Source organism: Chelonia mydas, chromosome 19, assembly GCF_015237465.2.
Source record: "Chelonia mydas isolate rCheMyd1 chromosome 19, rCheMyd1.pri.v2, whole genome shotgun sequence".
Lineage (NCBI taxonomy): Eukaryota > Metazoa > Chordata > Testudines > Cheloniidae > Chelonia > Chelonia mydas.
The window spans coordinates 18,333,337-18,394,284 of NC_051259.2; the positions used below are offsets into that span (position 1 = coordinate 18,333,337).

A 60,948-nucleotide genomic window follows, 5' to 3' on the forward strand; every position below is an offset into this window, starting at 1 on the left:
TGTACTCTCTAGTCACCACGGTTGCTAGGAGAAGCGGTGTCTGGGTGTATGTCTGCTGGGCCATGATAGAGTAGCGGTAACAACATGGGTCTCCCTAGCTGCACTAGACCCTACTTGGCCACTCGCTAAGTATCTTTAGATGTTTTCCTCCTAAAAACTAGTCCTCAGGATCTGCCTTGGCAAACAGACAGTGTGAATATGCCAGGAAGGCTGGAGACACAATGGCTCCCTAGGTTTCATTGCCTATGGTTTGGAGGTGCACAATAGCTCCCCTTCCCTATGTGCTCACCAGCCCTCGCTAGCACACACCTGGAAGCTGGAGATGGGCACAGCATAATATTCCCAAAAGCACCTAGGTGCCGTAAGAGCCCATGTGCCAGGGAAAGTCGGTGGGATTGAGGCTTCTAGATTTCAGTCACTTTTGAAAATTTGATTCAGACTCCTAAATCAGTTTTGAGAATGTTACCCCTTGTCCCAGAAGCGACGTACACAGACCCATCTCTCTTTCGCTGTGCCACCACCACAGGGTTTAGACCCAGAGGGCCAGGAAGTGACTACAGCTTCTTACAGGAGCCCTCTTTACAGCCCTTTACCCTGTCACAAAGCTATCCTCCCCCAGGGGAGAACTTCAGACTCTAACTTCTGGTCCAGGTGCTTGGGAGGCATGCCTAGCACAGAGCCATGTCATGCATCTAGCACAGATGTCTCTTGAGCTGTAGTTGCTGTGGACTTGCTTTGCAGATAAGGCTTTCCCTACCTCACCGCTCACTTTTCAAAGCACAGCCCTATGTAGGGAGGAAGATAGAAATCACAACTGCAGGCTACTACCCACCGTGGTGCTCTCCTCTACCACACTCACCCAGGCTCTCAACCCACCTGCAGCCCTATCTCCCAATGCCCGTGAAAACGAAGTCCCAAAAACTAGGTTTTAAAGGGAAAATGCATGGTGGTTGCTGCTTTCCCTTGCCATGGCCATCAGGGAAGGTCACTCTAATCCTTGACTCTGGGAGCCAGCCTTACCCTGCTCTGCTGTGAGAACCCCCACTCCTGGGCTGCTCACGCACAGCCTCTGGCATGTAAGCTGCTCCTTGGATTGTGCAACCGAATGACACTAGCCAATATCTCCAGTCCCAGACACAACCCTAGGAACCTCCGTCTTGCAGTGTCCAGTTATGCCAGCTGGACACTGCAAGCTTATATGAGTTCGACAATTTAACAAAGAAATTGATATGTACCAGGCTTGTTATCCCAAGCGGAGTCTCTGACATGCTTCAAACCAAACACACTGCTTCAGGTAGAAAAATCAAACAGATTTATTAACTACAAAGAGATTTTAAGTGATTATAAGTCAAAGCACAATAAGTCAGCTTTGGTCAAATGAAATAAAAGCAAAACGCATTCTACGCTGATCTTAACACTTGCAGTGCCCTACAAACTTAGATGCTTCTCACCACAGTCTGGTTGGTTGCCCTTCAGCCAGGCTCTCCCCTTTGATCAGTGCTTCAGTCACTTGGTGGTGATGTCGGTTGGTGGAGATAAAAGAGAGAGGAAGAGCATGGCAAATATCTCTCCCTTTTACCATGTTCTTTCTTCTCTGTTGGCTTTGCACCCTCCACCCTTCAGAGTCAGGTGAGCGTTAGCTCATCGTAGTCCCAAACTGACCAAAGGAAGGGGAGTGACTCACTCGAGAGTCCAACAGATCCTTTGTTGTTGCCTAGATCAGTGTCCTTTGTTCCTGTGAGGCTGGGCTGGGTTTTTCCCATACATGCCCTGATGAGGTATGAACTGCCCTCTGCTCCTGGAGAGTTTTTGCCTGGCTTTGCTTTAAGCCATGAGGACACATTCTCAGCTTCATAACTAAATACATGAAATTACAACCTATAACATTACTGTAACAACAATGCTCAGTGCATCATGAGCCTTCCAAAGACACCCCACATGACAAACTTTGCATTGGATACCACACAATCATATTATAAGGATGAACATGGGGGTGCTGAGTGTTTCCCCAAGGTCCAGAACGTCACATCTCCTCCCACCTTGGACTGAGGAGGTGAGCCCAGTGTCCTCCTACCACCTTTCACCAACGGGGCAGGCCCTGCAGCCTCCTATTTATTTACTTACTATGTTTGAAGATTATTCAAACAAAGTCAGAAGACACAGGCCTGTGACTGCATCAGTTGCCAAGCTCCCCGTGCCAGTGAAAGGAGCTTTAATATTTCCTGTTACACATGAAAGCAAATAGAACAGGAGTCCCTGTTGGCAGCATTTTCTCCTCACTTTATCAAGGGAAAAGACTAAGTAGTCAGAAAGCAGATAAAGGCAAACTGTGCCTCAGCTAAGTTGCAGGCCAGCAACCTGCCGCGTTGGTCTGTATTTCATGTAGTGTAAAATTCCCAGCTCTCTCTGCACTAGCAGGGAAGCATCACTGTATTTATGTCCCCAGAACTGCCAACTCCTTAGCTCCAAAGCAGTGAAAAGCCATGTGCAAAGATTGGAGAAGTTTATATCCCTTCCTCTTCTCTTGCACCTTTTATCTCAGGATCTCAAAGCACCTTATGTTCAGTGACTTCCCCAAGGTCATAGCCTGAGGTAGTCACTAAGTCAGTTACAGAGTCCAGGAGTCCTGATTTCAAATCTCCCGCTCTAGCCATCACATGGATGCAAGCAGCGATGTAAGAGACTGCTTGATGCAAAGAGCTAGGTTGGATGGTAATAAAAGTTTGTTTCCATATAAGTTTTTTGAGATACTTTATGAAGATGCTGTGAAATTCTGTAAGTGCCTTCTCCTGGTTCCAGATCCAAAAGGATCGATGTTCTCTACCTCACAGACTCCAAGCTTTGGCAATGCCACCATTGTGCTTACACAGAAAGCAGCCATTGTCTAATGTTAGAGCAAGGCATGAGGAGTAGGGACTCCTGAGCTCTATTCCTATCTCTACTCTCTCACTGCTTCTTCTTGTTGTGTGTCGTCATACTGCTACCCACCACACTGGTGCACATGCAACTGCCTGATCATTGCACTCTGCCAGATCACTGGAAGAACATTCACGCTCAAGCAGCTGGCATCACAGGAGCTGCTCCATATTGTGAGGCTCTCTGGTGCAGTCACAGGTATTGGGGCCAGTGATGTAACCCCATTTGGTCATCTTGGCCCTAGACTGGCCAACTCCAGTGTGGAGTCAATTAAGGCTATGCCATAAGGGCAGTCCAGGGCTGATGTGCATGAAGTGGTAGGTGCTCGACTAGTCAGAGCTAGAGCACGCAGGCTACAGGGTTGTTCTGTACTCTTATATGCCATAACTGAACCCTGTTCTGTTTGGGTGTCAATGTTAGGGGCTTAATGGTGGCAAGAAACCTTTGCTGTGACTTCAGTCAACTCAGCTTCAGCATTATATAGTTGATGCCTTGGATCTGTGCATCGCCTTGTGTGCTCGACTCTATTGCAACTTCCCAGTGTATATCAAAAGGAGCAATGCCTGCAAGGATGTAGAGGCGGTTGATGTGGGTAGGCTTAAAGCATCCTTTAATATAGTAGCAGGCGGTGTTAAGAACAGGGTCTAACTTCTTTGAATGAGGGGATCATGCCCACACTACACAGGAGTATTCAGCAGAGGAGTAGCAAAGTGCCAGTGCTGTTGATCGGAGAGTGGATGGGTCTGCACAGCATTTTGATGTAACCAGCTTGCTGAGAATGTTGTTTCATATGTTAACCTTGGCTTTAGTTTTCTCAATGTGGATCTGTCAGGGTTCCCTCCCCACTCTGAACTCTAGGGTACACATGTGGGGACCTGCATGAAAGACCCCCTAAGCTTATTTCTACCAGCTTAGGTTCAAAACTTCCTCAAGGCACAAATTCTTCCTTGTCCTTGGACGGTATTGCTGCCACCACCAAGTGAGTTAGACAAAGATTCAGGAAAAGGACCACTTGGCATTCCTGTTTCCCCAAAATATCCCCCCAAGCTCCTTCACCCCCTTTCCTGGGGAGGCTTGAGAATAATATACCAACCAAATAGGTAAACAAGGTGAGCACAGACCAGACCCTTGGGTTTTTAGGATACTAAAAACCAATCAGGGTCTTAAAAAACAGAACTTTATTATAAAGAAAAAAGTAAAAGAAGCACCTCTGTAAAATCAGGATGGAAGGTAATTTTACAGAGTAATAAGATTTAAAACACAGAGGATTCCCCTCTAGGCAAAACTTTAAAATTACAAAAAACAGGAATAAACCTCCCTCTTAGCAAAGGGAAAATTCACAAGCTAAAACAAAAGATAATCTAATGTATTTCCTTGCTATTACTTACAATTTGTAATCTTAGATGCTTATTTCAGGTATAGTTTTAGGAGATGTTTTTTTCCTGCCCTAGTCTCTCTCTGTCCCAGCGAGACCAACAGAGAGCACAAACAAAAATGTCCCCACACAGATTTGAAAGGATCTTCTTCCCTTATTGGTCCTTTTGGTCAGGTGCCAACCAGGTTATTTGAGCTTCTTAACCCCTTACAGGTAAAGGAGGGGTTTTATGCTACCCTTGGCTGTATGTTTATGGCAGGATCTAAAGGAGTCAAGAGTAACACCAAGGTATACAGGATTTATAGAATAAGTAAATTTCATCCCAAGCCAGCTGATGTTGAGTTCGTGTTTGGCGTCTCAGTTTTGACGTAGAATGCACTGACTTGCATCTTCACTGGGTGTTCATGCAGTTCGTTGGCAGCATAGTACTTCTTTGGGGCGTTACGTTCATTCACCAGAGTACTTTCTAATGTGCCAAACTTCTTGTGCTGTGTGGTGACACACAGATCATCTGCGTAGATAAAACATCTTGTGCCAGAGCAGCTTGGCTGTTTGTTTGTGTAGCTGTTAAATAAAGTAGGTGCTAAGACAGTACCTTGTGGGAGGTCATTTTTCTGTCATCGCTGTCAGCTCCATTTGCCACAAAAGTTCACAAAGAATCTTTTATTCTCCAATACGGTCTGTATTAGCTTCATGAAGTGGTGGTTTTTTGTTACCATTAGTACCTTGGCAAGGGGCCATAGCAGGAGCTTTCACTTGGCTGTCCCTGTCAGCCTTAAAGATTGTGAATCCTGCTAAACACTTTGTACTGCTGCTTTCCCTCTTCTTATTACTGTGAACCTACAAAACAAAGGAAGACAATAAAGACAAGACACTAAGGGTCCTGCTTGGGACCAGCGCTGAGTATTCTCTCCATAAATGCTGAAGGACTATCAGTTCCAAAACAGAAAATGTTTGCCCATGTTTGTGCAAAACACCAGTGCCATGTTCTCAGCCTACAGTAGACTGACTGAGAATTACAGGACAAACAATCTAGGATCCCAGGAATTCTGGTGGCAGTTGAGAGACCACACAGCCAATATGGCAGCGCTGTATTTGTTAAGCCAGGCATCAGGACTGCATCCACCTATAAAATGGAAGAGAATAATATTGAGCTTCTCATTGTTGAGCTCAACAAGATCTCCATAATGCCTATCTACAACCGCCAGAAATACTTTTCAATTTTGTTGACCAGCCCATACAATGACAAAGTGTATCATGCATCTTCGCTGGCGATTTCAACCGCAATAGCGCTTGGAGGGGCTATGCAGAGAACAAGGATAATGGAAAATTGGTCTGGACATGGGCAGCCACTCGACGGCTGAGTCTGATTCATGACCCAAAGTTACAGGGGAGGTGTGGTAAGGGCTCAGTAGTTCTACCTGGGTCAGCGGTCTCAGCCCGGCAGGCAGGGGCAGCATCCTTGGGCCCCACATGGCAGGCAGATTCACTGTCTTTGGTCAAACCCAAATAGTTTTTACACACAGGGTGTAAAGAAGTAACCCGTTCTGTTTTCTTCCCTAGTAATGATGTGCTGCCTGCTTAAATGATCTGAAGTGAAGGCTGGAAGCTAACGCTCCATCTCCCACCAGCAGTGCCCAGCACCAGTCAGCAGCTCCCCACTGGAAACACACACAGAGAAGGAGTTTACCTGGTTCATATTTCCTCTTGATTTATGACACAAAGGCCGAGACTCCTCTCATGCTGGTGGAAACCAGGAATCAATGCGGCTATGCCAGGGGAGCAGAATGCAGAACCCGCAGATACAGAGTAGGGTCTGAGCAAAAGGACGCACGTGGTCAGGACAGTCGGAGCTGATGAACGTTTGTGCTGCCCCTCGAGAACAGCATTTCTCTAATCCCAGGAAATGTGACTCTAACATAGTCATGTAATTCCCAGGGGAATGCAGCCCCCTACCTGCCCAGGACGACATGGGTGGAGCAGCGAGCTCTATTCCTAAGATGGCCTCTAGTTAGTGCTAATGCGGAGGGTGACGGTGGCTGATGGGGTGAAAGTCACACTCCAGCCCTGCATGCATGTGTTGTGGGTTCGTCCCTTTGGGCTCAGTGCTGATCACGCACAGGCCAGACTCTGAACGCTCCAGCCACTTGCATTCTGTTTCAGTGTTTTATTTCTCTCCATCCTTTCCTTGGATAATGGCGCCAAAGACTCAGCAGGAGGTGGGAGCACAGGAAAGGGCAGCGAGAATCAGGAAGAGAAACCTACAATGAATGTTCACAATCCCCACCCCCACTTCACACCCCCCACAGCTGGGAAGTGGGGTGGGGTCTCTCTCAGTGGGAGCTGCCACTGGGCGGGTAATTCCCAGGAGAAGCCCACTCTGATGGTGCCCAGTCCCACTGATCGCTGTTCCCACCGGCTTCCATGGGCCCCACCCCAACTTCAGTTGAGTGGGACTCAGGGAATGTGGCTGCTGTTTGACTGAAGGAGAGAGGCCAAGTCCTTGTAAAGGTAAATTCTATTTTTAAGCAATCTGGCTGACTCAAATGAAATCCTGGAGCACAGTGCATGAGCCATGAATAGATGTTACCTTCTAGGACCTGCTGTTACATGCATCTAAGCCCCAGTTGTGTTGTCGAAGCCCTACTCTGCATCCCCAAGGTGTTAAGATGGAAGCTCATGTTTCCTTGCTAATTATTAATTTGTGTTCTTGCCAAGACCTCTCTTTTGGGGGGATTCCACACACAGACTACACAATGAGACACTGGTAATTAGAACCCCATATTCATTACTGCGGGGCTTCCCTTCCGGCAGTGTTTCTGGGATGCGTCTTGCACTGACAGATCCTTCTTCAGGGTCCCACAAGTTCAGTGCTGGTGTTTGTTTATGATGCGTTACAATAGAGAGGAAGATGTGGTTTGTGAAATTCATTGGTTGGCTGTAGCCCACTGCTGGGTTGCCTCACAGTGGCTATATCAAGGGATGGACCAAGTTCAGCTCTTCCTGTTTCAACGGTAAATTCAAAGGACAGTTAGTTGCAGGTTGTTAAATCAAGTTGAGAAATGTTTCAACATCTTGGGCCAAATCCTGTGCTAGGTTACCACAGCCCAGAGAATTCAGCTGGGATTTCCCCAGTGCACTGGAGAACAGAGCTGGCTGCTGCTCTGAAGGCCGTGTCCTCGGCCCATCACCAGCAGCTTCAGGGGGCCAAGTGCAATGATGAGTCCTTTTTTGAGTTTCCAGAAACTCTTTTTGCTTGGATAATAGCCTCAAAAAGCATTTGGCCCAGCTGTGTGGTGTAATGAATTCCCAGAGATCATGTTTATAAATGTGGCAGAAAATTTCTACATAGGTAACTAGGAAACAGCCCCAGGAGGGTAAAACCAAGAGACACGGAACCTCCAACAATTCAGCAGTGAATGATCTGCATAGCATGAGTCCAATCACATCTCTGACCACCTGCAGAACTTGGGCTGGAAATCTCATGGGTCAGGCACTCGTGTGACATTCCCATTATTTCCTAGAGGCCAGATGAAGTCAAAGGCAAGACTCCCATTCACTTCAGTGGGAACAGGATGAGACCCCAGGTTTGGGCAGGTTCAGCGTGCTATAACAGCAGAGTTTCGCCCACAGACTGATATCTTCCCTACCAGCTGAAAACAGGAACATGCAGAAGTGCAGGGATGTGGTGAAAGTTACCCAAACTCAACAGCCATCTGCTCCACTTCATTCAGTATTCTTTTTGTCAGACCTAGTAACAAGCTTCTGTCCTGCTCTCCCCAACCCCAGCGCTTCTCAGTCATATCGCAGCAATCCCACTTAGCCGACTGGGTCTCTCCTCTTTGCTGGAATGGGTTCTATGCTTCCTTCACTTTTCACTCCTGGAGCCCCGTCACTTCACAGGAGATGGGATGGCAGAGATATCTGCCTGAGTTCAGATAGGGTGACTCATGAGTCACCTGCCATAGGATCTAGACAACTTGCCCAGAGTAGAAGGGGAAATGTATAAACTCTGTCTGTCTGACACAGATACAAGAGCAATACAAAAGATGTCACAGCCCAAGCAATGAAAGGGAAGAAAGGGGTTTAACTCCAACTCTCTATTTAAGACTGAATCTCTGTGTGGCTCGAAAGCATGTCTCTCTCACCGACAGCAGTTGGTCCAGTAAAAGATATGATCTCGCCGACCTTGTCTCATATCCTGGGACCGACACGGCTACTGCGACACTGAATCCCTCCATGTTATTCTGGTGCATTTCCAGAGCCAAGCAGCACTCCCGAGTAATACCAACAAAGGTACTTTGCGAAGTACTTTGAGATCCATGGGGAACAATGAAAGAGAAGGGCAAAGTCTGCACCAGCGTATCATGAATACATTACACTGCAAATTCTGTGCACTTAGGGGCATATGTGGCTAGGCAGCTGTAAGATTCAACCCTAATTTTGGCATTGTCTAGTGTTGCAGGCAGAGAGAGCAGCATGGCTGTTCCTGGGGAAGAGGAGTGGGTTGGCTGTGTACAATGCTCCCATGCTGCCCAGGAAGTCTTGGTGGAGCGGCCATAGACTCCTGCTGGAGTGGCAAATAGGAAAAGTCTGCAGTGCCCAGGCTGGCATTGCTGGAGAACAACCCTGTGAGCCTCTGGGCTGGTTTGGATGTGCGGGACAAGCCCCACATGATCAATTCCCTGCTACCGCAGGAAACAGCAAATGGACTTCATCCTTCCCACCCTCCCTGTTCACTCTGTGATGAGGTGATAACTGAGCCATGGCTGAGACCCAGCAGTCTTCCACAGTCTCTAGCTGGGGTTCAGGTCCCTTAAGGGAGACCTCTGCAAGGGATGGCAGAGGGAGGAGCTGGGCATGTGCCCTGGTTTCCTTTGGTATGATGCATAGATAAGGCTTGAAAGGAGTGTATTTATTTATTTATTGCTTGCAGAGTGAGTTAGTCTGCTTGTTTGCCACAGTAGAAATGCAGGACCTGTTTGCACTGGTTTGTCAGGAAGACTTTCTGAGAGATGGGGAAGTTGGGGGACAGGACACAGAGTAAAACCTGGTAGTTGAGAGGGCCCGTGATTGTCATTCATGGGGTATTTAGACCAGGAAAACCAGTGGCTTTTTGAAAACACATTAGCTACCACATTGTAGATACTGTACCACGTTTGAATGCCCTGGGGTTCCCCTTGGCCAGCTAACACATGAAAATACAACTGGCTCCGTCCACACTAGGTTCTAACACTTGCTAGTTAAAATGAGTTCACTAAACACTTTTAAAAACATCCTTCCCCTGATGGGGACAAGGACCCTGTTCAGCACTCTTGGATTTATTTGCTTTTTTACCCCCATTTAACTCCGACTGTTCCCACGAGCAGTTGAAGGAACTAAGTTCCTTTTTAAAGATTCAGCGCTGAAGAGCTGAGAACATTTCTTATCCACTGCTCTGCGTACTCCCAGGAGACCTCCAGCACCGACAGGGCAGAGCAGATGCAACAACCTCAGGATTTCTAAGGTGAAAAAGAAGCAGAGAAAAAGCATTTTTTCTTGTTTGACAAGAACCTTCAGCTCTTCCTTATACAATGGTACAATGAAACCAGGCCACTTCTGCTCTGCAGTTCCCTGTTAATGTAGGTGCCTAAAGTAGAAAAAAAGTGGAAATGAGAAGCGTGGAGTTAAATCCATCCACTGGGGAGGTGCAGCAGTCTTGGCTGAACGAAGCTGGCCACCCCCAATGCCCATGTTCTATGCGGGCCAAATGCCTTTTGTCCTAGGGCTGTGTTCTACAGTAGAACAGTAAGAGCCTGCCCCCGTGCCCATGTGGCAGATTCCCTGGACAAAATCTAAGGGTTTGGGGGCGGGGGGAACCCAGTGCTAAGGGCTCGCCGTTGCAGTAAGGCTGACGCCCATTGTTCCCATCTCCCTGACGTTCAGCGCTGGTGAGGAGTGACGGACTGGCATCCTCAACTGCACAGACTCCACATAGGCACTGCATGGGCAGCAGCCCCGCAGCCTCCCTGCAGACTGCCTCCAACTTGGTCTGGAAGGGCCATGACTCAGAGTGAAAGAACTCAGTCTCCAGGGCCCATCCAGCCCTTGGCCTTTCTGCTGGGATTGTCAGTGAGGATGCCAGCAGGAATCTGGACAGCTACCAGTGGCTATTAGCCAGGATGGGCAGGGATGGTGTCCGTAGTCTGTTTGCCAGAAGCTGGGAATGGGCGACAGGGGATGGATCACTTGATGATTCCGTGTTCTGTTCTTTCCCTCTGGGGCACCTGGCATTGGCCACTGTCGGAAGACAGGACACTGGGCTAGATGGACCTTTGGTCTGACCCGATATGAACGTTCTTATGTTCTTATCCAGCAAACACTGGCCTGAGATGATCGACCCATTACACCATCAATGGAAACAACTTTCAGCTACACTCCCCTGGGGAGAGAGGTAAAGAGCTGCTATCCCATTCGTGATCCCCAAGAGAGCAGCCCTGTGTCAGGCCATTATGCCCTGTGAAGGCTACAGTAGAAGGCCTATTTTTTGTTCTAATTACAGCTCCCAGCATCATGTGCTGCCCAGGTGAGCTAAAGGCAGGGGGAACGAAAGAAGGACATCCACTGTAGTCCCCAGCTTCTCTGTGTCTCCTTAGATGTTAAAGAAGTGCCAGCCCTGGAAAAGTTTAAGAGAACACAGAGTTTAGGAGACTACAACATAGGAACCAGTGCCGCACGGCCCTTGGGATCGCAGGAACCAGTGCCGCACGGGCCCTTGGGATCGCAGGAACCAGTGCCGCACGGCCCTTGGGATCGCAGGAACCAGTGCCGCACGGCCCCTTGGCATCGCAGGAACCAGTGCCGCACGGCCCTTGGGATCGCAGGAACCAGTGCCGCACGGCCCCTTGGGATCGCAGGAACCAGTGCCGCACGGCCCCTTGGCATCGCAGGAACCAGTGCCGCACGGCCCCTTGGCATCGCAGGAACCAGTGCCGCACGGCCCCTTGGCATCGCAGGAACCAGTGCCGCACGGCCCCTTGGGATCGCAGGAACCAGTGCCGCACGGCCCTTGGCATCGCAGGAGCCAGTGCCGCACGGCCCCTTGGCATCGCAGGAGCCAGTGCCGCACGGCCCCTTGGCATCGCAGGAGCCAGTGCCGCACGGCCCCTTGGCATCGCAGGAGCCAGTGCCGCACGGCCCCTTGGCATCGCAGGAGCCAGTGCCGCACGGCCCCTTGGCATCGCAGGAATCAGTGCCGCACGGCCCCTTGGCATCGCAGGAACCAGTGCCGCACGGCCCCTTGGCATCGCAGGAACCAGTGCCGCACGGCCCCTTGGCATCGCAGGAACCAGTGCCGCACAGCCCCTTGGCATCGCAGGAACCAGTGCCGCACGGCCCTTGGCATCGCAGGAACCAGTGCCGCACGGGCCCTTGGCATCGCAGGAACCAGTGCCGCACGGCCCCTGGCATCGCAGGAACCAGTGCCGCACGGCCCTTGGCATCGCAATGAGGCAGAGTGGACCCAAGACGGCTTTTCTAGCTCCAACATCTCGGATTCTGCGCTAGGTTCTGTGGAGCATCCATCGCCCACACAAGAGCAGGGGTGACTGTAAGATTGCAGGTACCCACCGTTCAGTGTGGGAGGCTGAAGCACTTCAGGATACACAGCCGTGCAGGCAGTTCCCAGAACAGCGTCCTCAGATTTGGCCAGAACATTTTCTCCAGTTTCAGCTTTTTCCTCAAAATTCAGAGCTGACATCTCAGTGATGGAGTGACGTAAGTCAAACATTCCTCACTTTCTGCCTTTTGTGGGGTGAAGAATGTCATTAATCTAGGATATATTCCCAAGCATTTAGCCTTTTTCTCAGAGTCAGGCCTTTGGATTGGCAATGGAAGGTGCTTGAGGGTCAGTGGAGGGATCAGAGCACTGGGACAACGTGCTCACAGTGAGACAGGGACCAGGACAGGCAGGGTGCCTCATTCTATGTTGCTTCTACTTTCAGCCCCTGTTGCAGTGAGCTGCACCTGCAGCATCCAGGGATCTGATTCTGACTGGCCCCGGCACATGTACGCAAACACACACACACAAGTGCAGAAACACACTCACTTACAGACATATGTATGCACATACACGTCTGCACAAACATACCAACACATATCCCACGTACGTACCCGGATCCGTCACACATTTCATTGCAACCTGAGTGTATACAGGTGGTGACCCTGCAGGCTGTTTAATAGACTCCACTTTAGAAGCCCACAGTGAATAAACAGCAGTAGCCACTAACCCTGGTCCACAGAATCTTCTGACTCCTAGGAATGGGCCTTGCTGACACGTTCAACAGCTGTTTCATGCATTAAAGGCAAATGATTGCAGTAAATGAGCAATCTGTCTAGCACACCCTCTGCACGCACCCTGGTGTTGTGAATAGTGCTGAAGGCAAGGCTGAAATAGTTAAGACTTAATTAGATATTCAGTGGAGTTTACTGACACCAAAGAATTACTCAGATGTGTTTGTTCATTGAATGCCAGGAACAGATCGTAATCAGGCTCCATTTTCTTCCCCTCAAAACAAAACGTCTTTGGCGGAATTCAAGGCAATGAGAGGAAAACTCTGCAAGTGCCTCTGGCCCCTGCAGGAGAAGGCGCAGCAGCAGCAGGCAGCTCTTGTTTATAAATAGCCAGACTCAGGAACAGGCACTTTCCGGTCTCGTGTCAGTACTTGGTGAAGAATAAACAGTTTTCAGAGCTGAAAAAAAGCCCTGCTCATCTTTTCAGTATGCAAAGCGCTGCAGCTGCTTCAGTGTCTTCAAGCAAACACCGCTGTTCTTCCCCCCATTTCACGGGGTGTGCCCAGGGGCAGGCATAAGTCCCACTCTGAGCAGGGAGGAATAGGCCAGGATCCGGAAATGTCAGTTACTCATTCTCAAGCGCAGGCTGCTACCCTTGGGCCTGCAGGAAAGTACTGGCCCGTCTTCTCATGAGAACTAAGTGGGAGTCCGCAAGGGAAGGGGACTCACTGAAACACAACATTCCATCAGCTCGTTCCTTTCTGCTCTGCTGGCCTCTCAGGTTATGCACGATCTCAGAAGCGTTACAGAGGTTGTTTGAACAAGTTTGTCATCTCGCTAGGGCCTTTGCTGAGCTGAGCTGAGGCCATGTCAGAGCAATGATCCTCAGTACTCCTGGCCGGCCCGTCCTTAAAGCCTCTCAGAGTGCTGCACAAATTGTAAGCAACACTCCCAAGAGGCCAGGCAGTAGGATTGGGCCCAGGTCCGAGGTGGGGAACCTGAGGCACAGAGAGGGGAAGTGACTACTCAAGGTCACGCAGAGCAGCAGAGGCAGAGTTGGGAGTAGAAGTTAGCAATCCTGACACAAAGTCCAGCAGCTAGACCAGGAACATCATACGGGCACCTGCTCTGCCACCCACTCTAACCCTCATTAATCAAGCTCATTTATTAATCTAGCTCTCTAACACCATAGTTTCTGAGCACCTGGAACATTTTAAAAGAAACACACTGGCTGGCTGTTTCTCTCAGTCCCCCAGGCCCCAGCCATAGGGAAATTCCTTTAACGGAGTGTTTATTGCAGGGAACCCAGAGGGGAATGTGCTTCACGTTTTGTTCCAATGGCAGGGAGGGGTGCAACCTAGTCCAGAACCATCTCTGGGGCATGGTGGTCTCATCCTTGCGAGAGATAAATCAGTTGTTCCAGAGAAGCATCTTGTTGAGGCTAATTACAGTCACAGAAAGATCGAAGGCCCCCTAGTTCTCTTGGGCCATTTCCAATCATCAGGCCTTGAATCTGACTCAAGAGCTCAATGGGGAGACAATGTAAGGAGTGGAGCAGCATGGTTACATGCTTTCAGTGACTTGCATTGCTAAGTGGCTGCAGAGCAGCGTTTGAACAGTCGGAGTCTTACACAGGTTGGTGATTTCACCCCTAGGTAGATTGCAATGCAGTAACCAAGCTTGGAGGTCACGAATGCCTAGATCACCATGCCCTGGATCACCATGGCCAGGCATAGACAGGAAATGGCCATTTTTGCAACCATAACATCTGAAAGGAGTCTTTTGCCTGCTTTGCAGTGGGTAGTCCCCAAATTAAGGGCACTGACCTGTACAGAGCTCTGATTGTTTTGTACACTGTGTTTTATTTGGTGATCAAGCCCTGCTTTGAAGACAGGTTCAGTGTATTTGTGGAGGAGGCAGGGGATTTTGACAGCGAATGCTTATCTGATACATGTATTCATAACCAGCCTGTGATGTTCTGTAACTAGCTAGCAAAAGCAAATAAACAAAGGAAGGAAGTGCACTCACAAAATATTCAGTGCAAGCTCTCTGGGAGGCTCATTCACTCAATTTCACTTGTTACAGGATGCTGCTGCCACTTGGTGGCTGTTAGTTAAACACCACAATCTTGATCCATCCAGATCCAGAGTAACAGTGCTGTGACTGAAGATGTTTTGTTTGAGGCTGAAGAGAGGTTGCTGAGAATAGCTCCAAAGAAGCTGGTGCTAGTGCTCCCCTATCCTTGTTCCCAAGGTCTGCACTCAGAAAATGGGGAATCCCTTTGCCTGGTTCAAAGGTGGAGAACCATCCAGTTACTGTCTTTTCATTTCACTGGTAGACAGAAAACAGCTGGAAATGGAGTTGGAGGCAACTGACCTGAAAATCATTCTTCTGCCTACATCTGGGCTGCTTGTATGGATGCTGAGAATGTGGAATGGGCAGAGAATCAGCCCAAGCTATTTCAGGTTCTGATCAATGCTCCAATTATCAGGGTCATTACCCTGTACACCCTTAGGGTGGCAGTGGCAGGCCCAGTGTATCACATCTCAGAGGCAAGCTCTGTAGGCGCTTCAGCAGTTTGGCCTTGTGGGTGCTAGCCTTGGTGGGTCCCTTTCAGACACATGGCTAAGGGAAAGGTTTTTACTAGGGCTGGCGGGAAAGGGAAAAGGTTGCAAATACTCTAGGTAAAGAGGCTTAAACAGTTAAAGTTCAAGGTGAGTGACAGCGGTACCTGTTTGGGCTCCTGGGCAATCTAATTAAGAGTCAGGGCTCTTCAGACCTGCACTGCCCTCTGCGGCCCAATCCCTATTCAAGCAAATAAGCATTTGTAGGATTCCAAGCCAGACACAGTTAGCATCTCTCATTGAGTCACTCTGCATGGGCTCCCTGCCCAGCCACCACTGCTCCCTCACAGACCTGCACCCAGCTGTGATGTCCAACAGTCACAGTCAGTTCCAAAGTGGAATAACTTCTAAAGGAGAAACTGAGAAAGGCCCACCCTAAAATAGCCCATAGCCCAGTGGCTATGGCACTCACGTAGGAGGGGAAGACATCAGGTGGACTGGGGAGCTCAACCTGGGTCTCCCACATCCCCTGTGACTGCTCTAACCACTGGGCTAGAGAACATAAAGACACCAGCACTTTGTTCTTTGTGAGAAAGGGCTGATCTGGCTCTGATGCCTAACTTCAGGAGAGGGTCCATGGCTACGGATCCTGAGCGGAGACTAGCTCCTCCCTCTGGCTCAGAGTTATGCACCTAAGTCCCAACCCCTCCTCAGCATTTCCTATTGGCTAGGTTAGGCGGCTCCCCACTCAGCATGCTGGCTTCCATGAATCCCATCCTTAGGCACCTAACTCTCCCCATGCATGGTACAGAAAGCCTGGGTCCCTAACTCAGGACTGTGGATTTCACTACGTAGCAGAGCACCTGAGTTACGCATTGCAGTGCTGAGTCTTTGTGGATCTAGCCCTTAATCTCCCCTATTACCTAGTTCCCTGCCTGTGAAATGAGGATAATTGCCTACCTCACTGGGGAGTTGTGAGGATGAAATCTATAAGTGATTGTAAGGTGCTCAGACGCTGCAGGGTTGAGGGCCAAATAAGATAGCATATCTGCCGCACTTGTGCAAGCTCCTCCGTGAAAGTCTTTTCTGCCTCCAAAGGGCAGGAGTGGGCTGTACAAACCTCTCTGCCCCTTGCACACAGGACCTGCAGGGAAGGAAATGTTCTATGCAGGGCCCTGAAGTTCTCAATCACCTCCAGAGAGGGAAGAGGCTGTGTTGTTACCCATCACATTTCTAAGGCCATGTCTACAACATGCATGAAAGTCGATCTAAGCTACACAATTTGACTTACGTTAATAGCGTAACTCAAGTCAACATAGCTTAGATCTACTTACCACGTGGTCCACAATATGCAACGTCAACTGGAGATGCTCTTCTGTCAACTCCCCTTACTCTTCTTGATCTGGTGGAGTACAGGAGTTGACAGGAGAGTGATCGGCAGTCAATTTAACCAGTCTTCACTAGACCCCCCAAATTGATCGCCGCAGCGTCGATCCTCCAATAAATGTAGACAAGTCCTAAGGCAGAAGCATAGGAATTGCCAGACTGGAGCAGACCAAGAGCCATCTAGCTTAGTATCCTGTCTGTGACCATGGCCAGTACCAGGTGATTCAGAGGAAGAAGTAAGAACCTGGCAGGAGCAGATGTGGGATGAGATCAACTAAAGCCCTGAAGCACAAGGTTTAACATCCCTACCAAAATTGTTTTAATTAATTCTAGCAACTCTGAATATTCTTGTTAGGCATATAAATATCCAGTCCTTTTGTGAATGTTACTAAATTCTTGGCCTCAATTACTTCCTGTAGCAATGAGTTCCACAGTCTAATTACATGGAGTGTGGAATAAGTATTTCCTTTTGAATTTCCCACCTTTTAATTTCATTGAACATTTGTTCTCATGTTATGAGACAGGAAGAACAGAAGATCCTGATCTGCACTCTCTAGAGTCCTCAGTATGTTATCTACTTTTATCAAGTCCTCTCTTATTTGTCACTTTCTAAAGTAAACAATCTCAGTCTTTTCAATCTCTTTTCGTATAAGAGTTTTTCCAGAACCCTAATTATTCCTGTAACTCTTCTCTGAACCCGCTCCAGTTCGGCAATGTCCTTTCGAGATGGGTTGACCACTCCTGCACACAGTACTCAGATGCGGCTGCATCCTTGATTTATATACAGACATTAGAATAGTTTCCATTTTATTGGAAAGTGTAGGGGACAATTTCCTGGTGCAAGTGCTGGAGGAACCAACTAGGGGCAGAGCTGCTGCTCACAAACCGGGAAGAATTAGTAGGAAGCAAAAGTGGATGGGAACCTGGAAGGCAGTGACCATGAGATGGTCGAGTTCAGGATCCTGACACAGGGAAGAAAGGAGAGCAGCAGAATACGGACCCTGGACTTCAGAAAAGCAGACTTTGACTCCCGCAGGGAACTGATGGGCAGGATCCCCTGGGAGAATAACATGAGGGGGAAAGGAGTCCAGGAGAGCTGGCTATATTTTAAAGAATCCTTATTGAGGTTACAGGAACAAACCATCCCGATGTGTAGAAAGAATAGTAAATATGGCAGGCGACCAGCTTGGCTTAACAGTGAAATCCTTGCTGATCTTAAACACAAAAAAGAGGCTTACAAGAAGTGGAAGATTGGACAAATGACCAGGGAAGAGTATAAAAATATTGCTCAGGCATGCAGGAGTGAAATCAGGAAGGCCAAATCACACCTGGAGTTGCAGCTAGCAAGAGATGTTAAGAGTAACAAGAAGGGTTTCTTCAGGTATGTTAGCAACAAGAAGAAAGGCAAGGAAAGTGTGGGCCCCTTACTGAATGAGGGAGGCAACCTAGTGACAGAGAATGTGGAAAAAGCTAATGTACTCAATGCTTTTTTTGCCTCTGTCTTCACGAACAAGGTCAGCTCCCAGACTACTGCACTGGGCAGCACAGCATGGGGAGGAAGTGACTAGCCCTCTGTGGAGAAAGAAGTGGTTCGGGACTATTTAGAAAAGCTGGACAAGCACAAGTCCATGGGGCCGGATGCGTTGCATCCGAGAGTGCTAAAGGAGTTGGCAGATGTGATTGCAGAGCCATTGGCCATTATCTTTGAAAACTCATGGCGATCTGGGGAAGTCCTGGATGACTGGAAAAAGGCTAATTTAGTGCCCATCTTTAAAAAAGGGAAGGAGGAGGATCCTGGGAACTACAGGCCAGTCAGCCTCACCTCAGTCCCTGGAAAAATCATGGAGCAGGTCCTCAAGGAATCAATCCTGAAGCACTTAGAGGAGAGGAAAGTGATCAGCAACAGTTAGCATGGATTCACCAAGGGCAAGTCATGCCTGACTAATCTAATCGCCTTCTATGACGAGATAACTGGCTCTGTGGATGAGGGGAAAGCAGTGGACGTGTTGTTCCTTGACTTTAGCAAAGCTTTTGACACGGTCTCCCACAGTATTCTTGCCAGCAGGTTAAAGAAGTATGGGCTGGATGAATGGACTATAAGGTGGATAGAAAGTTGGCTAGATTGTCAGGCTCAACAGGTAGAGATCAATGGCTCCATGTCTAATTGGCAGCCGGTATCAAGTGGAGTGCCCCAAGGGTCAGTCCTCGGGCCAGTTTTGTTCAATATCTTCATAAATGATCTGGAGGATGGGGTGGATTGCACCCTCAGCAAGTTTGCAGATGACACTAAACTGGGAGGAGAGGTAGATACGCTGCAGGGTAGGGATAGGATACAGAGGGCCCTAGACAAATTATAGGATTGGGACAAAAGAAATCTGATGAGGTTCAACAAGGACAAGTGCAGAGTCCTGCACTTAGGATGGAAGAATCCCATGCACCGCTACAGACTAGGGACCGAATGGCTAGGCAGCAGTTCTGCAGAAAACTGGGGTTACAGTGGACGAGAAGTTGGATAGGAGTCAACAGTGTGCCCTTGTTGCCAAGAAGGCCAATGGCATTTTGGGATGTATATGTAGGGGGATTGCCAGCAGATCGAGGGACGTGATCGTTCCCCTCTATTTGACATTGGTGAGGCCTCATCTGGAGTACTGTGTCCAGTTTTGGGCCCCACACTACAAGAAGGATGTGGAAAAATTGGAAAGCGTCCAGCGGAGGGCAACAAAAATGATTAGGGGACTGGAACACATGACTTATGAGGAGAGGCTGAGGGAACTGGGATTGTTTAGTCTGCGGAAGAGAAGAATGAGGGGGGATTTGATAGCTGCTTTCAACTACCTGAAAGGGGATGGCTCTAAACTGTTCTCAGTGGTAGCAATGACAGAACAAGGAGTAATGGTCTCAAGTTGCAATGGAGGAGGTTTGGGTTGGATATTAGGAAAAACTTTTTCACTAGAAGGGTGGTGAAACACTGGAATGCGTTACCTAGGGAGGTGGTGGAATCTCCTTCCTTAGATATTTTTAAGATCAGGCTTGACAAAGCCCTGACTGGGATGATTTAGTTGGGGATTGGTCCTGCTTTGAGCAGGGGGTTGGACTAGATGACCTCCTGAGGTCCCTTCCAACCCTGATAGTCTATGATTCCTTATGCATCCTAATGTTTGGCTTGCTTGTTTGATCAACGCTGTGCATTGAGCAGAGGTTTTCATTGAGCTGTCCACAGTGACTCCCAGATCCCTTTCCTAAGTTGATATAGGTTGACACCCAGGCATGGGGAGATAATTTAGGACCCAGGAAGGTGTAGGAGTAGTTTAAATTTTTTCCTCCAGTGTGAATTTCTTTGCACTTATTGAAAAACAACAACAACAACAAAACAATGAGGAGTCCTTGTGGCACCTTAGAGACTAACAAATGTATTTAACAACTAACAAATCTTGAGAATACCTCATTTTTGTAAAGAGCAGGAACAATGTAGGAATCTCCCCAACATCCTCAGTGGTGAAGACAGATGTGAAAAAATCAGATCATTTCTCAGCCCTGCCCTGAAACAGGGGATACAGGCGCTGTTCAAGCCTGGATACCACAACCTCTTCAGTGACTTTGTCAAGAAAAGGGAAGCTGGAAATGGGACAGTGTTGGTAAGGTTGTTGGCATTAAGTATAGACTTCTTCAAGTTCAGAGACATCAATGCACCAGTGCATTCCTTAGCATATCCAGAAGTATGCTTTCTTTGAAAGAGGTTTTATCTCATTTGTCCTGGGGGCCAGAAACTCTTCACTAGACTTCACCAGCCAGGAGGAACAGGGTTAATTTCACAGGGCACGGGCAGGACATTCCTCGGAGCTTCCAGGACTCCTCTTTGGATGATTGGTCCATATTCCATCTGAGCACCCAGGGCAGGAACCATGTTCTGCTAGGGTTAGTTTTGTCTCAGCAAGGATCATTCTTGTTTGGATTTTTTTGTCTCTGAAGTTGGCTCAGAGCTCTTTGTAGTAGGAGAGACTTGGATGTGGGTGGGCAGCACAGGCATTCTGGGTTGATTCACTGGTTTACTCCATGGAACAATTCTGCTGATTGATTTGGCTTATGAAGGAAAATCTTCTAGATTCTTTTATGACTGCAGCATGCCAGCAGGTAACCTTGAGCTATTAATGGGTGGTAGCTGAACTGGTTCTGAACTCTAGCTGCTCCAGTGTATTCTTCCTTTTGCACACAATCTATCTCCTCCCCACCTCTATTCTTGGTCATCCCTCCGAGTAGTTTCCTGTGGGAGGATTGTTCCTCCAGCTCCCCACAGGAGGGAACCAATGGTAGAGAGCTCATATAAGCTCTATGCAGAGGCCCCTTACAGATATCTGACCCAGCTGCACAGCAGCCCAATCTGACCCTACTCAGTAGTGTCTTAATATTACTTTTTCCAGTATAACCAAGCCCTATTTTTGCTACAGGGAGGTATAGGATCAGGAGTGGGAGGTTGGAAGGGGAGGTGATATATAAGATCCTGTCACAAGAAATGGCCCACAAAATGAAAATCTTTTGGAACCACTGGCTATTCCAGCTCACGCTGGAAGATCATTTTATTTGGGCTGGACAAATGTAGGTGTCACCAAACCTGAGCTATGTGCCTCTCTTGTCCCCTATGGTGAACACAGACAATGTGTGCCATGGCATGCTCATAATCCATACACTTCTCTGCCTTTGCAACTAACATCTTTTATCAATCTTCCTCCAAAGCACAAATCTCTGGGGCACAAAAGCATCCAGAGAAGAGCTGCTCCTTCTCAGCCAAGTGAAGTGTGAATTATCGATGCTGGAAATTTACACAACAAAGCCAAGTCTGTCTCCAAGTGACTGTCTGTCTGTCACCTCTTCAGAGTTGAGACTTGACAAAAGAGAACAAAAAGATCTTTTTTCTGCCAGACAAGAAAGGCATTATCCTTCATGGGAAGGGAGGGAATGTGTGGATTTATCAACAATGCAGGTACCATACTGAAACTGAAGTCCTTTCAGAAGAGCAGCTAACACAGGACATCCCATACATCTCAATCCCAGGCAAACAATTCCACTCTCATTTTAGATCTTTTGAAATTTTGAATCTGTTTATGTCAAGACAGCTGACTTGACTGTCATGTCACCCTACTGTCAAGTGGCAAAGGAAAATGTATCTTGTACTTTTTTAATCTCATTTAAATAGTTTACCAATTTATAGTAGAAAAAGACCTCTCTCCCTTTTAGTCTGATTTACCAGCCACAGTGACACTACAGCTTAACATCATTTGTTTGTATTGCATCCATTTATCATGTTATGTCATTCTTTACTGTAAGCTTTTTGAGGCCAGTATCATGCCTTCTACATGTTCTGTAAAGTATCCACCACACTTTTGGGAACTGTAAAACAGATAATAATATAGTTCATTAATACTGTTAACTACTAAGAATAAGTTAGCTCCCTATACAAACAATGTTGGTCTGTCTGGGAAATCTCTCTGTAATGTCCGGCTACAATGCACCCACCAACACCCACTTTGTCGGAACATCCAGTGTATCTTTATTCACAAAGACCTTGTATATGGCTTCTGTTCTCAAAGATGTGTGTTTTAACAACTTTGGGCATAATCCTGCAAATATCTACATATGCACTGAGCTTGAAGCATAGGAGCAGCCCACTGACTGAAATGGGACTATTCATGCACTTAAAGTTAAGCACGCACATATTTGTTACCCTCTGATCCCACTGAGGGTTACCAAAAGAAACTACAGCATTTGCTCAAGAAACTCCCTGAAAAAGCACAAGAACAAATCTGCACAGACACACCCCTGGAACCCTGACCTGGGATATTCTATTTGCTACCCAAGATCCATAAACCTGGAAATCCTGGACACCCCATCATCTCCGGCATTGGCACCGTGACAGCAGGATTGTCTGGCTATGTAGACTCCCTCCTCAGGCCCTACGCTACCAGCACTCCCAGCTATCTTCGAGATACCACTGACTTCCTGAGGAAACTACAATCCATCGGTGATCTTCCTGAAAACACCATCCTGGTCACTATGGATATAGAAGCCCTCTACACCAACATTCCACACAAAGATGGACTACAAGCCGTCAGGAACAGTATCCCCGATAATGTCACGGCTAACCTGGTGGCTGAACTTTGTGACTTTGTCCTCATCCATAACTATTTCACATTTGGGGACAAAGTATACCTTCAAATCAGCGGCACTGCTATGGGTACCCGCATGGCCCCACAGTATGCCAACATTTTTATGGCTGACTTAGAACAACACTTCCTCAGCTCTCATCCCCTAACGCCCCTACTCTACTTGCGCTATATTGATGACATCTTCATCATCTGGACCCATGGAAAAGAAGCCCTTGAGGAATTCCACCATGATTTCAACAATTTCCATCCCACCATCAACCTCAGCCTGGTCCAGTCCACACAAGAGATCCACTTCCTGGACACTACGGTGCTAATAAGCGATGGTCACATAAACACCACCTTATACCAGAACCTACTTACCGCTATTCCTACCTACATGACTCCAGCTTTCATCCAGACCACACCACACGATCCATCGTCTACAGCCAAGCTCTGCGATACAACTGCATTTGCTCCAACCCCTCAGACAGAGACAAACACCTACAAGATCTCTATCAAGCATTCTTACAACTACAGTACCCACCTGCTGAAGTGAAGAAACAAATTGACAGAGCCAGAAGAGTACCCAGAAGTCACCTACTACAGGACAGGCCCAACAAAGAAAATAACAGAACGCCACTAGCCATCACCTTCAGCCCCCAACTAAAACCTCTCCAACACATCACCAAGGATCTACAACCTATCCTGAAGGATGACCCATCACTCTCACAGATCTTGGGAGACAGGCCAGTCCTTGCTTACAGACAGCCCCCCAACCTGAAGCAAATACTCACCAGCAACCACACACCACACAACAGAACCACTAACCCAGGAACCTATCCTTGCAACAAAGCCCGTTGCCAACTGTGTCCACATATCTATTCAGGGGACACCATCATAGGGCCTAATCACATCAGCCACACTATCAGAGGCTCATTCACCTGCACATCTGCCAATGTGATATATGCCATCATGTGCCAGCAATACCCCTCTGCCATGTACATTGGTCAAACTGGACAGTCTCTACGTAAAAGAATAAATGGACACAAATCAGATGTCAAGAATTATAACATTCAAAAACTAGTCGGAGAACACTTCAATCTCTCTGGTCACTCGATTACAGATCTAAAATATTACAATAAATTACAACAATATTACAACAAAATATTGCAATATTACAACAAAAAGACTTCAAAAGCAGACTCCAACGAGAGACTGCTGAATTGGAATTAATTTGCAAACTGGATACAATTAACTTAGGCTTGAATAGAGACTGGGAGTGGATGGGTCATTACACAAAGTAAAACTATTTCTCCTCCCCCCCCTTCCTCAGACGTTCTTGTCAACTGCTGGAAATGGCCCACCTTGATTATCACTACAAAAGGTTTCCCCCCCCCACCCCCGCTCTCCTGCTGGTATTAGCTCATCTTAAGTGATCACTCTCCTTACAGTGTGTATGGTAGCACCCATTGTTTCATGTTCTCTGTGTATATAAATCTCCCCACTGTATTTTCCACTGAATGCATCCGATAAAGTGAACTGTAGCTCACGAAAGTTTATGCTCAAATAAATTGGTTAGTCTCTAAGGTGCCACAAGTCCTCCTTTTCAGATTTGTTTGCAGGTCTGTGGCCTTGTCTGAAGTCCTGTACTACACATTTACCAGGATTTTGTATCTACCGTTAGAGACAGACACCTGTAAACAGTAAAGTGTTATTGTAGTTCACGAGCCTTTCTCAAATAAATACACACTGAGTTGTCTCAATAGTGTATATTAGTAATGATGGTTTGATAATGTCTCATATACAAATTTATCATTAATCATATTACCTTAATTCAAACTTTCTGAATAAATTGCAAATATGACTTCCTTCAAATATTGGATGTACTTTCTTTAAAATATTGTTAAAATGTTTTTTTAATGAGTGGGAAAACTGGGTACATAACTTACACTTTTATGCTATTGAAAGTTACCAATATATTTCTAACTGGACAAAGAGAGGTAAATTGAAAACCAGAGCAGATAAAAATCATGATTTTAAAAATAATGGAGTGGAGGGTGTGCTTACAAAATTTGTGGCTGACACCAAGCTGGGAGGGGCTGTGAGCACTTTGGATGACAGGATTAAAATTCAAAATGACCTTCATAAATTAGAGATTTGGTCTGAAATCAACAAGATGAAATTCAATAAAGATTCGTGCAAAGTATTACACTTAGGAAGGAAAAAATCAGATGCACAGCAACCAAATGGGGAATAACTGGAGAGGCAGTAGCACTGCTGAAAAGGATCTGGGGGTTAAACTGGATCACAAATTGAATATGAGTCAACAATGTGATACAGTTGTGAAAAAGGCTAATATCATTCTGGGGTATAATATCACTCTGGGGTATATTAACAAGAGTGTTGTATGTATGTCTGTATGGGGCAAAAATTGGGGATTGGTCCTGCTTTGAGCAGGGGGTTGGACTAGATGATCTCCTGAGGTCCCTTCCAACCCTGATATTCTATGGTTCTATGTAAGACATGGGAGGCAATTCTCTCACTCTACTCAGCACAGATGTGGCCTCAGCTGGAGTACTATGTCCAGTTCTGCGTGCCATGCTTTAGGAAAGATCTGTATAAATTGGAGAGAGTCCAGAGGAGAGCAACAAAAATGATAAAGGGTTGAGGAAGCCTGACCTCTGAGGAAAGTTTAAAAAAACTGGGCATGTTTTTAGTCTTGAGAAAAGAAAACTGAGGGTGGACCTGATAATAATCTTCAAATATGTTAAGGGCTGTTATAAAAAGGACAGTGATCACTTATTCTCCATGTCCAGTGGAGGTAGGAAAAGAAGTAATGGGCTTAATCTGCAGCAAGGGAGATTTAGGTTAGATATCAGGAAAAACTTTCCAACTACAAGGGTAATTAAGCATTGGAATAGGCTTCCAAGGGGAGGCTGTGGAATCCCCATCATTGGAGGTTATTAACAACAGATTGGACAAACACCTATCAGGGATGGTCTAGGTTTACTGGGTCCTGCCTCAGTGAAGGGGGCTGGACTTGATGACTTCTCAAGGTCCCTTCCAGCTCTACACTTCTATGAATCTATTTTTTTTTAAAAGAATTAATTATTTAAATCACCTTGATTTAAATTGCTCAACTCCATCCAAAACTGAATTTCCTCATGGCCAATATACAATGTATGTGTTTCCAGGTGCTATTTAACAGCATTAAACAGCAAGAGGGTACTCACAATAACATGTATTAATTCATGGATAGGGCCCTACCAAATTCACAGCTGTGAAAAACACATCACAGACCATGAAATCTTGTCTCCCCCGTGAAATCTGTATAGTATAGGGGGAGACCAACGTTTCTCAAACTGGGGGTCCCGACCCAAAAAGGGGTTGTAAGGGGGGGTCACAATATTGCCACCCTTATTTCTGCACTGCTGCCTTCAAGCTGGGCGGCTGGAGAGTGACCGCTGCTGGCCAAGGGCCCAGCTCTGAAAGCGGCAGCACAGAAGTAAGGGTGGCAATAACACGACTACCCTACAATAAACTTGTGACCCTCTCCAGAGCCCCTTTTTGAGTCAGGACTCTTACAGTTACAACACTGTGAAATTTCAGATTTAAATATCTGAAATAATGAAAGGTTTCAGAGTAACAGCCGTGTTAGTCTGTATTCGCAAAAAGAAAAGGAGTACTTGTGGCACCTTAGAGACTCACCAATTTATCTGAGCATAAGCTTTCGTGAGCTACAGCTCACTTCATCGGATGCATACTGTGGAAAGTGTAGAAGATCTTTTTATATACACACAAAGCATGAAAAAATACCTCCCCCCACCCCACTCTCCTGCTGGTAATAGCTTATCTAAAGTGATCACTCTCCTTACAATGTGTATGATAATCAAGTTGGGCCATTTCCAACACAAATCCAGGTTTTCTCCCCCCCCACACACACACACACAAAAACCCATTCTCCTGCTGGTAATAGCTTATCTAAAGTGACCATTCTCCTTACAATGTGTACGATAATCAAGGTGGGCCATTTCCAGCACAAATCCAGGGTTTAACAAGAACGTCTGAGGGGGGGTGGGGGTAGGAAAAAACAAGGGGAAATAGGTTACCTTGCATAATGACTTAGCCACTCCCAGTCTCTATTCAAGCCTAAGTTAATTGTATCCAATTTGCAAATTAATTCCAATTCAACAGTTTCTTGCTGGAGTCTGGATTTGAAGTTTTTTTGTTGTAATATCGCAACTTTCATGTCTGTAATCGCGTGACCAGAGAGATTGAAGTGTTCTCCGACTAGTTTATGAATGTTATAATTCTTGACATCTGATTTGTGTCCATTTATTCTTTTACGTAGAGACTGTCCAGTTTGACCAATGTACATGGCAGAGGGGCATTGCTGGCACATGACGGCATATATCACATTGGTAGATGTGCAGGTGAACGAACCTCTAATAGGGTGGCTGATGTTATTAGGCCCTGTGATGGTGTCCCCTGAATAGATATGTGGGCACAGTTGGCAACGGGCTTTGTTGCAAGGATAGGTTCCTGGGTTAGTGGTTCTGTTGTGTGGTATGTGGTTGCTGGTGAGTATTTGCTTCAGGTTGGGGGGCTGTCTGTAAGCAAGGACTGGCCTGTCTCCCAAGATCTGTGAGAGTGATGGGTCGTCCTTCAGGATAGGTTGTAGATCCTTAATAATGCGTTGGAGGGGTTTTAGTTGGGGCTGAAGGTGACGGCTAGTGGCGTTCTGTTATTTTCTTTGTTAGGCCTGTCCTGTAGTAGGTGACTTCTGGGTACTCTTCTGGCTCTATCAATCTGTTTCTTCACTTCCGCAGGTGGGTATTGTAGTTGTAAGAATGCTTGATAGAGATCTTGTAGGTGTTTGTCTCTGTCTGAGGGGTTGGAGCAAATGCGGTTGTATCGCAGAGCTTGGCTGTAGACGATGGATCGTGTGGTGTGGTCAGGGTGAAAGCTGGAGGCATGTAGGTAGGAATAGCGGTCAGTAGGTTTCCGGTATAGGGTGTTTATGTGACCATCGTTTATTAGCACTGTAGTGTCCAGGAAGTGGATCTCTTGTGTGGACTGGACCAGGCTGAGGTTGATGGCAGGATGGAAATTGTTGAAATCATGGTGGAATTCCTCAAGGGCTTCTTTTCCATGGGACCAGATGATGAAGATGTCATCAATATAGCGCAAGTAGAGTAGGGGCGTTAGGGGACGAGAGCTGAGGAAGCGTTGTTCTAAGTCAGCAAGTAGAGTAGGATTTGTGCTGGAAATGGCCCAACTTGATTATCATACACATTGTAAGGAGAGTGATCACTTTAGATAAACTATTACCAGCAGGATAGTGGGGTGGGGGGAGGTATTTTTTTCATGCTTTGTGTGTATAAAAAGATCTTCTACACTTTCCACAGTATGCATCCGATGAAGTGAGCTGTAGCTCACGAAAGCTTATGCTCAGATAAATTGGTTAGTCTCTAAGGTGCCACAAGTACTCCTTTTCTTTTTGAAATAATGAAATTTGCCATTTTTAAAATCCTATGACCCTGAAATTGACCAAAATGGACCATGAATTTGGTATGGTCCACTTCATAGATTCCAAGGCCAAAAAGTGACTGTTGTGATAACCTAGTCTGACTTCTTGTATACCAAAAACCATAGAATTTCCCCACAATAATTCTGAGAGCAGATCTTTCAGAAAAACAGCCAATCTTAACTTAAATATTGTCAGTGATGGAGAACCCACCATGACCCTTGTTAAGTTGTTCCAATGATTTATTACCCTCACTGTCAAAAATTAAGCTTTATTTCCTGTCTGAATTTGTCTAGCTTCAACTACCAGCCATTGGATTGTGTTATACCTTTCTGTGCTAGACTGAAAAGCCTGTTATCAAACATTTGTTCCCCCTGTAAGTACTCACACTGTAAACAAGCGTTAAGCTACATAGATTGAGCTACTGGACTCTATCACTAGTCAGCACGTTTTCCAACCCTTTAATCATTCTTGTGGTTCTTCTCTGAACCCTCTACAATTTATGGATATGCTCTTTGAATTGCGGACACCAGAGCTGGAGGCGGCATAGGCAGCGGGTGTAAGAGACTGGGGGAGGCTGAGCCCCTCCAAACTGGGCAAAAAAGGCCAGATGTGGCGCACGCCCCTTCGGGCACCCGCCGGCCCGACGTCTTGGCAGCGCTGCCCCAGAAGGGTGGGGGGTCCCCCGGCGCCTAGACCACAGCTCGGCCCGAGGCCCCGCCCGCGCCTCTTCCCCGCTCACCCACCGCCCGCAGCGCGCGCCCCCCGGGCGGGGGGGGGGGGGGCAGAAAGGGGGGCAGGAGGCGGCGGCGGCAGCAGGGCCGAGGAGACCAGACGGGGGCGGGGCGGGACCCCCCGCCCCCCCACTTCTGGGGATCTTCCAGCGCCCGCCCCCGGGCTCCCCATGTCGCGCGCCAGCCGCGCGCGCCTCTCCCCTGGTCCGTGAGACGCCGGCGGCTGCACCCGAGCCCAGCGGCCCCCGGCGGCCCGCGCCCGGCTCGCCCGCCCCCGCGCCCTCCAGGGGGCCCCGCCCCGCGCAGGCTCTGGCTGGCCCGCCCGGCAGCGGCGCGGCCCTTGGGCTCCGGGCGGGGCGGGCCCCCCCCCCCGTCACGCCGCGTCCCCGTAACCATGGGGACCAAGCGCCCTGCGGCGGAGACGAGGCCGCGAGTGCGCATGCGCCACACGGGGGAGGGCGGTGCCTTGTGCCGGGCGCTAGGGCGCATGCGCAGTGGGCGAGGCCGTGCTCTGCCCAGCTGCGCTCTCGGCTGCCCGGTCCCGGCCCGCTTGGCCCGAGCCCGGCTCCGCCATGTCCTACGGCCCGTTGGACGCGCGCCGGCCCGGGGGCCCCCAGGGGCAGCCTCCGCCCCGGGACTTCAGCGGCATCATCCAGACCTGCAGCGCCAACGTGCAGCGCATCGCTCAGTGCAGTGAGTGCGGCCCGGCCCCCCCCCCCGCCGGCCCCTCGGGCCCAGCCCCCCCCCCGCCGGCCCCTCGGGCCCAGCCCCCCCCCCCCGCCGGTCCCCCCCCGCCGGCCCCTCTGGCCCAGCCCCCCCCCGCCGGTCCCCCCCCCGGTGCCCCCCGACTGAGCCCCGCCGGCCCCCCCCCGCCGGCCCCTCGGACCCAGCCCCCCCCCCCGCCGGTCCCTCGGGCCCAGCCCCCCCCCCGCCGGTCCCCCCCCGGTCCCCCCCGACTGAGCCCCGCCGGCCCCCCCCCGCCGGCCCCTCGGACCCAGCCCCCCCCCCGCCGGTCCCCCCCCCCCCGGTCCCCCCCGACTGAGCCCCGCCGGCCCCTCGGGCCCAGTTCCCTCCCCCCCGGTCCCCCCCCCCCCGACTGAGCCCCGCCGGCCCCTCTGGCCCAGCCCCACCCCCGCCGGTCCCCCCCGGTCCCCCCTGACTGAGCCCCGCCGGTCCCCCCCCGCCGGCCCCTCTGGCCCAGCCCCCCCCCCGCCGGTCCCCCCACGCCGGCCCCTCTGGCCCAGCCCCCTCCCCCCGCCGGTTCCCCCCCGGCCCCTCTCCTGCCGCCCCAGGGCCCCGGGCTTTGACCAGCCCTGGGTCTCTCCATCCCAGCCCCTCCTTCCCAGCCGTGGGAAGTGCTGCTGCTGACCCTGCTTCCTAGCTGCCCCTGACAGGCCCCTTCCCCGCCTCCCCCATGGCCCTGCATCCCCTTCCCGTCCTGCTCCCCTTGGCAGTAACTCTTCCTGCAGCTTCCCCCCTTGCTGCTGCTTCATGCTGCACCCAGACGTTGCCCTCGCTGTTTCCCTTGATTTTCTTCTCCATCCTTGTCTTTAGTCTCTCTTTGCATTGCAGTGTCTCTTCACCTCTTTCCCAGTGTAGGAAAATATTGAATGATGGCATTAAAATTCGAAAGTAGATAACTAATTGGAATCATGTATTTCTTACTAGGCAGTTGGTTGTCTGCAGGAGAGTTTCTACTGCTCTCTTGGAAGCAGTTATATGGAATTTCTAAAATCTAAAAATGGCAGCAGGTATCTAAGTGACCTCAAGTAACTGAACACAGCCCCGGAAGGAAGTCAATCAACCACAGCAGCTCCCTTGTAATTTGGCCGTGTTCATCAGTGTGCTCTGTCAGACTAACCCATCCATGTTGCTGCAACAGCTGGTCATCCCTTGACACTATGCTCGCCCTCTGGCTTAACACCAGCTAGGCCATTCCTGACTTTCCAAGGGACTTGTTTTCCTGGAAGTTCTCTTCATCAGCCCCTGACTTCCCTCCATTACGATGTCTGCTTCTCTTCCTCCCATGAGACAGTGAAGGCTTCCCCTGACCAGCAGCACTTGCTAGCTAGCACAGAATTTATGTACTACTTATCTAAAGTGAAACAAACATGCTTACAACTCTTCTCATCAAGTATCAGTAGAAATTGCAGAACCCTCAGCTCAATATTTTAGTAATCAGTTTAGTTTATAAACATGAAACAAAACAGCTTCCACTGCAGGCCAGCAAGGGGAGAACCTGATGCCTCAAATCTTACCCTCCTTCTGTAAAGCCCTTTCACTCCTTATGAAAAATCAAGGGTCCCTTGTCAACTTGCTGTTTATCCCGCTAGCTAACTCCATGAGAGCAGAACATCAGACAAACTAGCTGGCCAACTTGTGGCCTGATCTTGCACTTAGGGGGTTGCAGGATTATTATCCTCTTGCCCAGATACCCAGATCAGGATTCAGCCCTAAATTCAGTTGGATGAAACAGAATTGAATCCTCCTCCTGCTATGCCCCTTATTAGATCATTACTCCTGACTAGTGCCAACACAGAGCAGCACATGGGGTGTGGGACTAGCACAAGAGTTTCTCAAAATAGTCAAGGCATACATGTTTTATCAAAGGCCTTAAATAAAATAAAGGGGCACCATCAACTTAGAAGTCACACTTGAGTTTATCTATTGATACAAACGCCTAATATTACTGTAACAGACAGAGAAGTTACTTTTCCATTTTGTTTACTTTAGACCAAAAGTGCTTTCAGTAGTAAATTTCGTTGTAGTCAATTTCCCCCATTTGTGTGGGTTTTAAACAGAAGATATTACATTCTTCATCTTTCTTGGCTTCTATCATCTGTGCATAGAGTACTATCTGAAAGCTCTCTGTCACTTTGAAGACTATTTTGAGCTTTACTTAGAGGACAACTTTGGGGAATTACAGATTGGTCAGTCTTAACTTCTGTACCCGGAAAGATAATGGAGCAAATAATAAATCAATTTGCAAACACCTAGAAGAAAATAAGGTGATGAATAACAGTCAGCATGGATTTGTCAAGAACAAATAGTGTCAAACCAACCTGATAGCTTTCTTTGACAAGGTAACAAGCCTTGTGGATGAGGGGGTACATATGGTATAACTTGACTTTAGTAACACTTTTGATATTGTCTCGCATGACCTCATAAACAAACTAGGGAAATACAACCTAGATGGAGCTACTATAAGGTGGGTGCATAACTGGTTGGAAAATCTTTCCCAGAGAGTAGTTATTAGTGGTTCACAGTCATGCTGGAAGGGCATAACGAGCGGGGTCCTGCAGAGATTGGTTCTGGGTCTGGTTCTGTTCAATATCTTCATCAATGATTTAGATAATGGCATAGAGAGTATACTTATAAAGTGTGCGGACTATACCAAGCTGGGAGGGGTTGCAAGTGCTTTGGAGGATAGGATTAAAATTCAAAATGACATGGACAAACTGGAGAAATGGTCTGAAGTAAATAGGATGAAATTCAATAAGGACAAATGCAAAGTACTCCACTTAGGAAGGAACAATCCGTTGCACACATACAAAATGGGAAATCGGAAAAGAGTCCTGTGGCACCTTATAGACTAACAGACGTGGGTTAGTTCGTGGGTGAATACCCACTTCGTCAGATGCATGTCATGGGAAATGACATGCCTAGGAAGGAATACTGTGAAAAGGGATCTGGGGGTCATAGTGGATCACAAGCTAAATATGAGTCGTCAGTGTAACACTTGCACCAAAAAAAAAAAAAAAAGCAAACATCATTCTGGGATGTATTAGCAGGAGTGTTGTAAGCAAGATACGAGAAGTAATTCTTCCGCTCTACTCCACACTGATTAGGCCTCAGCTGGAGTATTGTGTCCAGTTCTGGGCACCACATTTCAGGAAAGATGTGGACAAATTGGAGAAAATACAGAGAAGAGCAACAAAAATGATTAAAGGCCTAGAAACCATGACCTGTGAGGGAAGATAGAAAAATTTGGGTTTGTTTGTCTGGAAAAGAGAAGATTGAGAGGGGACTTGATAAGTTTTCAAGTACATAAAAGGTTGTTAAAAGGAGGAGGGAGAAAAATTGTTGTTCTTAACCTCGGAGGATAGGACAAGAAGCAATGGACTTAAATGGGCTAGCAAGGGACGTGAAGGGTAACAAGAAGGGTTTCTACAGGTATGTTTAGCAACAAGAAGGAGGTCAGGGAAAGTGCGGGCCCCTTACTGAATGGAGGAGGCAACATAGTGACAGATGATGTGGAAAAAGCTGAAGTACTCAGTGCTTTTTTTGCCTCGGCCTTCACAGACAAGGTCAGCTCCCAGACTGCTGCACTGGGCAACACAGCATGGGGAGTAGGTGAGCAGCCCGCAGTGGTGAAAGAACAGGTTACAGACTGTTTAGAAACGCTGGACATCCACAAGTCCATGGGTCCGGATCTAATGCATCCAAGGGTGCTGAGGGAGTTGGCTGATGTGATTGCAGAGCCATTGGCCATTATCTTTGAAAATTCGTTGCGATCAGGGGAGGTCCCGGACGATGGAAAAAGGCAATTATAGTGCCCATATTTAAAAAAGGGAAGAAAGAGAATCTGGGGAACTACAGACCAGTCAGCCTCACTTCAGTCCCCGGCAAAATCATGGATCAGGTTCTCAAGGAATCCGTTTTGAAGCACTTGGAGGAGAGGAAGGGGATCAAGAACAGTCAACGTGTTAACGTGCCAGCAAGTTAAAGAAGTATGGGCTGGATGACTGGACTATAAGGTGGATAGAAAGTTGGCTAGATTGTCGGGCTCAACGGGTAGTGATCAATGGCTCCATGTCTAGTTGGCCGCGGGTATCAAGTGGAGTGCCCCAAGGGTCGGTCCTGGGGCTGGTTTTGTTCAACATCTTCATAAGTGATCGGAGGATGGTGTGGATTGCACCCTCAGCAAGTTTGCAGATGACACTAAACTGGGAGGAGAGGTAGATACGCTGGAGGGTAGGGATAGGATACAGAGGGCCCTAGACAAATGGGAGGATTGGGCCAAAAGAAATCTGATGAGGTTCAACAAGGACAAGTGCAGAGTCCCGCACTTAGGAAGGAAGAATCCCATGTATCGCTACAGACTAGGGACCGAATGGCTCGGCAGCAGTTTTGCAGAAAACTTGGGGTTACAGTGGACGAGAAGCTGGATAGGAGTCAGCAGGGTGCCCTTGTTGCCAAGAAGGTCAATGGCATATTGGGCTGTATTAGTAGGAGCATTGCCAGCAAATTGAGGGAAGTGGTTGTTCCCCTCTATTCGGCACTGGTGAGGCCACACCTGGAGTATTGCGTCTAGTTTTGGTCCCCCCACTACAGAAGGGATGTCGACAAATTGGAGAGAGTCCAGCAGAGGGCAACAAAAATGATGAGGGGGCTGGGGCACATGACTTAACGAGGAGAGGCTGAGGGAACTGGGTTATTTAGTCTGCAGAAGAGAAGAGTGAGGGGGGATTTAATAGCAGCCTTCAGTTACCTGAAGGGGGGTTCCAAAGGGGATGGAGCTCGGCTGTTCTCAGTGGTGGCAGATGTCAGAACAAGAAGCAATGGTCTCAAGTTGCAGTAGGGGAGGTCTAGGTTCGATATTAGGAAACACTATTTCAGTAGGAGGGTGGTGAAGCACTGGAATGGGTTACCTGGGGAGGTGGTGGAAGGCCCGGCTTGACAAAGCCCTGGCTGGGATGGTTTAGTTGGTGTTGGTCCTGCTTTGAGCAGGGGACTGGACTAGATGACTTCCTGAGGTCTCTTCCAGCCCTATTATTCTATGATTCTACGAAATTGCAGCAAGGGCGGTTTAGGTTGGACATTAGGAAAAACTTCCTAACTCTGAGTGGTTAAGCACTGGAATAAACTACCTAGGGAGATTGTGGAATCTCCATCACTGAGGATTTTTAAGAGCAGGTTGGACAAACACCTGTCAGGGATGGTCTAGATGATACTTAGTCCTGCCTTGAGTGCAGGGGACTGGACTAGATGATCTCTTGAGGTCCCTTCAAGTTCTATGATTCTCTAGAAGATGTTGGACTTGTGACCCATCACAGGAGTTGTTCTGGCATGAAATCTGTGATGCTTGGCTCCTTCGGGTAGGTATTCAGCCTAGTGCATGGGGAGTTCACTACACAACTGTGTACTGTGAGAACTAATCGAACTCCAGGAAATCAACGTGCTACCCACGCAAGGCTCTGAGTTCCAGTATTTAATTATTCCATAAAGCCACACTGTACTATATGTGCCGCTAGGCCTTACATTAAAAGACGTTGTTAAATGCAAATCAGTGTAGTTTAAATACACTCCAGTATGGCTCATGACCAAACCCAACATAAGTGACTTGATCCAAGACACAATCCAAATGAAGAAGTCACACCAATTAAACTAAATTGATTTACAAACAGTTTTAGTTAAATAGTGCAACTTCTTTGTGTAGACTAGGCCTAACATTCTTCTGGTATGATGGAATTGATTCACTTGTCACTCTCCATTCTGACTCTCAATTGTTCTCAAAAGATAACAGTGGCAGGGTTCATATACATTCTAATCCCACTGTAACAAGATTGTAACTGAAATAGTCAACAAGAAGAAGTAGACTTGAAGAATCGTGTTTAGCCCACTTAAATGCAAGTTGTTTTCATACATCTTCTAAGATTCTTCCTCCTTCCCAATGCGACACTCATTTTCAAAGATGACCTGCAACTACACAGTATTCTAATAGCTCAAGTAGAACAGCCCAGTAACTAGAGTACCAGAAATGCTCATACTCCTCCAAAGTCGGTGGCTGCTGTCTCCTGCTTCCACTGATGACAAGCATGTTTTGTTGGTAACATCACAGGCGAAAAACCGTGCTGGGGAACTCTGCATGGAACAAATCATTTTACTGGCTGAATGTCCAATTCAAACTCTTCATTAGGCCAGTGCTATAAAGGCAATATCTGTCCTGTAAGTTTATTCAGATTTTTACACTGCTTGCTAAGAAGTCGTGAATGACTCCTGCTGTTCAGCTCCAAAACTGTCATACTGGGGGCTGGAGCTGGGTGTAATAGGTAAGGGTAGCTACTTGAGGGTTTCCACAGTGCTTAGAGGTATACCATGAACTTAAACTACTCCGTTTAGACTTTTTTTTTTTTAAAGTAGTCTTGTGCACCTGCCTCTGAGTCCCTTATAACTTCAGCAACTTCACAACCATGTTTTTGTGTTTGTAATTGTTTCTCTCCACTCTTGCTGTCTTTCACAAACACACACAGGAAAAATTGATTGTAATGAAACTGACTATTGAAAGCACTTTTTGTCTAAAGCGGTGGTTCTCAAACTATGGGGCAGACTTCCCAAGGATGCGTGGGAATGTGTCAAGGGAGGCGCAGGCTGTATGCTGTTTGTTTGTTTTTGTTTTTTTATAGTTCTGGCTGTCAGCCCTGGGTGGCTGGGCCTTGTGCAGAAGAGTTGTGCACACCCGGGAGGCAGGGATCCCTGCCACCTGGGCTCAGGCTCTCCTTCCCTCCCCACAATCCCTCACCTGGACGTGGTGGGCTGTCAGCAGGAGCGCAGAAGTAAGGGTAGCAATGGGCACCAAGTCTGGTGTGAAAAGTGATATTGACAAATACCACTTCGCCAACCTAACTTCTGTGCTTCTGCTGGTGCAGTGCTGTGTTCAGAGCTGGGTGCCTGGCCAGCAGCTGCTGCTCTCTGCTCTGCCTTTAGAGCTGGGTGCCTGGCCAGCAGCTGCTGCTCTCCGCTCTGCCTTTAGAGCTGGGTGGCAGTATATGTACTTGGCGGGGAGGGGCACGTAAACTACAACACGAAGGAGGAGGAGGGACCGATCAAATAAGTTTGAAAACCATTGATCTAAAGTAAACAAAATGGAGAAATAACTTTCCTCTCTCTTATAGTAATACTAGATGTTTGTATCAACAGGTAAACTCAGAAATGTGACTTTCTAAATTGGTGGTGCCCCTTTATTTTATTAAACCCTTTGGTAAGGCTCTAGTCACTTGTAAGCATTCTACAAATCAATGACTAGACTACTTCAAACACCCCCACTTGGTCTAACAAAAAGCATTTAGGGTAAGGTCTGTTGTGACAATTGGTCTATAACTTTTGCCTGCTTAGAAATTTAGCATGGAAAGTAGGTCAAGTTATTTTCAATAAAGAATGTAATAAATGTGCAAGAGAACCAGAGAGACTAAATAAACCCAAACAAAAAAGGCCACTCTGATATAATTCAAGGAGTGTGTTGATACCATGCTTGGTAAAAACAGGAGATGTAGAATCGGAAATTAATTAGCCAAAATTGGTGTCACTAGTAGGCCTAAATCGGTGTACAAAATAAAGGGATTGGCTATTTTACCCATCACTTCCCTTTTGAGTCCTTAAATAAAGAGATTTTGAGGAAAACAACAGACAGGGGTTACCGAAGCAAGCTTCCCCTCCTGGCTGCGTTTGGTGGGACACGTGGCCCTTGTTATTCTGATCCGGAGAGATACCCAGACCAGGCCCGAGAGAGCGACCCTGATGACATCACCACCCCTACCAGCTCCTGCTGAATCCCAGCACCACCTGAGATTAAATGGGATTGAACTTTAACAGCAGCAATAACAACTCCAGCCCCTCTCAACTACCTTCTCTCTTCCCCAAAAGGACAGTTATTGCCATCTGACACCTCAAAGAGACTGTCAAACTGGGGGCGGGGCTGGGTTTCCTTCTACAACCCTCTCCAGTTAAAGGGAAAGGGAACATGGGATGTTAAAATGGAAGACTTATTTAATATTTTACTTTTCTAATGCATTCACTGTTTTTCCTTCTTTTCTTTATCTTTAATAAAAGATTACAATGTTTTTAATCACCGGACTCCTTAATGTTTTTAATGCTATTTGCCATGGTACTAAGCAGACCTTGTTTAATACTATTTAATGTTGGACAATGACTGGGTTATGTTAACATCTTTGGCCCATTTATTCCATCTAGATTGAGACAACAGGTACAGGTCCATTTTAAAGAGGTGGGCAAGCCTTACTTCAACAAAACTTTGATAGCAACATTTCTATGGGAGAGATGGTAATGCAGCTAGAAGGGGAACTTCAAGAAAAATAACCAGAGGGAGTCTAATGTGTTGTTTTAAAATGGTCTTGCCTTGCCTTACAAATCACCAAGCCATTGTAAACTCTTTTCCTCAGCTTCTCAGATAAAGAATTTGATGAGCCAGCTTGGAACCAAACAGGACTCCAGCAAATTGCAGGAAAACCTGTAAGTATTAGCTGAACAAACATGTAAGTGTGCATGTGGATGATGGAAATGGACTGGGTCTGTTCTGGTTAGTGAGCAGTATCCTGAGCAAAACTCTGCATGGTGGGAGGGTGGCAGTAGAGGCGGAGTGTGTGTGGTGTGGCAGGGCGTAAACATGACTCTAGTTCTCCCAAAAAGGCTAACTTGGTGGATGAAGGGAATTTGGTAGTTGTACTGGGGTCAAAAACCATTCATATCTGCTTGCTATGGACCAAAAACTGGTTGAAGGGTCATAAACAAGGGGAATTAACAGCCACGTATCAAGCTGTGTTCAGGCTTCTGCAGATTAGAGCAGGATCTGTGATGGAGCTGAAACTATTTTAAGCTTCACTTATGATTTAGAAGAGGGAGTAAATATCACGCTAACAAAATTCTTGGATCCTAAATTAGGAGAAGTAATGAGAAGATAATATTCTGAAGGGGGAGAGACACCTGTAATACCAAAAGACTAGGCAAGAGAATGATCGGCAGCAATAAGATATGGCAATCAAAATGCCTAATATAACTTTAAACGCTGTAGAGAAGAATACACCACTGGATGACAAACCACAGGGAGTTCAGATAGAACAACCAATGTTCTCAAAGGGGATGGAGGGTCTGACCTAAGGCAATTACACATAGATTGTCTGAGGCCTTGTCTACACCACACAAAACAGTGGAAGTGTAGGCATTGCAAAGCTAGTTTTGTCGGCAAAACTCTCCTATTTTGCAACAAAATAAAACCACCTCAACGAGAGGCATAAAGCTTTTTTCAGCAATTTTAAAATGACAAAGCACCAGTGTAGACGCAGCTGTTCGTTCTGTCGCCATAACTGGCTTCCCCCAGTATCCCACAATAGCCACTGTGACCACTCTGCTCGTTGTTATGAACTTGGCTGCCCTGGATTCCAGCTACAAAGGCATACGCCCCTCCCCTCTCAGAGCTCCAGGAAGTTCTGACAGCTGAGTGTGCTGCTCCATTCTGGCAGCAAAGAGCAAATCGTTACTGTGGAATCCTGCTCTCCCCTGCACTGGGAACACTGCAGCAAGCAGGCTGCCGCTGTAGGAGGCAGGAGGGAGACTGCTGTGCTGAGCTGGGGATGGAGGTGGGGGCTGATGTTGGGGGCATCTCCCTCTCCCTGCCTCAGGACTGACTGCTTCTGGTTGCTGTCTGAATTTAGAGACAGCATGCTGACAGACTCACTCTTCCCCCAACACGCACACTTCCCCAACACACACTGTCTCTCTCACATACACACTCCTCCCCCACTTTCTCTTACACTCTCCCAATATACAGTCTGTCTCTGTCTCTACACACACACACGCCTCACCTCTCCCCCACACACACTTCAGATGAAAAGCAGCTGGCAATCTAGTAGGATGCCCATGGAATGATGGGATTAAGAAACCTGCATCATGTGACTCTGTGCCTGCCCCATGAGGCATTGCAAAACCTTCCCAAAGCACCAATTGCACAGTGGGATAGCTACCCACCGTGCACTGCTCTGTGTCGATGCAAGAGCTGCTAGTGTGCATGTGCTCTGCCGACACAAGGAGCATAGTGTGGACATGCAACAATGGTTTAATTAAAGCAGCATAACTTTAGTTGACAAAACTCTGTAGTGTAGACATGTCCTAAGCAATGACTACAGGTGTACAGAAGCATACAAATAATTGAAGGGTGTAAGCAGCAGAGTGGTAGAAAAATAATTTAGGAGTAATAAGAGGAAATTATTAAAAGGAAAAATCAAATGAAAACCTGGAAAACCTTCTCAACTGTGAGGTCGCCTGATAATGGAATGGTCTCCCAAAGGAAATGGAAGAAGCTCAGTTGCTCTGGACATTAAAATTAGAATTGATCAAATACTAGAAAATGTGCAGTGAAGAATCCTGCATTGACACCCAGAGGTGAACTAAATGGCCATAGAATGTCATGTTACAGAATCTATGAAAGAAATAACCAATTTTATTTGCATTGGGTTTACTCCAGTGCAAAGAAATCCCTTGGGTAAGGCTTGTTGGCATCCTTTCATCTATGAGAGACTGTAGGAATTGCAGGCTATGATGTAGATGTTTACAATGTCTCATATGACTGAATAGGCCAATCCGAGATTTGCATGATCTTTGGCAGTTATTGCAAATGTATGTATCTTGGTTGGGAGCTGCTTGCTTCCTCTGGGTTCTTTATTCTTCAAGCTGTAGGAGCCAGCTTCTATACCCTGATGGACACAATGGCGCCACTTGTTACAATCACTTGTCAAGATTTCCCATTGGTCAGGATCAATTCCAAATTCCTTCATATCTCGCTTGCATGTGTCTTTATAGCAGAGCTTGGGACATCCTGTTGTTCTTGTTCCCTCTGATAGCTCGCTGTATAGCATGTCCTTGGGTATGCATCCGTCTTCCAACCTACTCAGAGGGTCCAGCCAGTGCAGTCATCTTTGCTTGAGCAGGGCTGTCACACTTGGTGAATTTGTCCTTTGAAGAACCTCTGCATTGGTGACTTTATCCTGCCATTTGGTGTTGAGTATACGGTGTAAACAATGTAGATGGAAACTGTTTAACCTTTTCTCCTGATGAGCATAAGTTGTCCATGTTTCCCCACCATACATGAGAGCGCTGAGGACGCAAGCTTGGTACACTAGAATTTTGGTCTTGATGGCAAGCTCTGAGTTGTTCCATGCTATTTTAGTTAGTCTGCTAAAGGTGGTGGCAGCCTTTGCAATGCGAGCATTTAGTTCTTCATCAAGTGAGAGGTTGGTGGTCACTGTAGAACCTAAACAGCTGAACTTTTGGACGACTACTAGCTGGTGTGCGTTTAAGGTAATTGAAGGATCTTGTGGAACCCCCTTTCCTAATACAACCATTTTCTTGATGCTGATGGTGAGAGCAAATGCCTGACAGGCACTTGAAAGGTGGTCCATGAGTTCTTGTAGTAGATCTTCATTGTGGGCTATGAGGGCAGCATCATCAGCAAATACAAGTTCTCTGATTAGCACCTTTTTGACTTAAGAAACTCTTCAAACTATTCCAGCCAATCTGATCTTGTATACGCTCCATCTTTCATGTCCTTAAACATGTCCACGCACAGTTCAAGAGTACCAAGAAGATTCAAAAGAGCGTAGGGGCAAGAACACATTCTTGCTTTACTCCACTCTTCATCTCAAAGCTGTCTGAAGTGGACCCGTCAAACTGGATGGCTGCTCTCATGTTGTTGTGGAATGAATGTATAAGACTTAACAAGGTTGGTGGGCATCCTATCTTTTCTAGTATGGCAAATAGACCTGCTCTGCTTACTGTGTGGTTAGGTCCACAAAGGCAATGTACAATGGTCGGTTTTGCTCTCTGCACTTTTCTTGGAGTTGATGCAGAGAAAATATCATGTCTATAGTTGATCTTCCAACCCGGAATCTGCACTGTGATTAAGGGTAGACACGATTCGCCAGCTGTTGTAAGCGCACTAAGATGACTTTTGCGAAAGCTTTTCCTGCTGCACTTAGTAGCAAGATACCCATGTAGTTGTTGCAATCACCTTTTCGCCTTTATTTTTATACAACGTGATGATGTTTGCGTTACGCATCTCTTGTGGTACCTCACCCTTTTTCCAGCATTTAAGTAGCAGCTGAAGAAGATATGGTAATAGGCTGTCTTTCCCGCACGTGAGGATTTCTGCTGGGATGCCATCTTTTCCAGGAGCCTTGCCACTTGCCCACTTCTACAGCGGGCTCCACATCTAGCTCTGGCATGACCTGTAGAGTTGGCATTTGGTCTAGTGATTCGCTGGTGGTGTTTCTTCCTTGTGCGTATAGCTCTAAATAGTGTTCAACCCAACAAGACAACTGCTTGTTTTAATCTATAATGATTTCACTGCTGTGCAATTTGAGAGTGGCAACCTTGTTGACAGTGTGGGACCTAGAGCTTTCTTCAGGCCATCATACATGACTTTGAGGTTTCCTGTGTCTGAGGCTGTCTGTATCTCTTCACAGACCTTGGTCGGTAATGATTTGCAAAACGTCTGCTTGCTCGCTGTACCTCAATTTTTGCATGTCGAAGTCTCACTTTGGTACTTTGTTGGTTTCTTGTGTTCCAGATAGGCTGTGTTCCCAATGTAGCTAAAGCTGTTCCATAGAATCATAGAACTGGAAGGGACCTCGAGAGGTCATCTAGTCCAATCCCCTGCACTCAAGGCAGGACTAAGTATTATCTAGACCATCCCTGACCAGTGTGTGTCCAACCTGTTCTTAAAAATTCCCAGTGATGGAGATTCTACACCATCCCTAGGCAAGTTAGTCCAGTGTTTAACCACTTGACAGTTAGGAAGTTTTTCCTAATGTCCAACCTAAACCAGCCTTTAAGCCCATTGCTTCTTGTCCTATCCTCAGGGGTTAAGAAGAACAATTTTTCTCCCTCCTCCTTGTAACCATCTTTTATGTACTTCATGGATTGTTCTTAAATCTTCCCCAGATTCCTCTGCCTCCTCGGGTAATGACTTCTCATGCATGCTAAGTTCAAAAGTCTTCACAAACTCCTGACATTTCCTCTGGTTTGCAGTGTTAATAGCATTGATTTGGGGCTTGGGCCTAGGTTTTGCTCTGTCTAGTTTCTTGGCTGTAATCTTCACTTTGACCACTCCTTGAGTATTAGCAATGTCACAGTCAATACTGTGGAATGTGTGAGTGTTCTGCACGAAGGGTAGATCTTTCCTCCTGATGATAACAAGGTCTAATTGGTGCCAGTGGCTTGATCGTGGATGTCGCCATGACACTTTGTGGCACTCTTTTCCTGTAAAATACGAATTGGTAATGCACATTTGGTTTGGGGGCAGCATTCAAGACGTCTTTGTCCATTCTCATTCATAGTGCCAATGCCAAAATGTCCTAGGCAATCTGGCCATGAGTTGGCTGCACCGACTCTTGCATTAAAGTCACCAAGGAGGAAAAGTTGCTCATTTGATGGTATTCTTTTGATGACTTGATGCAAAGAGTCATATAATATATCCTCCTCAGGGTTAGATTTGAGTGTTGGTGCATAGGCATTAATAATGTTCACAGAGCTGATGGTTGTCTGAAGTTTAAGTGAGATGATACGCTCCGACTTCCCAATGGGTGTTTCTAGGAGCTTTACCCACTTGTTTCTCACAGCGAAACCGACACTGTGCAGACAATTTTCTTCACTGCTTTTACCTTGCCAAAAGAAGGTGTAATTGGTCTGTTGGACAGAACCAGCATCGGCAAGTCTTGTTTCCTGAAGTGCTGCAATGTCAACATTGAGTTTGTACAGCTCATGGTCTATCAAAGCTGACTTCTGTATGCTGCTTGTGTATTGTAGGTCATCATTTGTAAATCCCGGACACATGGTCCCAACATTCCAGCTTCCAAGCTGGAAAGTTCGTGTATTTGGCAAAAATAAGAAACCAAGGTTTCAGTCTGCCTTTCAACTTTTGGTCTAGCCCCATGCACCCCATGAGGCAGACAGACCATGGCGGGTCAGCACCTGACTGTCCGGGGGCTGCCTGGCTTTGTGGCGGGCGGTGGCTGACCAATGGAACACAGTGATTCCTCCCACCATCGAAGGTGACCTGTGGAACCCTCCTCTATGCCAATCAAGTGAGAGCATATAACCCATAACTGCCACCTTCCATGTTGTGACCATGTTGCCAGCAAGGATGGAGTGTCCTTTCCATGTGATGTGGCTGCAATAGTCTAGGCAGTTGATGTGGAAGCCCTGCTTTGCCCATGTGTCAGCATCCCCCCTCTTGACTTCACTGGTTTGGACCAAAGGAAGGACGGGAGTTGATACGTTTGGAACCAGCTGTGCTGCAGGAGTTGCCAGTGCAGAGGAGATCTTCTATCTGCCTCCCCTTCGGGGCTCCACTCCTAGATAGGTTATCCGCTACAGCTGAAGGGCCCAATCTGTCCTGTGAGGATGTCATTGGCAAAAACACTGAGTGAATTTGCTCATCCACCTTTTGATGGCATTTCCTCCATCAAGGGTTCCACTACCCTCCCCAGGCGCTCATCTGCCCGAAGCTGTTGGCGATTCCTGAGGTTTCTGGGGTAATTAACCAGTGCCCAGCACTCGGCGTTGACCAGTACAGGTTGCACCACTTATGGTCATAGAAGTAGCAGGTTTTCAATTCTGACCTGGGTAAGGAATGTCAGAAGTAATCCCCTCACGGGCATGTTTATCTTGGGCTAATAATTTCAAAACTGCCTAGTAACTAGAGTTGATCAGGAATCTTACATTAGAATGATTTTCCAATGGAATATGTTCCCTCTTTTTCTCCCAAATTACCCAGGGGGAAACTTCAGTTTTCTTGGGTAATTTCAGCTCTCCATCAGGAAAATCTAAATGAAGGCTCGCTGGCTGCCTGCCTGCCTGCCTGGAAGGCTTTAGTCAGTTTCAGTTTCTGCCTGTAGGCAAAGAGCCTTCCAGATGGCCAGACAGAAAGCCAAAAGCTTCTGGTTTGGCTCTCCCCAAACAGAGTTTTCTGGAAATCCCTTCCCATGAAAAATCTGATAGTTTTGACTTTTGTCTCTTTTTGGGATGAAAAATTTGTCAGATGAAATCTGTCATAGGATGGGATTTCCATTTTTCAGCCAACTCTGCTAGTAACAAGGTTACTATTTATAAAAGGGAGCCCCCTCTCTTCCTGCCCTCTCTGCTTTGTCATTCCGAGCTGCTCAGTACAAATCTGAAGGCTGCCATGTCTAACAGAGGCCTGGGTGGATATGGAACATGTTTGTAACATTCCATATGAAGTGCAGAACATTCTAAACTTTTTCAGAATATAAACAGGACACAGCTGCTAATGCTTGAGTGCTTCAACTAGATCATAGTTGATTTGATCTGGATTTAATGGCTGGATTAAAGAACTAATCATTGGTGGCAGTCTAATTAATCTAGTTTCCAGTTAATGTTGTTCTGTTATAGAAAAACCTTCAGCTTTCACTTGAAGGGATTATTGGTGCTTAACAAATAGTGCTTCCTAGGGTGACACTTCAAGTGTATTGGTACAAAAATGCAGGGAAATCATAGTCAACGCAACCATCAAATTAACTTCTCAGGCACCACTATAGTTTACCTACTGTGGGCTAGAATATGCAATGAGGCAACACAAACTCTGCTAAACCTGACTGCTTTGTCATGTACATCAATTGGACTATATGGTTGATAGCTTTCCTCTTGGTGTCTTATGGGCATGCAATGAACTTATTGCCTTGTGCTTTTTTTTTTGTATCCCTTTCGTTCCTTTTCCCATCTTATGGTCTGACCCACCACTATGTTCTGTGTATATGTGGCAGGTGGTTAATGAATGAATTCCTTCCAAATCCTCCTTCCTAGGGCAGAAGACACAACAAATTACAGCAATGTGTCTGGAAACTTTGTAACATGAGTTTAATGTAGATCTTACGGTAGGCATACTAATGATGTGTAGCGTTTCCAGTGGTGAACTGTCTGTGTATGCTAAAGCAGAACAGTGTTTGTGCAACTGAGGACTTTCCATAGGTTATGGTTGGCTGTCTGTTATAGAGGATCATGACTTCTTATAGCAAAGCATTCTGGGACCATCCTAACTTACTGGGACAATAGTATTCATAGGTTCCAGAAACTTGTCTTGTAAATCTATGGTACACCCAATGTAACCACTAACTGAAGAGCCAATTTTCTTTTCTCCCCCACCCCGCAACTGCCAGGGCTTGTGTATCACGTTACCATGGGCAGAGTAATCATTGTTCATGGTCACCAAAATGAAAGCAAAACCATGAAGCAAAAATTGGAAACCAAAGCAAATGGGACCCAGTCAGCATTTAAAGAATTACACTTTTGTCTAAAAATGTTTTCCCTGGCTGGCTAGTGGAAAGATTTGAATAAGCAGCTGTTCTGTGCACTTGATATTCTCATTCTTGCTGTTTCATGATGTATGCCATTTTCCCAGGTTTTTTGTGTCCCTTACAGCAGGGGTTCATAGAATCATAGAATATCAGGATTGGAAGGGACCTCAGGAGGTCATCCAGTCCAACCCCCTGCTCAAAGCAGGACCAATCCCCAATTTTTGCCCCAGATCCGTAAATGGCCCCCTCAAGGATTGAACTCACAACCCTGGGTTTAGCAGGCCAATGCTTAAACCACTGAGCTATCCCTCTCCCCGAAAACCTTTTTCTTTCTGTGGCCCCCCCAACATGCTATAAAAACTCCACGGCCCACTTGTACCACAATAATGGGATTTCTGCATATAAAAGCAAGGGCCAGCATTAGGGGGTAGCAAGCAGGCCACTTGCCTGGGGGTCCTCATGCCACAGGAGCCCCCACAAAACTACATTGCTCAGGCTTCGGCTTCAGCCTCAGGTGGAAGGGCACAGGGCCCGGGCTTCAACCCCATGCAGCAAGGCTCTTTGGCTTTCTGCCCTGGGCCCCAGTGAGGCTAATGCTGGCCCTGCTTGGCGGCCCCCCTGAAATCTGCTCGCAGCTCCCAGGGGGTCTCAGACCCCTGGTTGAGAACCACTGCCTTACAGCAATAAGGAGGAAAGAAACATCTTAAAGTGACTGCTGAACCACAAGGTTTGGTAGGGGTCTAGAGCAGATGTAGACCTGAAATGACCTTAAATACTATTTTTAATGTAGCTAGACTGTGTCCCCTTTAAGTAACATGTCAACAAAATGTGTGCAAACTGAAGCTACAAATGCACCCTAATACAAAAGCTAGAAGTCCATTCCTCCTGTCACCTTGAACACAGGAAGGTGCTGTCTGCTATGCAGTGTTTATAATGCCTGCAACTCCTTACCCAGGAAATGGTCCTTGGGACTTGTCAGGTAAAGACTATTCTAGTTATTTGATTCTGATACTAATAAGCTTCTGCAGACTCTTAAGAATTCTCTTCCCTCTTGGCATGGGAACTCCTAATATTATTTAGTGTCATAAGTGCAGGTGGAACTTCATGGGATAACCTGACAGTTGTAAACATAGAGCTGCAATCATTTGAATTGTCATAGTGTGCAACTTAAATGTGCAGGATTTTGGAACCCTTATGTGGTACGGTGACAGCTGTTAATTGTTTGGTGACTGTACTAGCAACTTAATTCAGAGGAAACTATATAAGCTTGTATTTTTATTTTAGACAACAGTTACAGCATTCTGCAAACCGGCTCGCCAAGGAGACAAACGAGTACCTAAAGGAGCTGGGATCTCTGCCACTTCCCTTATCAGCTTCTGAACAGGTTTGTGCGGGTGAAGCTTTAGTGGAAAGGAAGAAAAAAAATCCTAATATTTTCTTAAGAAAGAAACACACTAACTTGTGTCATTACAGGATAAGTATGAACTAGCAAATCTAGGTTACCTGATAGGGTGGCTTCTGTCTAAAGAGAGCAGAACTGTAGGGATGCTTTAAAACAGTGAGTGGAGACAGGGAGTGCTCAGTGCCCCATCTCGCTGGTGTCTGTAGAACACAAAGTTTGACTTTCAGCATGCATGGATTTCTGTGCTGAGACTTTATCCCAAAAGAGATTGGAACACAGCCTGGATCTATGATCATTCTGTCACAGTGATGGTGACAGGCTTCTTGGTATAGTGTAAACTAAGAAGTCTTCTTGTAAAGAAGAGGGTTTTTAATCCATTGGCATCCTGATCAGTAGCTGTCTCATGTGTTTACCATGGGTGAATGATCCTGGAACCTCTGAGTTCTAATTCTGGCTCTGCCATTGAATTAGACCTTGCCCACAATGGACGTTAATGCACAGCAAGCCAGGGTGTGACTCTACAGCGCACCAGCTTGCTGCACACTTCCATCCTGTGTGGACACTGCTGCAGGGCAGTAGGAGTTCCACAGTGCACTCATAGCGTACCACCGCTTGAAAGAGCAGAATGTCAGAGGGCATCCCTAGCTGCGGGCTGCACCGCTCTGTGTTTAATGATTCCGAAGTGTAAATGACCCAGTTAGAGAAATGAGCAGGCAGCCCTTGGCTATGTGTTTAAAATACAAAAATGAATTTCCAGATTGTGCCTCTCCCTAGGGAATGTCTGCTGACCCCACATTTCTCCCTCTCCCATACAGGAGGTATTATTAGAACTGGGATTTTTCAAAGTCTGTCATGTGGAACATATCTTAAGAGACTCCCTTCCCTTGCATACCACAGTACAGACCACTTCTCCCTCCCATTGAGCAAGCTAACATCACAACTGCTGTATTTACCACTGGGTACATGGTTTTCCTCACACTTTCCATGTAATGCATCTTTTGCTGTCCCGTTGTAGTTTAGTAGATGGAAAAAAGGAAGAGGAACCAGTTACTGTGTGACCAGTCAACTCTCTGCAGACCATCAGGAAGTGCTCTGCAGACTGCTGGTTTGGTAAACCCTGCATGGAAACTTTCCCTAGCTATCTGGATCCTGCAAGCTGTAGAAAGCCATGGGTGCTGGTTTTGTAGCAGGCTGACATACCCAGAGGAAACAGAAGGCCTGTTCCAGCTCCAGATTTCTCCAGCTTCTTACCAGAAACTTGCAAATTAAATACCAAATTAAATGTAAATTAAATTAAATTAAAAATTAAATGAAAAAAACCGCCAAATTAAATGTAAAAATGTAATAAGAAAAGCCAAAAAGGAGTTTGAAGAACAGCTAGCGAAAAACTCAAAAGGTAATACCAAAATGTTTAAGTACATCAGAAGCAGGAAGCCTGCTAAACAACCAGTGGGGCCCCTGTACGATCAAGATACAAAAGGAGCACTTAAAGACGATAGTGTCATCACAGAGAAACTAAATGAATTCTTTGCTTCAGTCTTCACGGCTGAGGATGTTAGGGAGATTCCCAAACCTGAGCCGGCTTTTGTAGGTGACACATCTGAGGAATTGTCACAGATTGAAGTGTCACTAGAGGAGGTTTTGGAATTAATTAAGAAACTTAACAGTAACAAGTCACCAGGACCAGATGGCATTCACCCAAGAGTTCTGAAAGAACCCAAATGTGAAATTGTGGAACTATTATCTATGGTTTGTAACCTGTCCTTTAAATCAGCTACTGTACCCAATGACTGGAAGATAGCTAATGTAACGCCAATATTTAAGAAGGGCTTTAGAGGTGATTCTGGCAATTACAGACCGGTGAGTCTAACGTCAGTACCGGGCAAATTACTTGGAACAATAGTAAAGAATAAAATTGTCAGACACATAGAAGAACATAAATTGTTACCCAAAAGTCAGCATGGTTTCTGTAAAGGGAGATCATGTCTTACTAATGTATTAGAGTTCTTTGAGGGGGTCAACAAACGTGCACAAGGGGGATCCGGTGGACATAGTGTACTTAGATTTCCAGAAAGCCTTTGACAAGGTCCCTCACCAAAGGCTCTTACGTAAATTAAGTTGTCATGGGATAGGAAGGAAGATCCTTTCATGGATTGAGAACTAGTTAAAAGACAGGGAACAAAGGTAGGAATAAATGGTAAATTTTCAGAATGGAGAGGGGTAACTAATGGTGTTCCCCAAGGGTCAGTCCTAGGACCAATCCTATTCAACTTATTCATAAATGATCTGGAGAAAGGGGTAAACAGTGAGGTGGCAAAGTTTGCAGATGATACTAAACTGCTCAAGATAGTTAAGACCAAAGCAGACTGTGAAGAACTTCAAAAAGATCTCACAAAACTAAGTGATTGGGCAACAAAATGGCAAATGAAATCTAATGTGGATAAATGTAAAGTAATGCACATTGGAAAAAATAACCCCAACTATACATACAATATGATGGGGGCTCATTTAGCTACAATTGATCAGGAGAAAGATCTTGAAGTCATCCTGGATAGTTCTCTGAAGACGTCCATGCAGTGTGTAGCGCCAGTCAAAAAAGCAAATGGGATGTTAGGAATCATTAAAAAAGGGATAGAGAATAAAATGGAGAAGATCTTATTGCCCTTATATAAATCCATAGTACTCCCACATCTTGAATACTGCGTACAGATGCGGTCCCCTCATCTTAAAAAAGATATACTGACTGGCATTAGAAAACATTCAGAAAAGATCAACTAAAATGGTTAGGGGTTTGGAACGGGACCCATATGAGGAGAGATTAAAGAGGCTAGGACTTTTCAGCTTGGAAAAGAGGAGACTAAGGGGGAATATGATAGAGGTATATAAAATTATGAGTGGTATGGAGAAAGTGAATAAGGAAAAGTTATTCACTTGTTCCCATAATATAAGAATTTGGGGCCACCAAATGAAATTAATGGGCAGCAGGTTTAAAACAAAGAAAAGGAAGTATTTCTTCACACAACACACAGCCAACCTGTGGAACTCCTTGCCTGAGGAGGTTGTGAAGGCTAGGACTGTAACAGGGTTTAAAAAAATAACTGGATAAATTCATGAAGGTTAAGTCCATTAATGGCTATTAGCCAGGATGGGTAAGGAATGGTGTCCCTAGCCTCTGTTTGTCAGAGGGTGGAGATGGATGGCAGGAGAGAGATCACTTGATCATTACCTGTTAGGTTCACTCCCTTTGGGGCACCTGGCATTGGCCACTGTCGGTAGACAGGATACTGGGCTGGATGGACCTTTGGTCTGACCCAGTATAGCCATTCTTACACTCATGTTGCAGAGCTGCTTGGAGAAGGGGCTCATTATTGCTATATGGTGGCTCTGCCCTTCGCCCTCTCTCCCCTGGCCTTATGGCAATGCTATAGCATCAAAATACAATTGGGCTGTGTATTCAGAACTGTTACTTAGCTTCTAAATGGCTTTTCAGATACTGTTTGCTGTAAGGGATAGCTGACTGTGGTGAAGAAGCTAAATTATAGGCAATGCAAAATTGTACCAAAATGCTGCATAGTGGACCATTTGTTGGCCAACATCAAGTCTCTTTATAATTCTAATGTGCATTTGAATCCCCTTGCCTTTCCGGGGGAAGGTAGTGGGAAGCTGTAGTCATCTTATGAGATTCCCTGCCCAAAGGTTTCGCGTCTCTAATACACAACAAAAGGTAACACATCTCCATAGAAACTAAGAAGACAGGCCTGGAATAAACAAAATATAAACCTTAAATAGGTAAGCCCCAAGCTCTCTCCTGCTAAATTCAGTGATAAAGGATGCCGTTTTGAGCCTTGACTGCAGGGGTGATGCTCATGTGCTGAGGCATATCCATGGGAAGAATGCTCAGTGAAGGAAAATCTTGTCTTCAAAATGCCGTTACAGGATAATCTGCAGTGGATATGGGGCAGCAGATGTTGCCTCAACCTGATCCTTTATTTAAAGGCTTAAATACCATTGTAAGTAAGACTGAAAATCCATGCTTTGTATAGTCATTCAACATGTGCAATTCAGTTTCCCTCTAGTGGACAAGAAGTCCTTGACAAGTTATGCTGCCATATGAATAGGGCACTACCAAATTCACGGCCATGAAAAACGTGTAACGGCCTGTGAAATCTGGTCTCTTGTGTGCTTTTACCCTATACTATACAGATTTCACGGAGGATACCAGCGTTTCTCAAATTGGGGGTCCAAATCCAAAAGGGAGTTGCGAGGGGATTGCAAGTTATTTTAGAGGGATTCAGTATTGCCTCCCTTATTTCTGCGCCTTCGGAGCTGGGTGGCTGGAGAGCGGCAGATACTGGCCGGGCACCCAGCTCTGAAGGCAGCACCCTGCCAGCAGCGGCACAGAAGTAAGGGTAGCAGTACTGCAACCCCCGCCCCCCCCATAACCTTGTGACCCCCTCCCCACAACTTTTTTATGGGTCAGGATCCTTAAAATTATGACACTGTGAAATTTCAGATTTAAATAGCTGAAATCATGAAATTTATGATTTTTAAAATCCTGTGGCCGTGAAATTGACCAAAATGGACTGTGAATTTGGTAGGGCCCTACATATGGAGTAATAGTTGCAATGTATGAATGTCTCTTGCTGGAAGTGCCAATAATTACTTTGCAGCAACCCAGCCAAGAGTTCATGAAAGCCTGAATCAGTATGGCAAGATTCTTCCCAGAAGAAAGGGCTGCAATTTTTAACTGTCTGAACAGGCATCATTGGATTATGCCACTGAATCAAATGCCTTCTCATAAACCTGTTCAAAAAATTATTTGTATTTGCTTAATGGGAATGTTGAAATGTGGATAAGAGCTGACTGAAGGATCATAAATTGGGTGATAAACAGTACTGTCTCAAGTTATAGGAAACCTGTACAGTGGGTACCACACACATCTGCCCTGATCTTAGTTAACATCCTTAATGAGCTGGAAGAGGGGCATGCGTGGCACGTTCAATGAAACTAGTACATGATACAAAAAAGGGAAGAGCTCAACCCTAATGAGGACAGAAATCAACCAAACTAAACAAATATGAGAAATATGGAAAAAGTAAAATGAGACTGGCCTTGGAGGGAAATGTAGCTAATAAATCTGGAGAAAAACAAGCTGAAACACAGACAAGGAAAGCAGTGATCCCACGAGATGAAGGGATAATAGGCTGCAAACTAGATGCAATCTTGTATTGTGGATGATGCAGCACTCTAGGGGCTTGTCGACATTATGGATGCAACAGCAGCACAGCTACGGTGCTGAAGTGTGGACGCTTCCTACAGCGACGGAGGGGGTTTTCCATCACTGTATTAAATCCACCTCCCCGAATAGCGATAGCTAAATCAACGGAAGCATTCTTCCATCAGCCTAGCCACGTCTACAGCAAGGGTTAAGTCGGTGTAGCTATGGCTCTTAATGATGTGACATTTTCACACTCCTGAGTGATGTATGAAGTAGCTATGTTGACCTAATTTTAAGTAGACCAGGCCCAGGGCTGCATACAGAGGCAGTTTATGGAACAGGAAGGTCAGTCCCCATGTACAGCTCTGTTGTAACCACATAGGGAACACACTATTCCATATTAAAAGAAATATTGACAAAGTTGAGGGAACGTGAAGAAAGTCGCTGACCATCCCCCAGCTTTTGTAGGATTCACTTACCAGGAAAAGATGGGGTTAAATTCTTCTAATTTGACTAAATGAGTTACTGAGGGATCTGCAGGGGACTTAGGCCTTCAGGTGTCTGAAGCTTGTTAACCTAAGGAGACTGGCTGATTTAGTGAAGTATATGTGGTATGACTAGGAATAATGGGTTACAATGTACTAGATTCTGGAATTGTCTGCAGAAAAGTCTCCTTGCACTCTAAATTTAAAACTAGACTAGAGCAAACTAGAGAACTCCACGGTAGGGAATGATCTGTCATTGGCAAGGGCTGGACTGGGTAATCTGTCTGAACACTGGAGATAGGGGCCTCCTGAAGTTCCGTGCTTTGTGGATTGTCTCGTCAGTAGATATTTGAATAACTAGTTATCTTATTTCAATTCTTTAGCGCCAACAGAAATTGCAGAAGGAGCGTTTAATGAATGACTTCTCTGCAGCCTTAAATAACTTCCAGGCAGTGCAGAGAAGAGTGTCTGAGAAGGAGAAGGAGACTGTCGCCAGGGCACGGGCTGGCTCTCGTCTCTCGGTAAGTATTTTAAGAGGAGTTGTATAGTGAGCTCAGCGAGCTCTGAAGTCTTTATTACAAAGGCACCTTTCACTCAAATTTTTGGACTTCTGTGACATACCATGGACAAATGAAAATGTGTATGTTTGTATTTTGTGGGAGGTGGGCACCAAACTACTGAGATCTATCAGCTTGTATGTATGCGTGGCTGCAGACTTCATAACTGTCAGTCTGCACTGTCACTGAGCAGTGTCTGTGTACTAGCTCTTTGTATTCTGTAGCACAGAAGGCCAAAAGTCTCTCAGTGCCTTGCCTGCTCACAATAGTGGAGGAGGAGGAAAGTCAGGTATGTGCAGATATATGTGGAGAGGGGAACCAAAGCACAGCTGGTAGGCCTGCAACAAGACTGTCAGCACTGGCCTATAGCTCTCCAAAAAGACCTCTTAAATTTTGTCCGTCCTTGAGCTGCCTCTTGGCAGACACACTCTCCATATCTCTTTTCCCCTTCCCTTGAGCCCCCTTTGTCCAACTGCTTCCTCAGTGCAGTTTCCAATTTTCTTCCTCTCCATGGTTGGTTAAATCCTGTTTTGGTGATATTGTCTCTGTCTCTTGTAAGTCCCTGTGATTACTAAAAAGCATTCCTAATAAAATGGACAACCAAATCATTTTTTTCAATCCCTCTTGCCCACTTCCTCCCCTGCTTTGTCTAATCCTCTTGGAATATTGATTCGTAATTCTGGCCCCTTGCTGAAGTTTGTCGTAATCCCTTATTTATGGGCTGATGGCTCTAGAAGTAAATGCACCAATACGCTTCTTGTATGTGGATAAAGGAATTGACAAACAATTACAAAGGACTTAAGCAGACTTTTTAGGGGGGCTCTTTCAGTTGCATCTGACTTGCAGTGCCCCTGTAGCTTATGTCTAAAAACCAAAGTAATGCAAGTATCTTAAAGGTACTCACACTAGTATGTTACAACTCTTCAGCTCCACATAGTAAGAGTCCTACCTTGCTGTGGTTGGCTGTGTCCATGATGCCTGCAGTTTGTGACAGTAATGAGCCATTCCTCTCTTCCAGACTGATGAGAGATTCAAAGAGGAGCAGCTGGTCTCGTTTGATAGGTAACAACTACCCTTTGCACGCCTGGGGTGCATTTTATCACTTCCGTCTATGTGTAATTAACAATACAAGAAACTGCATTAATGCAGCATTATCACTGAACTCAGTGCATAGAGTCCAGGAAACCCAATTCCTACACCATATAAAACATTTCTATATGTAGTTTTATTGTGGTGGTACACAGCTTCCAAACATTTAACTATTTCAAAACTAGGCTACTTCACATGTTGGCTGTTGGCCCTCCCAGAGATAATTAGCATCTCTTAATGTATTTTGGCACTCTGAAGTCTTGAAACTTATTAGCTAGTGAAAACTGCCGGAGGGTTGTGCACTAACTCGGACATGGAATCTTGGTACAGCTTTCCAAAGTATTTACCCTTGAGTGGAGAAGCAGGAGGACACCTCTTCTCATCCTAAATGTGTGAAAATAGGGTGTTGTGTTGTTGCACTTGCTGGTTTGTCCATAGTAGTGCCTAGCCGGCACAATGCTATTACTAATGCTGTCTCTCCAGGATGCAGGTAATTTTGGGGGTGGGGACAACTGACTTGCTTTAATATCTCTGTTGGTGTTTGTTTTTCATTTGTAGTTGTTCTTGATAGGGTAGTGGACTAAAATACCAAGGGCTTTATTTTAACCTCCAATGCCATGCATCCAGTAGGTATCCTTCAACGCAGACCCAGGCACAGCATTCTCTGCCTAGTACTCAAAACAACATGCTTGCAGGTTGCCTTCCATAAAGACTTCCATCTGTGCCTTTTGTTCTTTGGGTGCCTTATAAACAATACACAGCCCCAAGCACAATAGGAAATTCAAAGTTTCCCAGTATATAGCTGTAAGGAATACTTACATTTTAGAACAAAGCTTCCTACACAGACCAACTTTTAGTTTCTTTACTGAGATTTTGAAGTCTCCTCATGCAAAACCCAATCTTCATCCTTTCCGTAACCTGTCATCACTAGTCCAGTTTGTCTCTAAGTACAACTATAATACCAGAATCTATCTACCTGTACTAAAGATTTAAATCCACTCCTGATTTGGTTTTTGTCCCTGGAGGAAGCTTTCTATAACTCATTGGCATTGTGACCTGAATGGGGAGTGGAAGTATCTGCTGCTCAGGAGGAACAGGCTCTTAGTCTGTGTTCTTTCTGCAGTAATGAAGACTGGAATCAAATGCAGTCTCAAGAAGAAGATGTAGCAATAACTGAACAGGACCTTGAACTCATTAAAGAGAGGGAAACGGCAATCAGGCAGTTGGAGGTGAGCTCTAGAGCCTATCATTTGCAGCCCTGTTAGCAAAGGAACCTAAATAAAAGGGCCAGGTAATGTGCTCTAGGCTCATCTGTTTGTGGGGAGGGATCAAGAGAGCTGGGAGTTCAGTGGGCTCAGAGCTCCTTCTAGAGATGCTGATGCTTAGGTGAGTGACGTAGGGGGTAGGGATAGCTCAGTGGTTTGAGTATTGGCCTGCTAAACCCAGGGTTGTGAGTTCAATCCTTGAGGGGGCCATTTAGGGATCTGGACCAAAAATTGGGGATTGGTCCTGCTTTGAGCAGGGGGTTGGACTAGATGATCTCCTGAGGTCCCTTCCAACCCTGATATTCTATGACCCTCCTTCTAGCTGAAGAGGGCTGTATGCAGGTCCCTCCAGCACCCATCATGCTCCAAAGATGAGAATTTTTTTATAGAGGGTGTTTAGTCTGTTAAGCCTTGGGCAGTATTCCTGAGATGGACCTTTAAGCAAAGAAGAAACTAGCTTTGGAAAAATATAATCTATACCTGTTGTAACTTGTCAAACTGTTATTGACTGAACTGTTGTCTTCAGGCAGACATTTTGGATGTCAATCAGATATTTAAGGATTTAGCTATGATGATTCACGATCAAGGAGACATGATTGGTAAGTACACTTGGCCAACAGATGCCCTGAAATAGAACTCCTCTCTTTTATCTGGCTTTATTCTACACTTATTCCACATTTTAAACTCAGTGTATTTGGAAAAACTGAGAGTGGCTGATTTAAACCATTGCAGCTATTCTATATAAATGCCATATGGTAGCATATTCTGTTAATCTTTAATTCTGCAGTTCTGAATTGTCTTTTAATATAACTTGAGTTCTCTCCCCTTACACTTGTGTAGATAGCATAGAAGCAAATGTGGAAAGTTCAGAAGTGCACGTGGAAAGAGCCAGTGAACAGTTACAGAGAGCTGCTTATTATCAGGTAAACTCTTTTGTGTGCTTGGCACTAGCATACATATTGACCGCTGCTATCACCATATTGCACGGAACAAGGCAAACATACCCACTCCTCCAACCAGTAAGGCAAGTTCTCACACAACTAGCAGGGGCTGAGGTGGGACTAACTCTTCTAATGAACTCCATCTCCAGGAAAAGATGCAGCCACATGTACTACTTGGCTTATTAATAAGATACTAGAAATTAACTTTTGGGTTCTCTTTGGGACCCTTCTACTCAGCCTGCTCCATCATGCAGGGGATGTAAGGTGGGGTGCATAGACCTGGAGAATAGCTGAAGGTAGCTGCTGGGTTTTGTCTTCAATAGTGCATTTTTAAACAAAAACACATATTAAAAGATAATGGAGACCATTCCTTAGCAAAGGCAGGTTATTGTGTTACAGTGGAAACATTACAAGTCTGATCTTCAGACTGATACAGTAAATCTGAGAGTTTACCAGCCCGGGCAAAAATTTACTACCCAATACTTAACATAGATATGAACACACACAACCCCATTCACAAAAAACTTAACAGATGATCTCTCTCCCACCTACCCCTTGACGTAGTGTCCCGCCACGTGCCTTGACTTGCATCATCTTGCCATTTTCTGCTCAGTTCCCCCCAGCCTACTTGGTCACCACCCACTCATCCATTCTTCCTCTTGCACCCGAATAGTCATCAGTTCTTTTTCCTGACCTACCAAATCTCTCTCAGCAGCTTTTCAAAGCCCCTCTTTTTGGCCACTTGATTAGATCTCTAGTGTTGGCTTGATGCCATGCACCTCTCCTCCAGCCTGCCGCACTTGCAGTTCAAGAGCCTGTGGCAGGACTATGGTTTTGCTTCAGCTGCTCCCTTGTGTAGAGAAGACTGCGGCTAAGGAACTGGGCATGCTTGGGCCAGGGGAGGAGACATATGGAGATGGGTAAGAGGAGGCTACGGTGCAGTGGAGCAGCAGTGGTCTGGTCCTGGCTTCAGCTGTGAGGAAGGAAAAGGGCCAGTACTAGTGGTGGTAGCTGTTCCTCTGTTCGTTCTCGGCCTGAACTAAGGCATTGGAGCTTCCACTCCAACGGAACAGCAGCTGCTCTCGCCATCCAGCAGCTTGCAATATCATTGTGCCCTGGGACTTCTTCACAATTTCACCAACACCAGGGCTGGACTCTCCAACATAAGAGTTTAGAGTCTGCATGCGTTGTAGGCGTTGGTCATGCTTACCTAGACACAGTAGGGAGTTTCCCAAGGCAAGTCAGACTCTACAAGGCTGCTGTGGGTAAACTGTAAAACAGCTGCATGTCTGTGGTCATGACCGGGTATATTACAAGCCTCCAGGTCAGGATGGGGATAGAGTACAACGCAGAGAGCAGAGGCCATTACTTCAAAGAGCAGAAATTGTGGATGATGAATTCACCCACAATTCATTTGCATAGTTCCAAGAAGCTTCTTGTAACAGCCATTTCAGGCACACAAGGGGAGGCGCAATACACAGGTAAACTGGTTAGTCTTTTATCATGCCTTATTGATGCCCTCAAAGAATCCTAACAGCTGGGAGGGGTAGGACTTCTGTAGAAATCGTGCTGGTGTGTTCTATCATTTTAAAACACAAGCTCGCTCACTCTCCGCTATTGTTTCAGCCAGCTTCAAGTACGGCTCACTCTCTTTTTTGCCAGCAGCAGGAGTTGAGTCCAACCGTGTTCTGACTGCATTACCTCCTAGTTTTTATGTTGTTAGCACTGAGCATTTTTGGTTTGAGCACATTATCCTACTCTGATTTAAACAAAGTGTAATCTGTTCTCTGGGAATTTTTTTCCATTCTCCTCCTGAGTCAGGATACACGTGCTGTGCTTCAACTTTCCCTGCTGTCTCCTGTCCAGAACTCTGTAATTAGCCAAACTCATTGAGTCTTCTGTCATCTGCTGTTTTAGTGTCAATATTTTTTGTTCTATTTCTTTCATTAGAAGAAATCTCGTAAGAAGATCTGCATCCTGATTCTTGGCCTTGCTGTGGCTTCTGTAATCTTAGGACTCGTTATTTGGCAGGCAACAAAATGAAGTCCTCATAAGGAGTCTAATTTCATTGCAGAGTTTTCCCCTGGGAAAACAGGCTGACTAGTCTTGGAAATGAATTGACCACCTTGAGAGAGCACAAACCAGAATGTCCTCTAGTAATAGATTTAGAAACTAACATGCAGATAACTAGTACTTGGAATTAGTGAACATTGGAGACAGTATTTATCAGTTTATGTACAAATTCTATTGCTTTATGTAACTAAACTATTTTGTATTTTTTTGCTTTCTGTATTGTATTATGATTACTCCCTGTCCCAACTGTATCTTGAAGAATGTGATCAGTAATTGGAGATGTCTTGTTTTGGACAAGTGGCACTACAATTCTTCTAACATGTTTATATGTATAGTTATTCTTTGTAGGAGTGGTGCAAATAGGAGTTACTTCCAAAGAGTGCACAATGCTGATTCTCACTTTACCTTGACTCACCAATTCCTAAAATCTCTAATATTTGCCCCATGGTTTGATTAGTCTCCAGGTGGCCATAGCTCTTAACTCTTCTAAAGAAACTTTACCGTTACATCTTTGAATGGTAAGGATTAAAATGCATGAGTGCTGAAGTTGGAACCACTAGTGGGCTCAGTGACCGATCAGTTTAGTCTATAGATAATTGTAACTGTTTTTATTAATGTTTGGTGGTGGGTTTTTTCACATCAGTGTTTGTGGTGACAATGCAGCATTTAACATAACATTCTCTAACAATATATTCTTCCCCAGTGAGACTATAGCTGGTGGCTTACTGTTATCAAACACATCTTCCCACTCGGCACCCCCACCACTTGTGTAGAATTAAAAAATTGCTATTGAAATGCCCTGTGGCATAGGCAACCCTAAAATCTGTAACTACCCATTTAGTTTTTAACTAGTTAATGTGACAACTTCACATTTTTAATGGTGGTGAGAGAGCCATTCAAGGTTGGAAACTGAGCCCTAGGGTTTATTGAACTTTCTTTCTAGTTTGCATTAGGCCAAATTGAATTGTTTAGAAATGACCCTTGAAAAGCTCTATTACTAGTCAGCAGTGTGGAACTGGTACTAGAACAGGTGGTATGCATTGTGTGAACAAATACCAGTCATGTACATCTAATACTCTTACTCTTCTGTTCATAAGGGATACAAAATTTGGTTTAGTAACTCAATAGTAGTTTTAGATTGGCAGAGGGTATTGCTTGACTAAGTCTTTCTGTGGAAGAGATCTCTGGTTCTACTTAGTGTTCTGTAATAGGGCTGGATAGCGCTTACCTGCTACCCCCATTCCTCAATGTGGTTCTGAACTGAAATGCACTGATGGAAAAATAAGATTGTAGCTAAAGATCATCATTGTGTGGTTAACTGCAACATACTGGCCCATTTTGTATTTAATCTTTATTCCATGTCTGTCTTAGTTAAAATACTAAACTAAATGTGAAAACTGCAGAGGGAATGTGTTGTCATAATTGCACAATTTTTTGCACTATTGCACCATCATTCCATCCAATAACTGTCAATAAACATTTTAAAAAGTCTTTGATCAATCGTCTTTCTCATACAGTTTGAAGTAGACAAACTCCTTATGCTGGAGAAAATGATACTTATTCACTAAAGCTTCAAAACATGTTTCTTGAAGCTGACCTTTCTAGGTAGGGTAGAAGGCTGTCTTCATTCCAACCACTCTTACTCATGGCATTTCCACTGTTCATTTCTGTAGTGCTAGATCTTTAATGTAGTTAAAGGTAATCTAAAGTGAGCAATAACTCACATTTATGTGGTGTACAAGATTTCCATGCTGAAACTCTGTTGGTTACACTTCAGTTAAAAGTAAACTGAACTTGGCCTCTCACTGAACAGTTTAGATAATAGTCCTGCCATGAGTGCAGGGGTCTGGACTAGATGACCTCTCAAGGTCCCTTCCAGTTCTGTGATTGTATCATGTACATT

At 46.0% G+C, this 60,948-nt stretch overlaps 1 protein-coding gene across 1 annotated transcript; it reads left to right on the forward strand.

Annotated features, from left to right (window-relative positions):
• Window positions 1-29,316: 29,316 nt before the first annotated feature.
• STX12 (syntaxin 12) lies at window positions 29,317-60,536 on the forward strand. The gene is made up of 9 exons (XM_037881848.2): window positions 29,317-29,606; window positions 38,093-38,162; window positions 47,300-47,399; window positions 53,504-53,641; window positions 54,696-54,739; window positions 55,890-55,995; window positions 56,558-56,630; window positions 56,872-56,954; window positions 58,923-60,536. The coding sequence occupies exons 1-9, from the start codon at window positions 29,486-29,488 to the stop codon at window positions 59,013-59,015; spliced, it is 828 nt and encodes a 275-aa protein (XP_037737776.1). The 5' UTR covers window positions 29,317-29,485; the 3' UTR covers window positions 59,016-60,536.
• The last annotated feature ends 412 nt before the right edge of the window (window positions 60,537-60,948 follow it).

Coding starts and splice junctions, on each gene's coding strand:
- STX12 (XM_037881848.2), top strand. CDS start 29,486: ATGTCCTACGGCCCGTTGGACGCGCGCCGGCCCGGGGGCCCCCAGGGG. Junction 47,400..53,503: donor CCTTATCAGCTTCTGAACAG/GTTTGTGCGGGT, acceptor TCAATTCTTTAG/CGCCAACAGAAATTGCAGAA. Junction 56,955..58,922: donor AGAGAGCTGCTTATTATCAG/GTAAACTCTTTT, acceptor TTCTTTCATTAG/AAGAAATCTCGTAAGAAGAT.